Source organism: Beta vulgaris, chromosome 4 (assembly GCF_026745355.1).
Source record: "Beta vulgaris subsp. vulgaris cultivar EL10 chromosome 4, EL10.2, whole genome shotgun sequence".
Lineage (NCBI taxonomy): Eukaryota > Viridiplantae > Streptophyta > Magnoliopsida > Caryophyllales > Amaranthaceae > Beta > Beta vulgaris.
Window position 1 is genome coordinate 4,594,672 of NC_079205.1, and position 72,089 is coordinate 4,666,760.

The 72,089-nt window shown below is 35.6% G+C and overlaps 4 protein-coding genes and 1 non-coding gene across 5 annotated transcripts; 2 read left to right on the plus strand and 3 right to left on the minus strand.

Moving 5' to 3' along the window:
* Positions 1–555: 555 nt before the first annotated feature.
* LOC104891641 (uncharacterized) lies at positions 556–2,676 on the minus strand. Its single transcript, XM_010677357.3, has one exon. It carries the CDS (start codon positions 2,674–2,676, stop codon positions 556–558), a length of 2,121 nt encoding a protein of 706 aa, XP_010675659.2.
* A 9,412-nt stretch (positions 2,677–12,088) lies between these two features.
* LOC104891897 (hypothetical protein) lies at positions 12,089–14,309 on the plus strand. Its single transcript, XM_010677682.3, has one exon. It carries the CDS (start codon positions 12,089–12,091, stop codon positions 14,198–14,200), a length of 2,112 nt encoding a protein of 703 aa, XP_010675984.2. The 3' UTR covers positions 14,201–14,309.
* Positions 14,310–32,412: 18,103 nt separating this feature from the next.
* LOC104891640 (uncharacterized) lies at positions 32,413–38,793 on the minus strand. The gene is made up of 3 exons (XR_789832.4): positions 38,640–38,793; positions 35,898–36,081; positions 32,413–32,576 (listed from the first exon to the last, which is right to left on the minus strand). It is a non-coding gene; the product is annotated as an uncharacterized LOC104891640 (transcript).
* An 8,924-nt stretch (positions 38,794–47,717) lies between these two features.
* LOC104891894 (uncharacterized) lies at positions 47,718–48,248 on the plus strand. Its single transcript, XM_010677680.2, has one exon. It carries the CDS (start codon positions 47,718–47,720, stop codon positions 48,246–48,248), a length of 531 nt encoding a protein of 176 aa, XP_010675982.2.
* A 10,908-nt stretch (positions 48,249–59,156) lies between these two features.
* LOC125496274 (uncharacterized) lies at positions 59,157–59,768 on the minus strand. Its single transcript, XM_048641710.1, has one exon. The coding sequence runs from the start codon at positions 59,766–59,768 to the stop codon at positions 59,157–59,159; it is 612 nt and encodes a 203-aa protein (XP_048497667.1).
* Positions 59,769–72,089: the final 12,321 nt, after the last annotated feature.

Below are 72,089 nucleotides of genomic sequence, written 5' to 3' on the forward strand. Positions count from 1 at the left end.
GTCATTCTAAAGCATGAGGTGAATGACCGTAGATAACTGGTCCGTCGGAATGAGTTACTGCATCTACTTCTGCACGTTGTTATAACAGCCGAAAATCATATGGACATATAACTAAAGAGTAACTAACATTGAAGCTAGTTTCATTTTGCCTCTAGACCTAACTGATATTACCTGCTTTCACAATGCCTACAATTCTCTGCTGAAAATCTTACCTGGAAGGAATGACAACATGCATTCTCTTAGTCAAAAACAAAAGAAAAGAAAATTGATGTGGTTCCACTAGTAAAACATTTATAAAGACATTAAACATGTAGATTATCAATCAGGGAGAAATCAAGGCCATGTTAAGACTAAGAGCTCTCTGCACAAGCTCTACATTTGATTTCCATATAAGCTTTCAAGTATAACCTCAGAGAAGATGCCTAGAATCCAAAATCTGTAATTTCCAAAAGACAAATGTACTGCATTTACTTCTATACATTGTAATAACAGGCAAACATGACAAAAAGGGTATATGAACAAGAGTGCTAACAATCAGGATTTATTCGACGTTCACTAGGCCTTGCTAATTTTGGCTGCTATCACCATGTCTACAATTCTCTGCAGCCGAGCAATTCGACCTAATAGATCAATATCTGGAGACTCAGAAGCACCATCGAAACTGGTTTGAACCCTGTCCTTGTCAATACTAATTGGACTTCCAGCTTTACTCTCAGTTCCGTCTTCAACATCGACTTCTTTCCTAGTACATTCTTCATTCGAAAAACTGCGTACTCCATAGTTTGTTCCGAATCCAGTCGCTTGCATAAAAGCATTATCTCCTGCGGAAGATGAAGGGCTCTCGCGATGGCTCATTGACAAGGTACGGCTTCTATTTTCGTTTACAACACCCTTTAACCCAAACAATTCTGTCAATGTTTGGTGATCATCAAAATTATCATCAGGTTTCACCCCTTTAGTTTGGAAAGAAGAACCACGAGAAGCATTAGATTCACTGCTCTCAATATCAATAACAGGATGACTTGGAGATAGTCTGGACTTCTTAGAGCTAGATTTATATTGATCAGAGGAATCATCAGTCAATACCCTTTTGCCTTTCGGACTGAAACCAGGAGGTACCTCGGCTTCATTCTTTTCCATTTTGATTCTCACCCTCTCTGCTGCTGTCATAGATATCTTTGAGGAACCTAGGCATGGTTGAGTAGTAGGTTCCGCGACTCCTTTTTCTGACATCTTTGAGGTAGCTTGGCATGGTAGAGGACTCAGTTCAGCGTGTCCTTTCTCTCCCACACACTTAGCCTTTCCATTCATAACTGTTGATTTCTTCCACCACTCCAAATAACGCATTGTAACATCCGACTCAAATAGCTTTTGTGGCATGTACAACTTGATGTCTTCGATTGGCCTATTGTAATTCCTCCAAGCAGTCTCCTTCGCCGTGTCACTCAAACGAGGGAAAGCAACCGGGATATCTTGGTCAAGTCCGAACTGCATTGCTACTCGATGAGGGAAATATGGCTCAATACAATCCAATCCAACCAGTTGACTGACCCTTATACATCTACCATAAGACTGCAAATCAAATTCGAATGACCAATTGTTCAACGACATCGAATAAGGTCTCCACCTAAAATCATCACCAGCAGAATCAACATCCAGACCCAAATCATCAGCTCTCAAATTTGTTCTCACTTTGTTCCACCTCATTAATCTAGGCATATCAGTACTCATAATAGGATTAGATTTTGGGCTCAATGTTGGAAACCTTTCCCAAATCCAAACTTGCAATAATTGCAAGGGAGCCCAAAGGACAACTTTTGTCACATTTGTATCATCTTGATCACCTAAATCTCTTAAACTTACAATCTTCTCTTTCAACAACCTCAAATCTCTATATATACAAGCAAGAACAGCCGGCGCCAATGCAATCTTAGTGCCTCTAGCTAAAAGCACAGCAATTTGAAACACACTCTTATTCATAGTACTACGATCATCAGCAGGCAGAACATACCTTGATAACCACAAACACAAAAACGCTTCGTGCTCGAAAGTTCCCTCCTTTCCCATCCAATTCTCCAACCATTGTTGCTGGCTAGCCTTCTTAGACTTAGTCCTCATCATCTCTGAACGTCCCATGAGCAACTTCTCCTCAATCTCAAGCAAATTCTTGGAACTAATTTCACTCAAAACAGATTCCCCTGTTACAGAAAAACCACCCAAAACCATAACATCCTCCAAAGTTATGGTAACTTCACCCCAAGGAAGCACAAATGTGTTACTTTCTGGGCACCATTTCTCAGCAAGCGCAAACATAGATGCTCTACATTTTGGAATTTCATGGGTTGAACCCATGATTGCTTCATATATACATGATTGCTTCCAAATTGATTTACATGAAGGGCTTAATTTTTTGACCCAGAAATTCCAATTCTTTAGTGGGTTTTTCCAGCCATGAAAAAGGACTTTTGAGGAGAGAGATTTGAGAATTGAAAAAATGGGTTTTGAAGACTGAGAAATTTTAGGAGGAGGGTTTAAAAGGGTTTGTGTTTTTTTTGAGGGAGAAAATGAGGGATTTAAGAAATGGGCAATTCTGTAAGTGGATTTTCCACCAGAAGGTGAAACCATTTCTGCTTCTCTTTTCTCTATCAAAGTTTCATCCTCTGGTAAAACTGCCATAATTGGGTTTTTTTTTTTTTTTTTGGGTTGAAAGTTTTTGATCACAAAGATGAGATTTTCTCAACAAAAAAATGGAGTTTGCTGACACTTGAAAATGGGATTTTTTGGGTTATTCAGTTATTGTGGAAATGTAAGATTAATTTGAACCAGTGGAAAAATGGTACTCGTACTATGGAGCGGGAAGAAGACAACTACAATGAAATGAAGTGTCGATTGACTGACTCTTTTCTTTCTTCCCTTTTTTTCTCTCTTTGTTTTCTTTTTTCCTTTAAATTTTTCTTATTTGGAAAAGTTGATGGCTTGGTAGGAGAACAATGGCTCAATGAGCATATGGAAACTGTTGGAAAACAAGTAAACAACAAAATGATGAACTTTCCCTCACCATATCTCTCTAAAAAGTGAGACCATCTCTCTCTAAAAAGCTAAAAGAGAGAGTGCTTTATTTTCTACTAAATCAAACCCATCCTCCCTGTTCTTCTCCAATCTAATCAAGTTAATGAATAACCCAAACACTCATCCGCACCATCATCATGGTAATCCCGAAACCAATATTCTTCGAAGAGTTGGTATTCAAATAGAATCAGAAGATCATGACACTAACCAAGATGATTATATCTTATACAACACTGTCCTTGGCAAGGTAAAGGACCTTAGAGAATTTACGGAACAACAAATCGCTGACTGGGTTGCAACATCTTGGACAACCCACGACATGATCCAAGTTAAGAAGGTTGGGAAAATCTTTTTCTTCCTCTGCTCAGACGACCGTGATAGAGCTGGCCTACTGGATCTTAGCTCCGCAAATTTCCAAGGTGCTCTCATTTTATTCACAAAATGTGAACCCCAAAATTCTTTTAACTCCCACTCCTTCCAGAGGATCCCCATCTGGATCAAAGTAGAAGGTCTCCCTCTTCTCTACAACAAATTGAATGTGGCGAGAAGAGCCCTTGAAAAGTTAGGTACTGTTCTCTATTTTGACGCTGACTCTATGAGGGAGGGATTCAAGGACTTCTTAAGAGCTAAAGTTCTAATCCCTATTAACAACCCCCTCGTTCTGGGTGTCTACTTCAATAGGCAAGAAGGGCCTAGAATCTGGATAGACTTCAGATATGAAGGCGTCTTCATTTTTTGTTCCAAATGCGGAAGAATTGGTCACAAGAGACCAAGATGCAGAATTCCAATGGCAATAGCAAAACGTCATTTCGCTATGGTTCTTGAAGATATTGGCCAAGGGATCTTCTTGCCCATAGTCTCTCCTTTCGTCACCCCCCTTTTCACAAACAAGCTTATCGGGTTAAAAAGGGTCGAGAGACTTAGAACAACTCACGTCAACCTTGTTCAACTATCTGAAGAAAGAGACAAAGATGGTGATAGCTTGTCTGAACAAACATTAGACGATAATCATGGAAATGATGACTCTAGCTCTAGTGATTCATCCAACAATGACGACCCAGCTCATCAGAATAATGAAGATTCGGAAGGCCAAGATAGCAATAAAGAGGGTGAGAAAAACACTTCTCGGGGTAAAGCTTTGGAAGACTACCACGCTGCAGGACCCTCGAAAAGGAAAAGAGTCCATGATTCCGGGAATCAACACGTCCACAAACGTCTCCGGCATGCTCCACATCATCATCATGCATCCAGAATACTCCCATGCACGGGAGTCCACGATGCACGAAAGAGTTCTAGCTCTATGTGTCAGTTGCTAGGGCGCCAGTTTTTTCAAGGTACTGTTGAAGCTGCGACCGCGAAATTCAAAGTCCAAGGGGCTTCAAAGCTTGCAAAGTCCAATGTTCATTCAATGCGCCCCAACTCGCTGAAAAGAAAAGAAGTCCCAGCTGGAATGGTATTCAAGAAGACTGCAGAAAAATTTAAGAAGAAGAGGAAAAGAAGTGAGGAGTTAATGACCTCCAACCATTCCAACCACCTTCCGCAGGATTTGAATCGCCTCTCCCCAGGTAAGTGTGAGTTATTTTCAGCAAGTTTGTTCATTGGGGGAATGTACAATATTATCCTTCTCTCACAAAGGAAGGGTAGCATTGTAATTCCCTATAGTAAGTTTTTCCAAAAACACCCGGATATTTTCTTTCAAAGCATTTTCAGTACCCTCCTACTGGCACTTCTTCTGAAGAGAAGAGTTCTCTCTGCTTATTCTCCTTCTGCTGACCACCTAGCTGCCAATATCCTCTACTATTTATATCTACCCCCCCTTATTAAGCCATTACATCATATCCTCTTTTCGAAAAACTCCTACAAAACACCAAAAATGGCATCCTCTTCCAGAGTCCACCCAGATTCCTCTCTCTCATCCCTTGAATCCGAAGATAATGATCATCACCTAGCCTTCTTTCCCCCTTACGAAGCTGTGAACCTAGCCTCGCTTTTCACAAATGTTCAAATTGCTGATGATGATCGCTTCCTGATTCCTCGCGACCCATATAGCGATTTTTTCATCCCCTTTGGCTCCTTGACATACCTAGATGCCATTTCTCCCTCACACTCAGCCCCTTTTGATACTGAACCCCTTGATGAGGAAATAAACACCTTCAAAAACCCTCCAAATTCTCCAGTTTTGGATTTCGAGATGCCTTGTTCAAACTCCTTCGACCCTTTAAATTTTGAGATGCCCCAAGATGGCTCTCTGCAAAGCCCTACTGAAAACACAAAGACTTTTCAAGAAGAGGTGAGTTCTTGTATTCGGTCACGAATTATCCATTCGTGCAAAGATTCTGAAACATTCTGTCCTGTGCATGTGGAAAACATGCACGTGAACTCAAGGATCCATCAAAAAAGGAAACTTAGGACCACTTCTCTTTCCTTTTCGGAATGGGATAACCTCACCAACTTTGTCGATTCTACCCCTATTGTCCCACCTGTCAAAAATAAAGACTCCCAGTCAAAGATCTCTCAAGAAATCCCCTATAAATTCACTGAAAATCTGTCCTTTTCTCTATCTCCTCTTTCGAGTCTCTCTCTCCTATGCAAACTCCCCCAAACACTCCAAAATCCCCCAATTCCTTTAATTCTGCCCTTTCTGATCTCCCATTTGAGGATTGGGATTACGAAATCGAAACAATGGACCTTAACCCTTCTCTTCCTGAAAAACTTCTCACAAAAACTCCCGCTATCCCTATTCAGACCCCACCTCACTCTATTAAAAGGAGGAAGAAGCGTGTTTGGGAGCCAAAAGGAATCTTGTCCCAGTATCTTCACAATTTTGAGAAAGAAGCTCAGATAATCAATGCGCAAAAGCTGTTTGATCTAAATCTCCCTCCTTCAGATGGCCCTTCAAAGTCAGTGAACTCGAAGAGAATTAAAAGACAAAGGAAAACAAAGGGTAAAGGGATACTGAAATTTGGTCTAAGTGACGAGGATAAATTTGAAATGATGGATAAGGATGCTGGCAATCATGTTTCTTCGTCTTTCAAGGAATCCACTGCCAAGGACAAGACTGAGACGGGGAGGGGGTACGATGGTGCGGCTGACCCACAGCCTTGGTTGAAGATATGAATCTCCTAAGCTGGAATTGTAGGGGGCTCAAAAGCCTTAGCCCTCAGTCATTAAGGTTTCTGTCTAATACTGCTAATGATAAGAAGTTAGATGTCATTTTTCTGTCTGAAACGAAATGTTCTGTTACGGCCTTGGAGCCAATTTTCAGTAGGATAGGTTTTAAAGGGTGTACGGGGTCCGACTCTGTCGGAAGTAGGGGAGGTTTATTTGTTTGTTGGTCCCCGAACGTAGTTGTTTCTGTCATTTCCTCCTCAGCTAATTATGTATGTTGTAATATCCTTGATGTTGCCGGTAATGAGTATTTCGTAGCGTTTGTTTATGGCTCGCCCTATATCTGTGATAGAAATGCTGTCTGGTCTTCCTTAACTACCATTCTAAACAACAACAATGGGAAATGGTTGTTAATGGGGGATTTTAATCAAGTGGAACACAGTCATCAGAAACTAGGAGGTTCAACAGATTTGAAAGGTGCAAATGTTTTTCTGGATTGGAAGCTTAGCAACCACCTTTTTGACCTTCCTTACCAAGGGGTAAATTTCACCTGGACTAACAATCGCTCAAACAACGAAGCAATTTACGAGAGAATTGATAAAGCCTTTTGCAATGCTGAGTGGAAATCGTTATTCCCGAATGCTGAAATCTGGAATTTACCTATTCTTCTATCTGATCATAGCCCTATTGTTCTTCAACTCTATGAGCATAATACGCGAATCAAAAAAAGACCGTATAGGTTGGATGCTTGGAGTCTCAATCACAATGAAGTTGCTTTAATAATTCAAAAGGAGTGGAAGGAGACTCTTTCAGGCTCTTCATCCTTCATTTTGCAAAGGAAAATCCAGAATAGCCTTCGGAAGATTAGAGGATGGGTTATAAATTACAAGTGTCAGCACAATATCAACTGGAGTGAGATTAACAATAGCCTCATTGACCATCAAAAAGGAATTTCTCAAACTTCCCAAGCTGCCCAGGATCAAGAGTTTAGGAATTCTTTCCTCAATACTATCGAGGACAAATCAGTCTATTGGAGGCAGCGTGCAAAATCAAAGTGGGATGAGTTTGGAGACAAATCGACTTCCTTTTTCTACAAGAGTGTTAAAGGGAGATGCTCAAGAAATGAAATCAAAGCTCTGAAAAATGATGACGGTGTCTGGACATCAAACCAAATTGAAATTCAAAACCTGTTCCTCACAAATTTCAAGAAGATTTATCAAGTTAACTATGGTGAAGATAACCGAATTCATCACGACGATTCTTTTTTCAACCCCATTGCAACCCTCTCCCAAACTCACATTAATATCCTTAATGCCCCCTTCTCAAATCAAGATATCAGGAAGGCTTGCTTTAGCTCTAAACCGCATAAGTCCCCTGGCCCTGATGGTACTCCACCGATCTTCTTCCAGCATAACTGGGACCTTGTTGGATCAGACGTGATCAAAAGTGTTAAAGCTTTCTTGCATTCAGGATTTATGTTAAAAGAGCAAAACAAGACTTTCATCACTCTCATTCCCAAAAAGGATCGTCCCCAAGATTCAAAAGATTTCAGACCGATAAGTCTCTGTAATTCTTCGTACAAGATTATCGCCAAGCTTTTGGCCAACAGGTTGAAACCGATCATGGGCGATTTGGTGGATAAGTACCAGAACGCTTTCATCCAAGGAAGACAGATGACGGACAACTGTCTTATATCTCATGAGATTAGTAACTGGGTTCGGAAAAGAAAGAAAGGATCTAGTTTCGCTGGTATTCTTAAGGTTGATCTCAGTAAGGCTTACGATAGAATTAGATGGGATTTTGTCAAAGCTATGCTGATAAGGATGAAGTTCCCTGATTCCTGGGTCGTTTGGCTTATGCAATGCATTACTACAGTTTCCTATTCTATCTTGGTGAATGGTGAGCCCACGGAGTCGTTCCTCCCTTCAGCTGGTCTCCGTCAAGGAGACCCCCTTTCCTCTTATATCTTTATCCTCTGTATGGAAGTCCTCTCTAAAAACCTCTCTAGTCTCCAGGATTCCAAAGAGCTCCAAGGTCTCAAAATAGCTAGAAATGCCCCTGAAATTTCACATCTTTTTTTCGCAGACGATGCTCTATTCTTTTTTAGAGCAATTCCGAAGAACTGCTGGGCTATCAAGAATACTCTAGCAACTTTTTGTGAGAAATCAGGGGAGATGATTAACTTCGATAAGTCTCATGTCATCTTCAGTCCCAATACACCCTTGAAATTCAGAAAACTTATGAGGAAGCCCTTAGGGGTTATGGAGAAAGAGAAAATTGGCATATATCTAGGCTGCCCCATGGAAGTTGATGGGAGAACGACCTCGGTCTTCAATAATGTCATTACTAAAGTGGGGGAAAGAATTGCGTCTTGGAAATTTTCAAACCTGTCTCCATCAGGAAGACTAATTTTGGTGAATACCATCTTAATTTCTTTAGCCTCCAATATTATTTCCACATACTTGATCCCCCAAAATATATCCCGGAAAATCACCTCATTGCTTCTTAAATTCTGGTGGGGATCCTCAATGGATAAAACCCCTATTTATTGGAGGAAGAGATCGCTTATTGAAAAGCATAAGTACCAAGGTGGTCTTAGTTTCAGGAACATCACTCACACAAACAAAGCCCATTTGTTCAACCAAGCCTGGCGCATCCACAAGAACAAGGATTCCCTAATCCATCAACTTTACGTAGCCAAATACAAGAAGGACCCCATCCAACTAGCCATTGATAACGAGGAGCCAAAATCTTGCTCCTATGCTTTCAGAAGTCTTCTAAGTGCCTCCAAGAGCTGTAAAGATGGCTTATACAAAAAACTCGGGAATGGGAATTCTATTAGACTAGCAACTGATAAATGGCACCCGACAAAACTCCTTGTTCCCAAAGATGTGTCCAGATCGGGTACAAGTCCTACTCCTATTTGGGCTTCAGATCTGATTGATCAAAATAAGTCATGGAAACCTTCGGCCGTTTGGAATCAGTTCTCGAAGGAGGATGCAAGAGAGATATTCGCTACTCATATTCCTAAAGCTGTTACAGAAGACGAAATAACTTGGAGTCATACAAAGTCGGGGGCTTATTCAGTAAAATCAGGGTATTGGTTCCTTAGCGGCGATCTTCGTCATCAGCCGAATGATTCAATCTTCTGGAAAGAATTCTGGAAGGCGGATTATTTCCCGAAATGGAAGCACTTTCTATGGAAAATTTTTAACAACGCGCTACCAACGGCGGATAACCTCATCAAAAGAAAAATTTCCGGGATCAACCCAATCTGCTGTCTTTGCAATTCCAAGAGCGAATCCATATCTCACATGCTGCGGGATTGCCAGATCGCTCAAAGAATCTGGAAGGGGTCCCTTGGTATTGTGGCGAGTAACGGGAATAATTTGCAAATTCAGGAGTGGATTAAAAACTTTCTAAATCTTTTCAAGAAAAGGAGGAAAGAAGACGGCCTAATTTCGGAAGTAGAATTCATAGCAACGCTATGGGCAATTTGGGTTCATCGAAACGAAGTCATTTTCAGAGGGGTCCTTCCAAATCCCGATCGAATTATGATGATTAAAAAAGATCACTCCGTCAGGTGGCACACCACGAGGGAGAGGCAGACTCAACGTCTAGCCATTTCTGTTCAAGATATCCACGCAGACTCTAGAAACAACCAAAGACAAGAATGGACAATAGGAGACAGAAATATTTCAAACATCCAAACTCTCGTAGTCGATGGTGCTTGGAAGAACAACGCGAGTTTGAATCATTGGCAAGCAGCGGTGGCCTGGAAGAATGTAAACAATGACCCAAAAGAGGAAGCTGCGGTCAAGATTTTCGCAAACTCAGCAGAACAAGCGGAAGCATATGCTATCTTGAAAGCTATTTCGGACATGGAATGGCGAAGCCCTGGTCTGATTATCAAGACGGATAATATTGAGGTAATTAGAGCTTTAAAGGGAGATTCTCCTTACAACAAAAACATCGAGAATATTATCAAGGACATCAAAAGAATAGCAAATAGTTTTATCTTCATTTCGTGTGCTAAGGTAAGTAGAGAAGAGGTTCAGTTAGCTCATAAGCTTGCCACTCAGGCAAGAAAAAGCTAATCTTTCATCACTATGTTTTACCCTTTGTCAAAAAAAAAAAAAAAAAAAAAAAAAAAAAAAAAAAACAAAATGATAACTTGTACTTGATCACTTTTTTCTTGTTAAGAATGGGAAAAGAGTTGGATGAATTTTTCCAAACTACATGTGAGTCACTTTTGAGAACGGGGTAGTTTAGTGGTTAGAATATTTCTCTCAGTCTCAAGAGGTCTTAGGATATGTTTTCACTCTTGATAAGTTCGAATTTACTTTATCTTAAATGATTCAAATTTAAGTATTCTATTATAATTATATTGTTGTTTTAAATTATAAATTGATAAGGTAAGAATAGAAATTGAAATTGGGCTGGATTTATCAAATCTTATATAAACTCCACGACCTATAAGATTCAAATAAGGTTTTACATTGTTGAATCTGAGTTAGATTTTTTTCTTCTAATCGAGTCGGACTATAGAATTCAGATTGAATTACCATTTTTAACGCTCCTCCGTCCTTTTTCTCTCAAAGTAAGTACAAAAAGCTTTGGATATTAATCGGCATGAATATTCTTAATTTAATCGCGTGCATTTTGAACAAATTGAGAGGTAACTCATGAAAATTCTCTTCTAAGAAATTAACTTCCTACAAAATTCAAGTTACTAGAATGTAGATGAAGTCATGAAAGTATAGAAACTTGGTGTAGCAATTATATTATGTCTCTAAGACAAGCTATAAGGTACGCATATATACCGCTATTCAAAGTAGTGGTTCATTACATAACAGAACCAACGCAAGATAAAAAAGAAAAAGTGCTCCATGTAGGCTCAGTGCGTCCCACACACTAGGCGTGCACCAAGCCATGTAGGCTCACACCTTGTGTGCGGGACGCACAACACCTACATAGTGCACTTTTTTCTTTGTTTTCCTCAGTGACGATTACGGTATAAACCGCTACACCAACTAGCGGTTTTACCTTGTAAACCGCTACCATCAGTGGCGACTTAACATAAAGTTAGGCTATGTTCAGTTCACCTTATTTTTGCTTATTTCAGATCTAATCAGATCAGATCAGATCAGAAAAAATAAGTTCAGATCAGATCAGTTCAGATCAGATCAGTTCAGATCAGTTCAGATCATGCTTATATTTAAAAATCATTATATCTTTCATTACATATTAGTATAAATTATAATAATTGAATATTAATAAAGTACTCATTGAGACGAATCAAACAAGACCCCACATGACATATTTTTTCTTATATATTGAGAAAAATCTAAAAGATAAAATCTTATAATCAGATCAGTTCAGATCAGATCAGACCAGATCAGAAAAAATAAGTTCAGATCAGATCAGATAAGTTTAGATCAGAAAATTTCAGGTGAACTAAACATAGCCTTAATCGCTACTCTTATTAGCGTTTTGTTTTGCCGAAAACAATAAAAATTCTCATGTGCTATCCTACGTAGGAGGTATCCATAAAATTAATTTAAAATTCAGCATGCACTGAAGAAATTAATACTCTCCTTAACATTATCCATGAAAAAAAATTAATCAATAAAGATGGGAGGAAATATTCTTTAAAATATGTGAAATTGAATTCATTGCTTCGAGGACTTGGACTTAATGGTATACTACTAATAGCTAAAATATGAGAGGAAGATAAAAAAAGGCAAAAATTAGCCATTTATAGAAAGAAAAGGAAAGGGGAGCTATGAGTGATAAAAGAAACACCCATATATTTCCATGAGTGTACTCAAACTCTACAAACAAAACCATCCAAAACACTTAAGCAGAAAACAATTTTTCAGAATTTCAGGCCTTAAATCATCCAAAGTTAATGTCTTTGAAGCCAATGGAAGAAAAGAATGAAGAAGAATACACCATTACTGAGGAGAGAGAAGAGCTCATGATTCCACCTTCTTCTGATACAAAACCAACTTTAAGAAAATCCCATTTCCTTAAACCTCTCATAAACCCCATAAATCAATCTTTGCCCAAAATCTCTCATCTTTCCCTCTCTTCTCCCAACAACATTAACAAGCTACTAAAAATAGTTAATTTTAAGGGGAGGCCTAAGCCTCTTAAAGCATGGGAGACATGGGTTAAAGATTTACAACAAACCCATGAAATTATTTGGAAGAAAGTTGGGATTTTTCATGCAATTAAGGCTTCAATTTACAAGATTAAGAGAGATAATGAGTTAATCATGTGTTTAGCTGAGAAATGGTGCCCTGAAACTAACACATTTGTCTTCCCATGGGGTGAATCCACCATTAGTTTGGAGGATGTTATGGTTTTAGGTGGATATTCTGTTTTGGGAAATTCCGTTGTCAACACTTTTAACAACAGTAAATCTGCAAAAATCAAGGAAAAACTGGTAAAATCTTGCTATGTAATTAAAAAAAAGAACCGCAGCAAGCAATTGAGTCATTGTGGATGGATGTATTATCACAAGGGAAGAGGTGGTGAAATGGAGCATGTTGCATTACTTGTTTTGTGGTTGACAAGGTATGTGTTATCTACAAACTTGTACATTACTCCAAATGTTTTTGACATTGCTATTAGTCTTGTTTTGGGTACCAAAATTGCTTTAGCACCTGCAGTTTTAGCTCCAATTTATAGAGACTTGACCTTATTGAAAGAATATATTACGTCTTACAATGAGAAAGATGGTTATGCTTATGGTGATGATGGTTCATACCTTGTTCTTTGTGCACCTTTTCAATTACTTCAACTCTGGGCTTGGGAAAGGTTTCCGGCTTCAAGTCCGAAACCGGCCACTTTGATGTGCGGTGAGCCACGAGCGGCTCGTTGGCACAATGTAATGAAACTCAAATCTGCGAGTTTGAGGTTGGATATTGAGTCTGCTGCTGACAGTTTTCTATGGAGGCCTTATACTTTATGTCTGAAAAACTGGGAGTTCCCCAAGTTCTATTGTGATGATGAAAGATGGGTGCTAATGAATTCTGAGGTGGGTGATGATTTATTGTCATTTGTGAGGTGTCTGAGGGTAAGTGAGTTAGTTGGTTTGGATTGTGTGATGCAATACCTACCACATAGAGTTGGGATGCAATTCGGAATGGATCAAGACATCCCAGATTTCGTTGCTAGATCTAATTCTAATGTTGAGCTTGCTTGGAGTAGCTATGCAAAACCACTTGAAGGGATGAAGTTGTACTTACCTCCTCGATTGTTCGAGGGAGATGTCACGGTGCAGTATTCTACGTGGTGGAGATCACCAATGTTGGCTCTTGAGAATGATACACTGATAACCTATAAAAGGCGGAAGAGAAGTTCGAGGAAAGTTAGGACACTGTCTAGGATAATAAAGGGACCTTTTGGTTTATCTTTTGAGGGTATGGCATCTCCAAACCCATTGAATATCGTTAATGACATGGATTCAGATGCTGGATTAAATCCATTGAATGAGCAAGAGGATGGAAGAATGTATGCCAGTATTGCATCTGAGGAAGTGGAAGGAAAGAAGGTTATGATCATAGATGGTGGCAGTAAGCATTCTGAGGCTACCCATATAGGCCAAGAGACAGAGAGATTGTGTTCTGTGCTTGCTGAAGATAATCATGTCAGTGAAGATGAAATAGAAGTTGTCATGAAGCATGAGTGCAATGCACCTGTTGATGTTGAAGACGAGAATGATGTGAATGGACATGATAGGATCACAGATGGTGGCAACAAGCGTTTCGAGGCTACCCATGTAGGCCGAGGGACTAAGAAATTATGCTCTTTGGAAGCTGAAGACAATCATCTTGGTGAAGATGCAATGGAAGCTGTCATGAAGCATGAATACACAGCACCTATTGATGTTGAAGATGAGAAAGATGATCTCAAACAACTTGAAGCACGAGGTCTTGTGCTTGAATCAAGGATTAGTAAGCTAGAGAGGTTAGTTGCTAGGTACAAAGTGGCTAAATTAAAGTCTAAGGTATAACTATACATGCATCAATGTTGGCTTAAAGAGAGTAACACATACAACCTCCTACTTTGTAGTAAATTGGATGATTCAGTTATATATAATGTAATTATAATGGACATCGATGAACACCAAAGTAAATGAGCTTATGGAGATAGGCTGGTAGTATATTAGTTCATATAGTATACCTTTTGGTCTTGAGTAATGAATATCCTTGTATTTAGTATTTAGTGATTTGTGCAGAAAGAAGAATCCAAAAGATTGTTTATGATGGATTATGCTTTTTACAGTATGATTTAATTTGTTTTACTTCAAAGCTACTCAGACAGAGAAATGCTACTTCATATATGTGGATCAAAGATTCAAAGGTTTCTTGGATTAAGGCTCCGTTTGGTAGAACGTAAAACATTTTCAGTGTAAAATGATTTTCATGGAAAACAATTTACAATAGAAAACACAATTCCAAAATTAGTTTTCCGTTGTTTGGTTTCATTTAAGGAAAATGATGAAATGAAAGGAAACTGAAAGGGAAAATAAGGAGGTAGTGAGAAAAATATACAAGAGAGATAAGGAAAATAGTTTTCCCTTTATTTTGGAAGGAAAATGGTTTTCCATTATTGGGACTTGGGAGATTAATTTTACCCCAAAGTAAAATGGTTTTACACTATTTTGCCAACCAAATAATGTAAAATTGAAAATGGAGGAAAATAATTTTCCGAGAAAACGTTTTACACCCTACAAAACGAAGCCTAAATTAGACCACGATTTCGCGGAGCAAATTGGTAAGAAAGCAGGAAAGAAGATGAGAAAAGAAGTCAGGGAGAGTCGAAGAGAGGGGAGGTAGACTGCTTCTGCTTGAACACTTTCGGCCTAGAATGTGAAGGACAACACTAACCGTACTCGGAGCATCAACCATTTTGCTGATTTTCAATTTTGTTCCTAATTATTGGCTTTATTATTGCTCCATATAATCCACACCCATCAACTGAATACCTCTCAGTAAATCAATCAACAATAATGGATGAAATGTTGAAATTATAACACTCAATTAATAAAGTTATCATGTGTACAAAACACATTGGGGAAGAAGAGTTAGTCTTGCATGGACCTGGTCCACATTGATATTATTGTGGACCAAAGCCACTTATTTAACATAGCGACCCTTTTTTTTTTTTCCATATAGTAACCTTTTAAAAATTTTAAGTTACATTATACAGTGATTTTCTATCATAATGGCGGTTTATTTTTTAATATAGCCACTCTTTCTTACATTAGTTTATCATGATGAAATTTTCAGTTTATGACATACTAACTTTTTTTTTTCACATAGTCAAACTTTAGAATCTATATCTACTTCTTTTTTATATCTATTTTTTACATAGTGATCCCCCTTTTTTTTTTTTTTCCATAAATCACATGAATTAGCATTAGGTCCACACTAATTTAGTGTGAACCAGGTCCATGGGCTTAATCGAGCATGAGCTTGCTGTTGTTCGGCTTGATTCATGACTATTTCACACACACACTCAAGTTAAATCTCGAGCTTGAAAATTTCTAGTTTAATTTACCTTAAACCCCAATTTAGGTTTGGATATTATTTTTAGCAAAACTTCATAATAAGATTTTTGCTAATTCTTTTAAACTTGTAACTTATATTATGAACACTTTTACCATAAACTTTTAGTTAAACTGTCATATGTGAAATATCATAGCTTATAAATAATTCGAACCTATTTATGAGTTTTTCGAGTCGAACTTAGATATGCTTGATTCATGAAAAATTTGAGCCAAACTCGAATAGTTCACGAGTCAACCAAACTCATTAACACGTACCAAAAAGCTGTTGAGTGTTCTACCAAACTCAAGTGATGTGATCATATGAAGCTTTTTTCTTCAATCAATGATTTTGATTCTTCTTTTTACCTTGGCCTGTTTGGTAAAGAAAGATTTAAGAAAAATTAGAGGTTTGGATCCATATAAAGAGTTTAACTAATCAATCATCTAATTTGAGTGTTTAGTAAAGAAAAGTTTCAAATAGTTAGTTAAACCCAAAAAGCTCTTTTGGGAAAAGTTGCATGAGCAGCTTTGTATTGAAAGTTTGGTAGTGAATAGGCTAAATACTTTTTTTTTTTTTGAGGGGAAAAGTAGCAAATATATTAACTCAAGGACAAATTGTCCATCAAAACATAGGGAGCCACCTCCGGAGGACAATGGTTCTCCCAAATCTGTTCAACCCCAAAAGGGATGAGCTTAGCTAGATGATGTGCTACATAATTCCCATCGCGTTTAACATGCGACCATAAAACAGAAGAAAAACAAACACAAGAGGATAAAATGTTGAAGAGGATAATATCTATATCTGACAGAAAAACAGCATGCTTAGAGAGGCGATTAATAACAACTTGACAATCCGATTCCAGGATGACCTCTTGCAGGCCATATCTTTTGCCCAACCTCACAGCCATTTCAATGGCTTTAGCTTCCGCAATTTCAGGAGCCCAATACGCTCTAACTCGACGTGTGGCAGCAAAAACTACATCACCATTTGACCTTCGAGCTATGGCACTAATTCCCACCCATCCTTCGACAGCGAGGCATGCGTCAACATTAATTTTCGTGACACCTGCAGGGGGAGCAATCCATTGGCGTGGGCTGCTACCTGAAGCATTCTTAATCACTTTGTAAATGCGCCCAGCATACCTTTCATTTTCTTCCACCAACCGTGAGACACGACCCAGCAATACAACATGTGGCGTGATTTTGTTGTTGAAAATCAATCCATTTCTCGCTCCCCATAAACACCATGCCAAGTAAGCTCCTCTAATTTTTATTTTATTATCCAAGCTGCGCCACCTTGCTAATGTATCACACATAGAAGCAGCAGGGTCATTATCAAGCAACACATGACAACCACTATCAATCCACATATCTGCAAGCTTAGGACACTCGAAAATTGCATGATTCTGCGTTTCTATCATACCACATCCCCAGGGACATGAATCATCATCCGTCATGTGACGGTATTTAAGCAAGCTACGGACAGGAAGAGAATTGGTACAAAGTCGCCAGAGAAAGTGACGAACCTTGGGACTAACCTCCATACTCCAAATATCCACCCAAGATTGGTGAAAATTATCAAGATTTCCACCTTTCCCGATCATATAGGCCGTCTTCACAGAGTAATTAGCATCCTTTGTAAATGCCCATGTAAGTTCATCCTTCACCGGAACCGAACTAAGAGGTGTGCCGAGAATACACCTAATGTCCCTCTCATTAAAGCAAGAATCAAGAACATCTGTTCTCCACTCCATACTCTCTACATCAATCAAATCACTTACCATAGTTAAGTTAGGATTCTTCTCACTCGAAATAAAGCGACCATTTTCATCAACTATCCAAGGATCATCCCACACTCTGATTTGTGTCCCATTCCCAACTCTCCACACCACTCCCTCTTTAACAAGAGCTTTCGAACTCCAAATACTACTCCATGAATAACTACTTGAATAACCAAGAGGGGCATCCAAGAAATCACAATTAGGGAAATATTTAGCTTTCATCACTCTACCAAAAAGAGAGTTAGGCTCACGAATTAGTCTCCATGCCTGCCTTCCTAACAACGCATCATTAAAAACTTTGAGATCTTTAAAACCCATGCCTCCCAAGCATTTCAAGGTGCACATAGAATCCCAACTCTTCCAATGAACCTTTCTTTGCGAATCTGAGCTTCCCCACCAAAATCGAGCCATAGCTGACTGAATCTTCTGGATAACCATACACGGAATTTTGTAAACACCCATAAGATAAGTAGGGATGGCCTGGATAACAGACTTCAGCAAAACTTCTTTCCCAGCTCTGGATAACAACTTCTCTTTCCAACCTTGGAGTTTCTTCCAAATTCTATCTACTAGTGAGTCAAATATTACTTTCTTTGACCTACCAGAGATAGAGGGGATACCAAGATACTTCTCGTGCTTGTCAACCTGCCGCATGTTCAGAATGTTTGTCAAATATGATCTCTGAGCAATGCTAACTCCTCTGCTAAATGAGACTTCCGACTTTTCATAATTAATTTTCTGCCCGGATGCTAATTCATAATGGTTGAGGATATCAACTATAACAGTGCATTCCTGTCGGGTGGCTCTAGTGAAGAGTAAACTGTCATCAGCAAAGAAAAGATGAGAAATTTCTGGACCACTACGGCTGGCTTTACCTCCATGAATCTGCTTTTCCTGAACTTTCTTCTGAATCATTTTAGAAAAAGCATCAGCGATCATAATAAAAAGATAAGGAGAAAGAGGGTCTCCCTGGCGAAGTCCACGAGCAGGAATAACAGAACCACAGACACCTCCATTAATAATGAAGGAATAGGTGACAGTAGAAACACATTTCATAATCAAATTCACCCATCTTCCATCAAACCCCATAGTGAGCAGAAGCTTCCTAAGAAAGCCCCACTCCACCCTGTCATAGGCTTTGCTCATATCTAGCTTCATAGCAATAGTACCTCTCTGACTACGACTCCTGTTCTTCATAGAATGAAAGACTTCCATAGCAATAAGAGCATTATCAGTAATGAGTCTCCCAGGAACAAAAGCACTTTGTTGTTCAGAAATCATCTGAGGAAGAAATTCTTTCATTCGCATCACAATTGCTTTGGAGACCAGCTTATAAAGAACGTTGCATAGAGCAATAGGCCTAAATTCTGCAGCCTTGGTAGGATTTTTCACTTTAGGAATCAAGGCAATATTAGTATTATTAACACAGCTAGGAGAAGAGGAGCCATGTAAAATATTACTAACAAATAAGGTTACGTCATCACCAACAATATGCCAGAAACGCTGGTAGAAGATAGCATGCATACCATCAGGGCCAGGAGCTTTGCAGGGATGCATTTGCTGAAGGGCTATGAAAATCTCATCTTTTGTATAAGGTCTCATAAGCTGTTGATTACATGCATCAGATACTACAGGATCAATGAACTTCAACACATCACAAAAATTTGAATCAGAAGGGTTAGTTGAAGTGAATATCGAATCAAAATAAGATGTAAAAATATTTTCAATTCTATCTGCATCATCACACCAAGTCCCTTGTGCATCAAATAAACCTTTAACAAAGTTCCGTTTCCGACGTTGAGAAGCTTTATGGTGAAAATATTTAGTATTTTTGTCCCCATCCTTCACCTCCGCTACTCTAGATCTCAAATACCAATAAGCTTCATGTTTTGCGTGCAAATCATCAAGTTTTTTCTCAAGCTCCACACAACATTACAACTCATCACAGAAACGGGTTGTTGTTGGGCCGACAAGAGTTCTTTTTCTACTACCTCAATCTGCTTCCCTAGCTTCTTAAAAGTTTCAGTACTCCAAGTCAACAATGTATGGGCCATGGACTCCATACGCCCAGTAATGGGGGCCCCACTAGATTTGTCCCAAGCTTCACGGACCACTGCTTCACATTTGTCATCCAACAGCCAACATGTTTCGAAATAATGCCGCCTCTTTCTACCAGTGGGCCTGCTGAATTTTTGAGGCCTAATGACAATTGCCGAATGATCTGATTTGTAGCGAAGGGCATGCTCGGCAGTTGTATGAGGGTATAAGGTCAACCACGAGTCAGAGCTAATAAAGCGATCCAATCTTTCTCGAATACAAGTTGAAGGAGAATTTCCCCGTTCCCATGTGTACCAAGTCCCAACGTAGCCAAGGTCTCGAAGAGCAAGGTTATCCATGGTATCACGGAAGTTTGACATTTCCCGACGAACTCTGTCTGCTCCACCCTCTTTTTCAGCGTAACATAAAATCTCATTAAAATCACCTCCAAATAAAATAGGAAGAGTGGAGTCCTCACATAAATGACGAATAAGGGTCCAAGTACGGTGTTTCTCTTCCTCCTTTGCCCAACCATAGATACCGACAAATCTCCAATTTTTATCTCCATCCTCCACATCACCACAAATATGATGTTGAGAAAAAGAAACGAGAGAAAAACGAACCTCCTCTTTCCAGTACAGACACAAACCTCCAGCTCTCCCTCTACTAGCAACCCCAAAAGCATTCTGAAAACCAAGCCTGTCTTTCAAAGCTTCAACTGCAGATTTATTTATCATCGTTTCTGACAAAAATACAATGTCAGGGGCAAAATGAATGCTCCATCTACGGAGCTGACGAACTGACCAAGGGTTGCCCATCCCTCGACAGTTCCAGCACATAACATTCATAATGCTAGGCGGGGTTGGTCAGAACCAACCTCCGCCAAAAAAAGGTGAGCAGCTTCACAAGATGGACTTAGCTTTGCACGCTTCATAGTCCCATCTTCATCATCAGACACCAAATCACAGTGGGCCTTCGAACGTTTATGGACCATATCAGGAGGGTCCATATCCATTTGTTGAGGTAAACCTTTATCTATCACAGCATCGCGAGACAATCTTTTCCAAGAGTGGGCCTTGTTACCTTTACCTCCCTTCACACTTTTAAAAATAAAAGTATCTGTACTTGGTGAGCTCAAAGTACCAGATGTCTTCTCAGGAGACAAAGGGTTAGCATGTGGTGAAGTGGCAAACTCCACTTGGGAACTCGTGACAGGGGGGGTATTAATGTTGTTCCCCTTGTCACCTACAACACCAATTATTAAATGATTCTCCTGCACCAAACTTTTCTCCTTAGCGCCATTATTTAAAGAGGTCACAACCTCTATCTTCTCATTTTTCTCTAGTAACCCAGCACATCCAGCATCAAAAAGAATTTTCTTGCAATGTCTAAATTTACTCTCTTCTTCAATTTCTTTTGTTCTACCTTTCCTGTGTAGCTTAGCTTCAGCCCAAGTGCCAGCCAAGCTTTTCACATTTGTCTTCTTCAAGAACTGATTGACAATCCTTTTCAGAGTGCCCCATTACACCACAAGCCAAACAAAAATATGGGAGGCGCTCATAAGAAAAATCAACTTGTATCTCCTTGCCCTTCTTATCTCTCATTTTTCTATAACGCCTTAAAGGTTTTGATACATCAAGCATTACTTTAACACGTCGAAACCTGCCAAAGCCTAACACATCTTCCTCCATATCAAGAATCTCACCCATATTACCAACTAAAGCCTTAACGACATCATTGGAACGATTATTAAAGGGGAGATTTTTCAGACGAATCCAGAAAGGGGAATGATTTAAGGTTACCTGGTCTGGTTGTTCGTCGCCGTCGGCTTCTTTAAGTAAAATAAGCATGTTGTCAAAGCACCACGGTCGGCCTTCAAGGACCTTCATCATGTCACGCCAATGAAAGAACTGGAAAGCATATAGATTAGGGCTAAGAGCCCTAATAACAATTCCATGTTTCGGGGCCCAAACAGTAGTGATTGTTTTTTTGAAAGCTTCGACATTATAGTTGCGTTCCGTCAGTAATCGTCCCAACAACAACAAGGAAACAGTGCTTTCACCATTAGGGTTCACAGTTTCAAGATCAAGAACTTGGTCCTCTTCATCATCTATACGTAGGTTGGAAACAATTTCAGAGATCTCCTCAGCCATAGACTAAGGAGGGCAGCCGCCACAGCGGAGGGCAACCGGAGGGTAGGGTTTCTCTATCGGGGTAGAGAGAGGGGAGTCCTTTCTTTCAAGGCAGAATAGTAAACATTTTTGTGGACTGTGGTTTGTGTTAGGTGTTATGCTTCAAAGTTCAAACTATGTGGAATGATAACTTAGTGAATAGGCTAAATACTTATTGTCATTACTAAGGTACAACCAACCACAATAGTAGATTATACTCAAGTTCTTATTAGTCATTTTATACAAGGAGATTGATTTTCTAATCATAACTCGTGCAGAATTCGCTTCTTGACGAAGTATTCTACAAGGAAATTAACTTCCTATAAAAATCAAGTCATGAAGGTATTGAAACTTAATTTATTTAAGTACATATTTCCTCCGTTTCACAATAAGTGAAACACTTTTCTTATTTGGAATAATCACAATAAGTGAAACCAAGCTCTAAATGTTAAAAAAATTCACTCTTATTATAAATATACCACCAAAAAGTAAGAGGGGACCACAACTTCAATACTTCTTCACTCTACTTTATTGTGGTCCCAACTTTATCTCTCTAAATTCCTTGGTAACTTCTCACTTTCTCTATGTTTCATTTATTGTGAAACGGAGGAAGTAAAACATACCTATCCATGTAAATTAAATTACACTATGTTTTGTTATTCAAATTCTTACATTAAAAATTTATCCCAAACTTCCTTCAACTTTCAAGTTTTTGCGAGAAACTTACTTCCATGGTCGTGCCTTGTGATAAGTCTATTTTATATAGAGTTTTTACCACCGTCCCTCATTGATTATTGGTCTTAATTGCACTCTTTGGAGCTATTTTTAGTACTAATATGCTCCTTGTAGTGTGTTTGTAGTTTCAGGTTGATCATTGTAAGAATTAGCATATTTTGGTGCATTTCCTACTCATTTATATCACTACAAGAGATGATGTAATTTTGAGAGCACAAGCATTGAGTTGGAAAAGTTTTAAAGAAACGCGAACAGTGAAAGAAATAGAAAAATGACTGCAGTCCACTCTTTTGATTATATCTCAAGTTCTATAAATCCAAATGTAGTGATTTCAATTGGGTTAGATTCTACAACTTCAAGAGCTTTCCAACGGGTGGTCACTGCCTAATTTTAATATGAGGATAGTTAGAGGTTGTTTTGATTAGTTAAAATTAGTTAGTTAGAATCTGTTAGAATCAAATTTGGCGGGAAAGTTTGTTAGAGCTTTTGTCTTGTTAGCTATAAAAGGAAGTAAATTTTATTGTTATTCATTCTGAAAATAATACAAAACCTAGTTTCTTTCCTTTAACTACTTATACTAGAGTTTGCCTCTACATTGTCTTTGTTTTTAAAGGAGGTTGCCTCTACATTGTCTTTGTTTTTAAAGGAGGCTGCCTCCATTTTCCCTTATATATATTGCGTGATTGACATAAGCTCATCCAGGCTTTTGTTACACTAATTCCTACAAATAACGAAGAAGTTATGACATTTTGAAGATAGAGATTTGTGCAGGCTAATGATCGCTCGGTTGGGCGGAATCCGCCCCGACTACCCGGGCGCCTTTACTTAGCCAATTTTGATTGTTTGGAGAAGATTTGGAAGAAAACAAAATATTTTTTGCAGGCCCGACCTAGCGGGGCGCTATTTCACTTCTAAGGAAAATGACATGACAACCGCCCGACTCGGTGAAATACGTCCCGGCTGCCCGGACGCCGGACAGGGCTATTTTAATCAGTTTTGAAGCGCGTGTTGCGCTCTTTATTGTTTTATTATAATAGTCTTCTTTAAGTGGGGAAGAACAACGTTTTCTTATTATAATTTCAGTCATTAGTTTTCTAAGTGCTTTTATTCTCTCAAGAATCCTAAATTATTCTACTTAACAAATTCATTCAAGATTCGATAGAGTAATTGGTTTCAATATTCTTTCTTCAATTGGTATTGTTTCTCATCCCTTATTATTCTCTTTTCAATTCTTCTTTGTTATTTCATCATGTTGTTTTCTTATTTTATTGCGATTATGTTTTCCCCAATTATGTGTGAGTAGTTTACTTTCTAGGGATTGTGGATCTATGTATGCATATTAGGGATTGATTGAATGATTATTTAATTTATTGAATTGTTTGATTCTTGCTATTGAGTTATTTATGTTAATCTACAAGTTTGGCCAATTGTGTTGATTATTATTGCAATACAAAGTTATAGACCTAGAGGTAGAATTTTGTATAGGCTTTCAATAGTAGGCTTAGAGATCTATGACCATGCGAGAGCGGCTTAGTGAGCTTCGAGGGAGGTAATGTTCGAGAGAAATTACATGTGCTCTAGTTAGATTATTTCATTAAGCTCTTCAATCATTCTTGATATCCTGAATTGCATATATGGTAAACCGTTCCCTAGTATTTCCCTTAATTAATATTTACGATTTGATTATTTGCTTAGTTCAGTAAACCAACCCTTTTCATTTGATTTAGTTAGTATAATATCAGAGTTCAGATACAATAATATAGCTATCTCCATGTGGATTCGATCCTACTTCCCTAACTACTAGTTAGTGGACCTTAGGTTATTTTTGATTAGGTGATACGATTTTAGCCTGTCACCTTGTGGAATGACAACACCCGTACTATTGAAATGGTTCGTCAGTAGAGATGTTCCCACAATGCCTTTTTTCCAATGATACTTTAATTCCTATTTTGGTCCCTCATAATTTATAAAAAAATTGTTGCCCCAAATTAAACTACCTTAATTTTAGCATTTTGTTATTGATAGGTACCTTGTGTTGGTTTCTGGGGTTGATTTTTTCTTCTGTTCATTTTATGTCAAGTGACCTCCTTTAAACCCCATTTTTCTACGTAACATCCTTATATTTTACGAAATTCTACATTGTACCTGGCCTTTTTGAACTTTCCATATTGTATCCCTATACTTTCTAAACATCACTTAATATACCCTTATGCAAATATCAAACAGTAGATTTTGAGACTTTCTTACCATGTGGGAGTAGAGTAGGGTTTTTTAACCTTATTAGTTGATGGAGGTTTGGGATGTGGTCTAAGAAATTGAAGGCTAACCGAGGTTCAGGGTAGGATTGTATATTAGAATGGGTATTTTGTGTGTCGTTTAGAAAGTTTAATGTGAAAAGTTGAAGAAGGTTGGGTACAATGTAAAATTTCGTAAAACACAAAGGGCACTATGTAGAAAAATCCTTCTTTATTTTTGCCCCATTTCCATGTTCCATTCTCTCATCCATCTCGACCTAATTACCACTAACCCACCATAAATTGTTCTTCTACTTAAACCTATATATCTTCCATAATTAACCCTAACTTTCTCTTCCTCCATAATCCTCTTCCCTCTCATTTCTCTCTCCACCCAACCTCTTCCCATTCCACCACCCTAGCCACCAAAACGAAGCTGAAATCCCTTCTTTTACCACAAGAATTCTTCCCTGGCCACATAAACCTATCCCCTCCTACCAAACCTCATCTCTAGCCACCATCCGGGTTGAATAGGGGATTAATGACTAACACAGTTGGTGACCCTTAGTTATTACATTTGTGTAAAAGTCGGGGGTATTTGGTAAATTATCAAAAGTTCGAGGATATATTGTGACTTATGTGAAAACTCAGGGGTATTTGGTAAAACATTTGTGTATATAACTATCATTTCTTAAAGGTTATTTCTCTCTCTTTCATGTGCAACTTTCTAAGATTCGTTTTGACATCTGCACTTTAGGGCTTGCAATAAGAATGAAAATACATTTTCTAAAATGACAAAATGTTGATCCCTCATATTATCATTTAGTTATTGTCTAATATTTTCACTCTATAAAGTCCTAAGGGTTGCATACTTTATTTTTCTTATAAAAAATAAAGACATAACAAAAGAATAGAGTATTTGCTTCAAACCTTGAGATATTTTGGAGGGAGAAAACAAATTTACCAAAAGTAACAATTAAAAAAAAAAGCAAAATAATTGGTAAAGAAAACTTATCTCCTATTTTGGTGGAGGAGAAGTAGGTAAATTTCAGCGTATAATACTAGTGGATTTTAATCCATGATACTGCAGACTACTAAACTTTCCTCTATGTTTTATTCTTTGTACCATGTCGTTTGGGCCGGGTGCATACAGCTCACTGTCTTAATCAGTTAAAGTATTTTTTCTTTCCTTGCTCGACTATATTGAACTAGGAACTAGGAAAAGAAAACCAAGTTAAATGATGGAACTAGCTAATTACATCGATTTTGTATAATTGTATTCTTATTTGTAAGTAAACCGAACCCTAGTAAGACTAGGATTTTGGCAACTATATAATAGGGTTCCATATTCCATAAACTTATCTTGTTTCTTTCCGTTGTTTTCTCGTTTTCTTTTTGCTTCTTTTGCTTTGTAACTTGAGCCTTTGGTCTTCTCTCACACCAAAAAAAATATTCCATAAACTTAAACCTCTGCCGTAAACGTCTTCATCGATAAATAAAGAAACTTGAGACTATATATTAATGGAAGACAAGGTGAATAATATACGTCGACCTCCACATCCGCCTCAAGGAGAAACACCATGGCTGGTGTACACACATGGAAATTCTAGAAAAAAACAGATTCAGACATTCTGTACAAGTTCTCCTTTACCTCCTAATAACAACTTCTACATCAAGAGCATCCCTGAATTGCGTGGCAAGTCTATTGAAGGTTCCTGCTATGGCTGGTTAATCCTCAACGATCTTAAGGATCGCAAGATATTTCTCTGTATCTCTTAATCGACGTCTTTCGAAATAATCAATCTTCCTCCATTGCCATTGCCTGGTATAGAGGAGAACATAGAATTGACAAGTTGTACGCTAACATCACCTCCTAGCGCAAATTCGAATTGTGTGCTTTTCTTGTTCTTTGGAAACCAAGTTTTTTCATGTCATCCTACTACTATCAGACATAATGATAACTGGCACACTCAACAACTTCAGCTAGATAGTCCAACTATGCACATATTACATATAAGAAACGCTGTTACACTGGATGGGATTATATATTGTTGGGCTATAGTGCAGGAGCATCATAACGCCAATGATGATGATGATTCCGAAGATGATGGTGACAATGATAGCGATGATGATTCGGAAGAAGATGATGGTGACGATGATGGCGATGATGATTCCGAAGATGATGGTGACGATGATGGCGATGATGATTCCGGTGTTGAGGATTCCAATGATGATGCCGATGTATACAGCGGGATGCGAGATTATGTGGTGAGTATGGAGGTTGTTGATGAGCCTACCAACTCGCTGTCATTAAAGATCATCACGCGCAAGATGCAGAAGTGGGATTATTCTTATGTTCATGGTGAAGATTACCTGCTTGAATCTTGCGGGACTATATATTGGGTTGGATTTCGTATAACCCATTATGAAGATGAAAAAATCGGCCAAGTAAAAGTCTGGAAGTTGGATTCTCTACTAAGGGAATGGATTGAGGTGAAATCTTTGGATGGCCGCGCCTTTTTCCTTGGGAAAGATTGTTGCACATGGTGTTGGGGATCTAACAATTGTCCTACTGAATCAAACGGAATAAAACAAGTTGAAGCAAATTGTGTCTACTTTATTTCTTTGCCTGATATTCTCTCTTCTTACAGCCTAGATGACAGGAGTTTAACCAAGTCTTTGGTTTGCCCAAGCCCAAGCTTGAACTCCCCTATACACTCACATACTTGGGTGAATCCCATGCCACAACATCATCAAAGGTTAGTACCTACACGTTGTTTATAGTTGTTCTTTCAAATTAATTGCTATGAGATCAATTAGCCCAATAATGTTCAGGAACGGTCCTGGCCATGTTGGGATTATTCTCGTCACATCCTTATATCTAATCATCTTAATTTTTGCTTATGCTGTGTCAGATTAGAAGTTGTGCAAGATAAAAAAGAAGATGAGAAATTGAGTGATGATGCTTCAGACCAAGGGATGGTCATCAATGATGAATTAGTTCACATGGCTCTTTTAGAAGAGGATGAAAGCCCGTTCAGTAAGCTTCCCTATGACATGATACATGTAATCTCACAACATATGCATTTGTTTGATTATGTGAACTTCCGAGCAAGTTGTAAGACAATTCGAGCAGCAGTTCCTTGTATCCCTCAATGCAGACCCATGAACATGCTGCCTTTATTCATCTCCCGTAAGAATGAAGATGGATTATGTCAAGTAATGGACCCATCTCGAGGTGATTCACACTACTACAACCTCCTTCGATTATCTACAGATCCTTTTACGGTTCATTTCTCCAAAGATGGGTGGCTAATTACATCGATTTGTCTCCAGGAACATACCAACTTCTTCAACTTATTCACAAGAGTGAGGGGGGATTTTCCGCCAAGTCCTGTCTCACTTAATATTGATATTAGAAGTATTGGATTCTCAACATGTCCGACTTCTCCTGACTCTATGATTATAGCTTTTGGATGCGATAATATCAATACAGTAAAAGTATATTATATGCAACATGGATATGATTCATGGACTGAATGCAAGTTTCCCAATATAGACAACAAATTTATAGTTGGAACAAGTAGTGTCGTCTATTTTAAGGGCGCGTTTCATGTTCTTGACACGATTGGATATCTGGGAGTATTTCAAGTGGTAAATGGAGAAGGAAATTGGCGAGTTTATAGCAGACCGCCTATTAAGACAACATTGCATTCATATTACTTAGTTGAGTGTAATGGAGAACTTGTAGGTGTATTTATCGGATATATGGGAATATGGGTTGAATTATTCAAGTTTAATTTTTCTAAAGAAAAATGGGTCAAAGTGAAAAGTCTTGGTAACTCCATCTTGTTCCTTAGCCAGCCGTCATCATGTTTTTCAGCAGAGACGACAGAGGTTGGGATGAGAAATAGGATTTATGTCTCAATGCTTAAAGGGAATAGTATAGTTTTCTACTCACTCGACACCCAGAAGTTTCATATAACTGGAGCGGAAGATGGCTTTGAAGACTTTCTTGATATGACAGAGCCATTACATTGTTTTTGGCTTTAGATTAAAAACAATGAATGGATTTTCTTAATTTAAGTTACTAATCATATTTGCTTGAACATTTGTAATAATTAGAACACATATAATTTTTTTTTTACTATGAATTGCATAGGTTATAATTCGATCAAGATCATGAGAAATGTAGCCATTAATACTTAAGAGTCCATATTTTCTTAATCTTCAAAATTGATGCCACTTCACTACAGATTTCAGAAGGAACAAATAATAATAGTGATGATAGAGAGAATATGTGGGTTTAGTTTAGATGAATATAATGATGTTGACTTCATATTAAGAAAATTTCTCTTTTATACAAAGTAGGTATCTCTGATTCCATTCTTGAAACATTAATGTTGGCTTTAATGTCAGAGATACTTCCTCAAACAAAGAAATATCAGGCAAAGAAATGCAATTATTTCTTCAAACAAAGTTGTGTTTTAGGATCATGCATGCTAAGCTCATAATTCTTTTAGTAGATTTGAGCCCTTTTTTAAGCTAATCAGTGTTGATCAGGTAATAAATAAATAAAACAGGGGTTTTGAACTCTTTTTTAAATCCTCTCGACGTGCTAAATGGAACTGATTTCGGGTAGATATCAGATTGTTTCAGATGGGCTTTCAACCCAATAGATGATTTTTATCATTTTCAGGTCGAAAATTCTTATTTATGAGTTCTTTTTTTTTAAGATGGATTTAGGTCAAATTTTCACTTTATATCAATTCTTAGAATCTATGAAAGATCAAATAATTTAGTTGTATCATTGCACATATTCCAAATTAGAAATTGTTTGATGACTGATGATTAGAGACAAGTGGACTACCAAGAAATTTTTTGATTTAAGGGGGATTTTGGTAGCTTAATCGGCTAGTTTTGGTACTTTCCGATTCTTTTTCTTAGCTTCTTTCCTCGCAAAAAAGGTTAGTTAGCTTCTTTCCTCCTTGCTGCCAGCGACAGCCACCGGCCGACGACCACCACCGTTCACCGGCAGAAGCGCCACCCCTCCCTTGCCGTGTCTTCCTCCTCCTTTCCTCTTCTTTGGTTTATTTCTCTTCCTCCTCTATATTATTTTGATATTAGGTCCATGTTTTAAGTATTGTTTTAATATTTTCATGATTAAAGTACGTAACTTTGATGATTTAAATATAGATTTCAGATTATTTTTAGTATAGCAAAGTAATTAAAATTTAGATTTATTAAGTATGTTTAAGCTACGGTTTTAACCGTCAAAGCATGGATTTTTAATTTTTTAAGAGTTGGAAATTGTAGTACTATATCATAGATTATGAAAATTGAGTACTCTAATGTTTATGATTATGTTTGAATGACTTTTAGAAGGTTTTAAACATGATATAAGTTGCTGAAATTTTTATTAGTATGCTTATGGTGGAGTTCTAAATAGTAAAGTATGGATTTTTGAGGGTTTTTAATGACTAGTATGGTAGTACTATACTAGGAGACATTAATAGTTGAAGTTTTGATGTTTAAAAATATTTTTAAACAATTTTAAAGAGGATTTAAAATATTTTAAAGTTGTTAGACATTTATTTATGTACTGATTCTTGGTTATGTTGGTATTTGGTAGGCGGAGAATATTCTTTAACCGACTTCTAAGATTGTGAAGGTGGCCTATCGTTTTGTCTACACAAGGTACGTACATACCTATGTGTTAGTAGACTAGTATCATGTCCTAAGAGTAGGATTGATCCACTATTATGTATATGAAACTAATTTATAGTTCATATGTGGCTTATAATAACAAAGTGATTTTGCATGTTTTATGTTGTTGTGCGAAGTATGTTGCCTATGTTGGTTATAATATGTTTGTATAGATGATTGATGCAAGCATGTGGGATTGAGAAATTTATTTTATTAATTCACATAAGGGATTATATATTGTTAGTTGGATCATGAATTGGATCATGTTGTTCCCTTTGAATTATTTATTACTAGTCTTTTGTGCACGCGATGCGTGCGATGATATTTTTAGGCCTAATACTAAGTAGTAAACAAACTAAAAATGCAAGTTAGTATGTAAGTTCACCTCTATTTATTGAATAAGATTCTTCCATGTTCTTTTTATGTTGTCATTCATTTTTGTGATTTTGAATAGTTTTTTGTTTCTCAAGTCTTATATGCGCATGTTCTTTTATAATCAGTATGATGTTCTTTACAAATATCGTCATGTTCTTTTTTTTGGTTTTATTCATTTTTGTAATTTATAATAGTTTTTTATATGGATTTCAGTAATTTCTCTATGATCCCAAAATTGTAACCGAAAAGTATAATACAATTTTAGTTTTTTTTCCTTGTCTAACTTCTAAATTCTGATTTCACAGATATTTAAGAATTTTCATCATTTTAATTTTTTCTCCTTTTCTAAATGTTCACACTTTGAGTTTCAATTATATTTGAAAGGAAATTTAAGTTTTTCATACACAATCTGATTTTGCATGAAATGGTCATTTTTAATTTTTCCCTTTTCTAAATTTGAACACTTTGATTTTCAATTATAGGTGAAATGAAATTTCAAATTTTTCATACACAATCTGATTTCGCATGAAATGGTTTTTGCAAAGCATTTTATAGAAATAAAATACCGTTATTTGTTCATTATTTATACTTATTTATTAAAGTGTTTTTAAATACTATTTGATTGTAGTTCAAAGAATCTTATTTCTACAAAATGGAGGTGAACTTAAATACTAACTTGCATTTTCTTTTTGTTTACTACTAGTAATAATTAGGCCTAAAAATGTCATCGCACGCATCGCGTGCATAAAAAGCTATGTATGTGTAGTCGTCAATGATAATAATATGAAACATATTTGTTGATCAGTGAAAGTAGAAGCTAATCAAGCATGTATTTTATTTCTATAAAGTTATAATAAGAGGAAACTTTAATTTTCCTCATATAAGCTAATCAAGTAGAAGCTAATCAAGCAAGTATTTTGTAATTTAGAAAGGAAAGGGGGGCAAAATAGTCGGTTTAAAAAAGGACACCGTTGCTCCCCCCTTCCCTTATGTAATAGAGATATATATTTACTTACCGTGGGCCTTATTTGGTAAGTTGGATATTCACTTGATTGTTGAATTAAATCAACAAATATATATTGGTTAGTTATCGAACTAAGGGCATGTTCTCCCCAACTTATTTTCATTTCAATTCAGTTCAGCTCAGTTCAGTTCAGTTCATTTCAATTCAGTTCAGCTTTGGACAATACTTTTACTCTCACATATTACTATTCATTTCAGTTCAGTTCAATTCAGTTCAATTTAATTCAGTTTAGTTGTTTTATGCTGAATAGAACATACCCTAATTAAGTATTGGAATCATTCTTGAATTATTTGAGTTGTTGATCAACTTATCTAATCGTAAAATAAAAAATTAGTTTAATCCATTTAATGACTTGCGATATGATTTTTCCTATATTCAACATGGATTAGATTTCATACCTCCTAACAAAATGTAATCTTGAACATAAACGATATTGTTTTCTCTACTGGTGTGATTGCATCATTTGCATGGTGGCTTGAGTTATATATGCATTCTTAACGATAAATATCAACTTCACAAGAAGGACTGGAAAGATACAAATCAAAAGAGACTTTTTTCTAATAGAAAGGGAAATTATTATATTAGAGCCTAAAGGCTTCAAACCACATAATTTAAAAGTACAAGGATCAAAAGAGCACATTAATACATAACGGCCATTTCAAAAGCTAACCAGAAAGACAGCCATTTATTTTATATAATAATAGTAGTATATTAAATTATTGATTTATGACATCATCACAAGTATGCCATTTTATCGTCTCTTGTCCACCATACCTGAAAAGAAGATAAAAAGTAAACATATATAAGTGAGTTAGAGCTCAACAACATTCTACTCCCAACATTATGTAAAATAATTTATTTCGAATGGAGCCTTTCGTCTTCATTTTGGTAGCATTTTTCTATCTTCTTTCTCCCCGCATGTTTACAACTTTGCCCAAGTCTTACTATAGTTAATACCAGTCTTGTATACATGCGATGCGTGCGAAAACAAATAAAATGTCAATTACATAATATATTTGAAAATTGTTCATTATATATTTTTCTTCTATTTTTTGAAAACCAATAAATCAAGAATGATGTAAATATTTTGTTAATTGAGGGTATAATGGTAAAAGATGGTGAATTTGTATGTTATTACTTAAGGATATAAAAGGATTTACCAATTTTGGTGTCTCTCTCCTCTTCCCTTATATAATAGAGATTCAGGTATTGAAAATCTTTAGGGGATGAAGGGAGTAGGTCATAAACATTTTACACTATGCGGTACACATTTTAATGGATAACTTGTATTTTAGTCCGGACGATCCAGAGTCAGATACGATTATCAAATATATTATTATTCATAGATTTCAAAATTGATTTTATTAGCATTTTGTAATTTGCAGTCTAGTGCGAACTTGAAAAACGAACATTATGGCATGATAATTTATTTTTTAAAAAATCTAAGATATTATTAGGGATAAAAATAACAATTTTTATGAAATTGGAGTAAGATCAGAATGTTATTCCCTTAATAAAAATGTTAGAGATCAAAACTATAATATAACTTTTGTTACAAATTCGCAATATTATTCCCTTAATAAAAGTGTTAAGTATAATGACAAATACTTAATCTGTTCTTTTTCTAGTGCAATAATGGATTTGGACATGGTTTTAAGGAAATGAAAAAAAGAGTAGTTCAACATAGAGGTACCCCTTTAATTAATAAGGGTAGGAGATAAGTAAATCCTTAAACGCACTTTTATGAGGCAATCTAATGAGTAATTAATGATGATTTTATTAACATAAAGTAAAGGCAATATTGTCAATTATAGTTTATTTTTTTACTAAAAGTGGAGTGGTTCGAATAGATAAAACTACCCAAAGTGGTAATTATTGCAATAGAAAAAGAACAGAGGAAGTATGTAAATAAAATGGTGTTGAAAAATCTCATTTTACAGCAACACATAATCAACAATGTTAACAAAAAATTGCAAAAAAATAATATAAACAAGAACCGGTGCAACGCACGGGCTTGAAAACTAGTTATGTTTAGTTTGAGACGTCGTTAAACATTGAAGTTGTAGTGGATTGGTGGTTAAACTCACATTTTTATTTTAAAGGTCATCTGTTTGATTCCTAATAGCTACACATTGTTAATATTTTCAAATGAGACCATGAACATGTGTATTAGAAGATTGAGGAGAGTGTCACGAGACATCATACCTTTAGTAGATACGCCTTTTAATATACTACCTCTGTTTTTATTTAGTTGCAACGTTTTGACTTTCACGCTTGCCAATGTACAATTTCAAATCGTTTTATCTTTAATCGTATGTAAGTAAAAATTATAAAAATTTGATATTATGAAAGCTTATATCGAAACGAATCAAACAAGACCCCACATGACTATATTTTGTTTAACATATAAATCAATAAATGTGGTCAAATAAGAGAACATGAATAGTGCAATTTGTCAAACGTTGCAACTAAAAAAGAACGGAGGTAGTATTTGTATAGATATTGATTAATATATGTGTGAGGGTAGTATCGAAATTCTAAAATTGGGCAAATCGTCCCCTTAGCTTATTTGTATTTATATGTCTTAGGGCCTGTTCTCTTCGGCATAAAACAGCTGAACTGAACTGAACTTATTAGAGCTGAACTGAACTGAACTTATTGGAGCTGAACTGAACTGAATTGAATTGAACTGAATTGAATTGAATTAAAATAAACTGAATGTAATAAATATAAATAATATTTTAAACAATAATAATATGAATATTAAATAATAATTATAATGATAAGTAATAATAATGAATAATATTGATAGTATTTTGGATATTTTTAAATGATAGTTATAAATAAATAATATTATTAATCATAAATTAATAATAATAATAATTAATGATAATAATGATAATTAATAATTATTTATTTATATTATTTTTTATTAATATATTAATACTTGATGATGATATATAATAACAATAATATTTAAGAAGTAAATTAATATTACTATTTTAATAATTAGATTTAATAATATAAAAATATTTAGTAATAAAAATAATGATTGGGTTGGACCGCGAAAATTACATCATAAACCGTCTTGACGCGATTTGATTGGTTTATGGGTCAAAAAAAGTGGGTTTATTTGTGCTTTGACCTAAACCATGTTCTTCCTAATAATAATAGTAATAATAATGAGTAAAGCTGTAATAAACAAAATGATATATAGAAACAACAATAATAATAATAATACTTAATAGTAATGATATATATTTAAATAATAATAATAATAATAATAATGATAATAATAATAATAATAATAATAAGATTAATTAGTAAAATAAATTATACCAACATAATAATAGTATTTAGCAAAATGGTTATAAAAAAATGGAGCTGAACTGAACTGATCTGAATTGAACTGAACTGAACTGATTGGAGCTGAACTGAACTAAAATAAGCTGGGGAGAACAAGCCCTTACTTCATTACTCATTTCCTTTTTAATTTAAATTGTAATTTACTAAGGTTTTCTAGAGACGGTGTGAAAGAAAATACACAAATTATTATTTAGAGAAGTTACCTGCTTAATACAAGTAACTATTCCGTATTCCTTTGTAGCATCTAATAAATAACTAGATCGTACCTAAGTCCTATTCGTTCTTATAATACTAATTCATGAAAAAAAAAACTGTGTAATTATATTAAACTCTTAACATTTAATGAAAATAGTATTTATTATTATTATTATTATTATTATTATTATATATTATTATTATTATTATTGTTGTTGTCGTCGTCGTCATTGTCATTGATATTATCATTATTAATTATTATATTATATTATATTATATTATATTATATTATATTATATTATATTATATTATATTATATTATATTATATTATATTATATTATATTATATTATATTATATTATATTATATTATATTATATTATATTATATTATATTATATTATTATTATTATTATTATTATTATTATTATTATTATTATTATTATTAGGAACAACAATAACAAGTAACAATAAGCAGTCATTTAGCTCGAGTTATTGCAATAAATTTATGCATACATTATGGATTAGGAGCATACACTGTTTAACAAGGTCTTTGGCATTCACATCTGAGATCTTTGGTACACACTCCGATAGGCCAATTCTCTTGGCTACATCTCTGAGTACAAGGCTTTACAGAAATACTATTAAAGCAAGGACCACGGTAAAACTTGCTCGGTTTTGCGCAATTGGCACCATCAACCTCAACCACCATGTTCATCTCTGTCATATACACACAAGAAAACTCAAATATTTTAAAAAAATTTGTATATGTAAAAAAAATCATAGGAAGCCGGATATGGAGATGTTTGGTCTGCTAGAATTTGAAAATTAAAGGTGATTTAGTTGGAGATCATAACTACATCTAGTCACTAAATTTTCCATCTAGTACAGGATCAAAATATATTCACCATTGTTGAGAAGAAGTTGGAAATCTATTAGCAACTAGGTCGATTGAATGTTTTCCAACTCAAATTAATAGTAAATAATGATTCTCACAAAATATAAGAAGTTGTTTATTTGATGTTTTCCAACTCAAATTAATAGTAAATAATGATTCTCACAAAATATAAGAAGTTGCTTATTTATACTTTTCTAGATATGTAGTCGTTTGGTTCACATAAGAATATGACAAAATTCATGCATACTTCCAAAAGTTATTTAGGTGACAATACAGAAAGTAACTTCTCACAAAAATTTCCATTAGTAAATAAATTTTTTCATATATATTATAGGAAGCGAGAATTCATCATATATTCTACTTGTCCCAGTCTGTTAAATTATTTCCAACCAAAAACAAACCTCTCATTTTACACTAGCAAGTTCTATAATTTTTTTGTCTACCAAATAACCATAAAGTAGAAATTTCGACACTGATAATTAGCAATGGCCTTGGATTGTAAAGATAGTTCATGACAATTCTACCTAGAAGACTCCCAAATCTTATAGTAGCTTTTTTATCTACTCACATAGTCACATTTCTTGTATGGTTGTTTTTTTTTTATTTCACTCACTCGACTTTATTACATTTTTTTTGCATACCCGTTTTAGCACCTCACCAAGCAATATTTTCACTTTCTCTTATTTTATTCGTTACCTACCTATTTTTCTTTACATTATTTCTCTTATTTTATTGTACTTTTTCGTATACCGTTTCACTTTTTCTAAATATTCTAACCTACGTATCTATAATATTTAAATGCCTTAAAAAAGAAGTAGTATTAAAAAGCATGATTACCAAGCTAATATTAGTCTAGTGATTGGGATTGTGCTTTCAACTAGAGGCACTTTAAGGATAGAGATTCCTCTTCTGAACTTCTATTCTTCGCCCCATATTTACTTAAAATTACCCAAGTTTATTTTTAAGACCATTTTACCCTTTCCTTTTTTTCACACCACCGACCACCCCCACCACCTACCACCTCTCTGCCATCACCTACCTCCCCAACCACCACCACCTTCGTGCCATCACCTACCTCCCCAACCACCACCACCTTCACGTCACTCCACTAGTAGTTAAAGGCGGTGAATTTTTTTTTACCATGGCACGAACGTCCGGCCAGGACGTTCCACCCATGGGGCGAACGTCCGGCCAAGTCGTTCCGGCATGGTAAAAAATTTTCATCACCTTCGAAGGTGGGGTGACGTGAAAGTGAAGGTGGTTGGGGAGGCTGAGTGCGACGAAGGAAGTGGTGGTGAGGGTGGTGGAGTGAGGTGGGTGGGTGGTGGTGGTACGATGAAGAAGGAGGGAGGGGTAATGCCGAAATTGAATTATGAAATTGCCCAAAAAATGGCAGGCACGAAGGAGTGGTGGTGGGTGGGTGGTAATACTTTTAGCTAGTTTAGCATTTCATTGGGCATAATTTCGTGGAGTGAGTTGGTGATGGTGGCAGGATGTGAAGGGTGGTGGTGGTGGTAGCAGGATGTGAAGGGTGGTGGTTTAGGGAAAAATATAGAAAAGGTTAAAGATATAATTTCAATGTTTTTTGGGTAATTTTAAGTAGATTTGGGGCAATGTTTAACAAATTCTATTTCTCTTACCCTCCTATCTCAAAATGTCTAGCCCGCTAATCCGGACCAGATTGACCTTTGTAAGATTTCAGTCTAATAAGGTAATTCATCTCACCAATATATATATAAAAAATAATCACATACACGTCCTCAATTTCTCAATATCTGTAAAATTTTAATTTTTACATTATTTACAAACTAAATTTGACTTATAAAAAAATTATAATAAAAATATGTTGGATGATGTCAATGTATACATTTTAAATTATCAACTTTTATTCTTTTTACTAATATATAATCAGTTATATTGATGATTATTTCCTGAATAAGTCAATCTTTAGTACTTATAAATTCTAAACAAGTTAAATTGTAAATAATCTGACTTCTTTCTTTCTTTTTTTAATTTTTAATTTCTTTTTGTTTTCTCTCTCATTCCTTTGAAGATTTAAACATATCATATTTAAGCAGTTAAATATGAACTTATTAAAACAGATTGATATTAAAAGTTGACTTATTCAAAAATACTCAAAAAGTTAACTTGTTATTAGCTAATGACTTACCGGTAAATTTATTCTTGACCATTTTTCCTACTTTTTAAAACCTTTGCTACCTTTTCACTCTTACACTAACCTCACGACTCACGAGTACTCCTAACCCCATATGTTTCCATTTTCTATGTTCTCCTAGTAACCTGTACATATTATAATTGGAGAAAATGTAGAGAAATGGAGGGAGCACATTATTAAGAAAGGAGGGATTGAAGTGATTACCAGAAGCAAATAAGAAGAGAAGCACAATAAAAAGCCCAAAGAATTTCTTCTCCATTTTTGATCTTGATCTTGTTTGATATTAGTTTTAGTTTTTTGTGCGAATTGCTTGAAATTAGTGACACTTCAACAGATGTATATATAGGTGAGAGTTGAGCGGATATGCTTTCACCATAGTCTTACTCTTGCCGTTATTATTGGACTGTTGCAGTGGGGTAGTCCTCGGCGTGCACATGGCACTATGGCACACCTCAGACGACCACATATAGTCTTACACTCTTTACTCTTGCCATTGAACTTTTGCAGTAGAATAGTCGTCGGCCTGCACAAGTCTACTTATGTATTCACAACTCACAGTAGAGATGGCAATAAATAAGATTTAGATAGGGTCCTTTAAAATCTAGATTCAGATATGTTTTTTAAGCAAGGATCCAAATCTTATCCAGATCCATAAGATACTAAGAATGAGGATCCAAATCCGAATTCGTATGGATCATACGGATCCGAGTCCTTAAATGGATCTTTGCCTATTGTCTTCAAATTACCTTAATTTTCACAAAAATTAAAGATTTTAAACGATAAAATTGTCTAATATCAATCAAAAATACATTTAATTTTTGAAAAATAACTATTCCAACAACTTACAACTATCAATTATAAAACTGTAGATTAGTTATCAAGCCAATTTTCGAACTTAATTATCCATTAACTTCGCACAAAAATCACACATTAATTAGAACAATAATCCAGATTCAAGCGAAAATCCAGTAACATGTAATAACTAATATTATAATATTATCAAAATATAATATTAAATTATAATAATATTATAAAAAAGGGTAAACGGATAAATGGATCTGGATTCGGGTAATAATTTAGGACCCAGTCCAGATTCATTTTTTCAAGGAGGATCCATATCCTACCCGGATCTATAGAGTCCAAAATTTGAGGATCCAGATCCGTCGAAAATGGATTTAGATCCATGAATTTGGGTAGGATCCATTACCCACTGTCATCTCTGTTCACAAGCGATAACGAGTCGAAAATAGTAGAAAAAAGTAGAATTTTTTATTGGAAAAGATTTATTAAAATACTTATTTTGTTTGATAAGATTTAATCAAAACTTTTTCATTGAAAAAGACCACTTCAACATTTTCGGCCAAAAAGTCGATTTTTCGACATCTATACAAATATATTAAAAGACGTGCGTGACAATGTATATACACCACGTTAATTAATAAAAGTAAAATTAGCTTGCAACAAGATTTGAACTCGTGACCTCTTGCTATTATACATGACGCAATTATCATCTCAATCAACTCTTAATCATGCTTTAAGTGTCCATTATTATATTTGTACCTTCTAAATATTGATTTTCCTTAATATATTTTAATAGGAATGAAGAAAAGTGCATATCAAATTCGAAAAAAAAAACCAACCCGGAGCAACGTTCGGGCCCAAATACTAGTTGATTTTTATTTCTCTTCCTTTCTCATTAAATGGGACCAACCTATTTTTTATCCTAATCCTTTAACCCTATCAAACCCTTTCCTCTTGCTTCCTATCTTAAGGGATTAGGATAGAAAAATAAAAGGTTGGTCTCATTTTATGAGAAAGGAAGGGGAAGAAATTAAAATCAATGTCGGAAAATTGACTTGTTGACAAAAATCTTGAGGTGGTCTTAAGTAACAAAGGAAAGTATTATAATAGGAATTTTTCAAAAAAAAAAAATTATTAGGTTTTCCCAACAAAATATCCATTTTAATAGGTCTTTTCCAACAAAAAGTTCAAAAAAATAACAATAAGAATCACACAAGAAGATTCAATATGAAAACTCAAAAACTACGAGAAAAACCTCCAAAAAAATACACTTAAGACTTTTTATGATGTATTTGATATACACAAATTATTATAATAGACGGTCTAATTTTAATATAAAATTAGACAATGCAAACCTAAGTTCTCCTAAGAAGCCCATTCAATTTCTCTCTAACCTAACACTATTTTTAGGTATCTTGCACCTCCTAGTCGTCCATTCTCTTCTCCTTCTTTTATTTCCCTTCTAAATTTTGAATTAGAACAAACAATTTTTAAAAATAGTCCGTCAGTCTTACAAAATGGATTAAGCTAGTCACTAAATGGATTAAACAGTCACTAAATGAATTAAAAAATGTTATTAATGAATAGATTAAACTGGTCACTAAATAGATTAAAATGGTCACTAAATAGATTAAAGTAGTCACTATATTAAGAAATATGATCTATTCTCTTCTTAATATTGGGCTTGGGCCGCGTCTACTTTTAAATTAAAAGTAGACGGTCTCTTACAAGACCAACTGTTTGATATAAGGGACTTACAAGGATTTCGAAATCTCACCCAATCTAACCTAATCACCCTAAAATCCAATTTCCTTAATCTGAGTCTTAATTTATGTTTACCCAAACACCTTACATCTAGCCTTCTTCATGCCACACATTATTTCCATCTCATAACCTATATTTATACAGAACTAAAAATAATGGAGTTTTATCAAGAATATCTCTATTAATAAGTCAAGGGAGGAGCTATGATGTCAATCCCTTTTTGAAAAGACTTTCTAATCCTTTATTCAATAAAAAATATTACTTATTAAGATTTCGATTTCCTCAATCATAACCCTTCCTGATTTAAAATATGTATATCAAAGGAAGTTCAAAGTAGCTAAAATAAACTTTCATAAAAATATGTGTAGTGAAAGAAAAAGTTTATGATAGAAGAACAAATTAATAAAACTAAAGGAGTTTTCAAATCAATTACAAAATCAAAGACATAAAATTTTAATTTTACCTAAACTTTGAAATGCAATAACAATACCAACATCCATTAACAAGTAATAAAAATACGCAACTTCTTCATCAAGTAATTTTTATATTTTGTATTTACACCACATGATATTTAATTAGAGAGAAGGTATTGTGTCAGACTCGTCTAACACAATACAACTGGTCGGACCACTTCAGTTAGAAGCACTTGTGCTTCAGTTAGAAGCACTTGGGTTTCAGTTGGTCTTCATTTTTTTCAGTTAGTTTGTAATTTTTTTCAGTTGGTCATCATCTAGTTGATGTTTTTCAATTGGTCATCATTTAGTTGATGTTTTTCAGTTGGTTATTGTTTTTGTTTCAGTTAGAAGTACTTGGGTTTCAGTTGGTTTTTATTATTTTTCAGTTGTTTCTAATTTTTTTCAATTAGAAGAAAAACTTTTTAGCAATATTTCCAGCAAGAAAAAGCTCAAAGTTCACATTTTTTTTCAACGGTATCTAACTTTACAAGCAAAAAAAAACAAAAAAGATTGGAACTTTACCAGATTAAGAAGAGAAGCATGACCCCAAGCACAAGTTCTATAATCACATTTCTCAGGAGGCCACCAATCTAAGGTAGCACAAATGAAATCTTCATCAGTTTCTCCAATGGTAGCTCTGCCATTAATGTAAATTCTTCCTTTTTCTCTTTTTCTTCCTAAACCTTTAAACTTTTTCACTGTCGTCATCAACGAGAGTAGCAGCAGGTCGTCATCAGTGGATCATCGCCATATGGCGGCTGGGATGAAGCAGGAAGACGACACTGGAAATAAGATGGAGCCGCCGCGCCATTCTCGCAGCTTCGTCCGACAAACATATTGGGTTAGACGGTCTGACTTAATAGTTTCACTTAATTAGAACTAATGATGATTGTAAATTACCTCCTTCAAAATTACATTTAGATGAAATTTAATAATAATCATCAAAACAATCCATACACGCATCGCGTACAAAGAAGGCTAGTAAGTATATCTTCCGTTCCAAAATAAGTGAAATACTTGTCTCAAAAAGCTCTTACATAAATGAGATAAGTGTTTTAACTTTTTTTTTGAAACAGAAGAAGTATTGCTTCCTCATTGCCTCATCAATCATCATACTCACATGTTGCCATGTGTCCAGTGTCACATATGACACAAATACAGTCCATCTTACTTACATGACTTTCCAACAGCAACCGTGAAGCCACGCAACAATACTTCGACACGATATCTCCACGGCCAACAGAAACATCTTTCTTTTTTTTGGCTGGGCTTGTATCAACTCGAGTAGCATGGAATGCGTAGAGTCAAGATTATGCCGTGTGGGCAGGAAAATTCAAAGGTGGTCGTAGGAAAATTATGACCGTGAAAAATGTGGACAACAATTAATATGAGCCACAGGCCCACAAGCAATGTTATCTACACTCGTCTAGGATTGTCGTATATGCATACAGATCTAAGTATCTGGTACAATTCAAGATAAGGGAGACTTTGTCCGAAATTTGTACACGGATATAGGTATATAAAATTAATATTTTATAATTTAAATTTTATGATTTGTCTATCTATAATATTATATCAATAAAATTAAGGATAACAACATGGCCATAGGCTAAGAACAACGAAAGCAGTGTTGTCAAAAACAGAAAAAAGCATAGTAGAAGAAGGAAAGGAGAGGATAAGAAAAAAGAAAAAAAGTGTAAACTTTCATGGATCATGTAGTACAGTTGTATACAAGAGATGATACACATACATTCGATATATGTAGACCTCTCATATACTGATACTAAAATGTATACCTTTTATATGTATTACTACTAAAATGTATATTGCTACTAAAAAAATTAGAAACTTACAATTATGAGAACTTGTTTTTTTATTCAACGCTATTTCAATTTACATAATACATAGACGATTGAAATACTATATTTCGAATTGAATTTTATTACATGATATATATATATATATATATATATATATATATATATATATATATATATTTATATATATATTATATATATATATATATATATATATATATATATATTGGCCCCCCCACTGGGGACCCGTTGTAAGAAGAAGGACCCCAGCTACACAGGTCAATGCTTGAGAGTAGGAGGAATATAAGAAAATCTCTACTCCCAAGCACCAGTAGGTAGTGGGGTTCGAACTTGTGACATCCAAGTCACAAGATGAGTTATTCCCCACCACCTCCACCAAGCAAGCTTGGTTTAGTAAGGATGAAAATATAATATTATTATTCTACAAACAAATTAGATAGTTGAAAACGATGGAAAAATTAGTAGAACTCAATAGTAGAAAAATGGTGTAGATGACATGTGTTGTCATGGGATGCTTGAGGTATGCCATGGTTTGGACACGACTAGACATTGCTTTTGCAGTGGGAGTTGTGTGTAGGATGATGAATAAGAGGATGATGAAGGTATGAAGCTTTCTTCACTTTCACCTATCTCCAAGTGGGAGATTGTTGGGTATATGGCATTATATGGAGCTCATGGAGGTGTATGGGTGTGGAGAAGAGGTTGCATAGAGGGAAAACGTCATATGGGACATAAGGTTGACTTTGAATGCACATATCTCTTAATCTATAAATGGTTTTTATGTGATTGAAATTGGAGGTGATAGCTTGTTCCAAGAGATTTCCAACGATAGGTCATATGTCAAATTTCCCTGAGAAACGAGAAAGTTATGACTGTTTTACAAAGAACTTACGAAACTGTTTCGTCTTGCGTTTCGCCCGGGTAGGTCGGGCGGATTTCTCCCGGGCACTTTCAGTCGAGCGCACAAGCTGTTTTGGAAAAGTGAAATCACGCCCGGTCGGGCAGATTCCGCCAGGGCAGCCCGGACGGTTCGTCGTTTAGTCCAGAAAACGCGATTTTGACGCGGGAGTATAAATAAATACCCTAATACATTATATCCAAAATGCATTATTCACATATGAGAGAGAGATATAAAGCAATAGAGAGAGTTCTTGGAGTGCTTTTGTAATCTTTCTTGAACGTTCATAGATTCCTAATGCATATTCGTGGTTTTTCTCCCAGTTATTGAGTTTCTGCGTAAAAGTTCTTGTGTGTTCTTTCTTGCTTTATTATTTGTTGTTCTAGTATTGTTTGCTATTATTTCTAGATTGATAGTCAATAGAACTTACACATACATAGATGAAAATTTGTTATATAAAAAATACTTGGTATTTGTAAAACATTATGTTAAAAGTAAGAAACACTAATTAAGTATTTGTTATGTTAAAGTAGGAGACACTTGGTATTTTTAAGAAAATTTTCAACGTTCGATTTCTTAGTGTATTTATCACGCACACTTTGTATACAAAGTTACATCAAACTCTTCTCAATTAGTTAATGGAAAAAATATTCCTTATTAATGTTATTCACACACTATTAAAATAGACGGTATAATTTTAACATAAAATTAGGCAAACTCAAGACTGTATTTTTTTAATAAGCTCATTCCATTTCACTCTAACCCAGCACTATACATCCTTTCTCTTCTCCTACCTTTGTTTTCTTGATTCTCGAACTACAACAGACGATTTTAAAAATAACTCGGTAGTCTTACCAAACGAATTAAACTAGTAAATGGGTTAAATTAGTCACTAAATGGATTAGAGAATGTCATTACTGAATAGATTAAGCTAGTCATGAAATAGATTAAACTGGTCCGTAAATAGATTAAGGTAGTCACTATATTAAAAAGGTGACATATTCTCTTCTTAATATTGGGGTTGAATCGTGCCTAATTTTAAACTAAAAATACGCGGTCTCTTACAAGACCAACTGAACATTATTAGTTTGATAATTTCAAGGAATGTTAGAAAAATTATTGAGTTCGTTTTACAAATTTTTATATACTACCTCTATTTTTTAATTGCAACAAATGCCTTTTCGCACAAATATTAAGGAAAGAGAAGATAGGGTAAGATTAGATTCAATTACGTACCCATACTTTCTGCATGTGGGATAGATAGATAAAATGATCAAATTGGCCCAAAATCTTTACCAAGAAAGGAAATATTGCAACTAAATAAAAACACTTATATATGAAAATTGTTGGAACTAAAACAAAACAGAAGAAGTATATCATACATGGATCATTTTTAAAGTAGTTTTTCGACTTTTTTTTCCTATGGTACAAAAATTATATTCTTTCAAAGTATATATATATTATGTTGTAATATTCTATGTAAACAGTGAACGGATAAAACGGCGCTGTCCATGATTAGACACTTCACTGCAGTTCTGCAGTGATATGATGTATCACCGGGTGAATTATTCACTCGGCACTATATATACCGCACTTCGCAGGAGAAAATAAAACATAACAATAAGAGCATACTCTCCAATCTTGCTTAAAATCTCTCTATAATACAACACGTTATCAGCACAAATTCGCTCTACTATTAAAAGGTAGTTCTTCTCAATTGCTACAAATTTTTTTTTTCAAAAAAAAAATGGATCACCAGTGTAATGGGATCAATACTATTCTAAACAATGTATCTCTTTGTAGTATATATTTTATCATAGAACGTAATAGTGTACCTTGTACCACAAATCCGGCATGAGGAGTTAGTAGTACACCCCAACGCCATAATACTCACGTTAATAGCCATGTCGGTGAACGCCGACAAACCACCGTCCCTAACCTCAATGATAACACTCCTCCAAAACCACCAACTGAAATCCGGCAAACTCCTAATAATAATAATAATAAAAGGAGTAGGGACGATGAGGGTCCTTCCGTCAGCAACAAGCGACGACAAAGTAATTAACTGGCGGTATTGGCTCGGCCGCCGCCAAGCAAGTCGCGCCACCTTCATGGAGGGCAAAGACCTTGCATTTAAAGCCGCCTATATGGACGGGCTATTATGTTGCACTTGCCGCCTAAATGGACGGACTCCACCGCCTGGATGGACGGCTTACACTACAAAGAGGATGAATTTGTGGCCGGAAAATAGCTATAATGGTGGAGCTACCTGCTACCTTTTTCTTGTTTGTTATTTATGTCTTGTATTTTTTTTTTTAATTGTGAAAAAAAAGGGGGAGAAAGCATTGAAAGAAAATGATGAAAGAAGTAGCTAGATTTTCTTTGCACCGAAATGAAACAGCTTATAAGTAGCATCTACCTTCAGATTTTCTATAAATTGCAAAAACTACTAGTTCCAATGCCAATGTGATGACACATCAATCTGATGACTTGTCCCATGTTAATGAGCAACTTTTCCCATGCTAACTTGAAACTTTGTCATCTAGCAACCAATTGGGCTTTAAAGTTTACGTTCCCTTTTCTGAAGTTTGATGCAAGTTATGATAGTTCCAATGCATTTCTACACACAATTTGATTATTTGTTATTTAGTACACCACATAGCACTTTACGTATACATAATCTATCAACATATTTTAATCACATTTTCACACTCTTTATAATCCACTCATGCATGCACTAACACACATTAATCCTATACATGTTATAGTCAGTGTCTATGCACTCATTTATATAATTTCTATGAATAAGTTTTTTTTACAATGACAGGTAATTTATGTATGATTGTTCCTTTTCTGTAAATTATTACAGATACTCTATTTCTCTTTTGGTTTTTGTCAAAATTTACGTATAACTCACTAGTATATATTTTACCTGTTAAATGTGAATAGTGTTTTTACAACACTATAAAAGGGATTTTAACCCTTCTCATTTTCTCGTCCGCCTCCCTCACTCACTTCTACCCCATAAAATTTTCTCTCTCATAAAACTTCAGTAATTTCATCTCCACTATTTTCGGCCACCATGTACAATGCCGGAAACCGCCGTCCTCAAAACGACACACCAGATCTTCTAGAATCTCTCAGACAGTTGAAGGTCATGTTTTACCGGAAAATGGTACTTATAATAGTTTTAGTAGGAATTATTGTAATTCTGAATCTGCATATTGTAAAACGCAATTATAATGCTTAATTATGTAAATTTTCTATTACTATGCTATTAACACATGTGGTTTATTTTTGGACAAGATAGTCACATTTTGGTTAAACAAAAAAAATGCAGCCTTTTTATATATATTTATTGTTCACCTTTCATGTTATTATCATGTTTCGAACCCTTAACCTCTTAAACGGTTAAGGATTTTCGGACCACTATGGCTTACATCCCAGTGTGATTTTCTTTCGGAACTCTATATATTTATGCATTAATTTTCTACTAATACTTTTAAAATATCACATGAACTCAGAAATGGCTAGACTTGCAAACCGAGAATTTGAGATCCTTGAAGCCTCAGGCCAAAGGTATCTAGAATGGCGGGTAAGTGCAAAAGCTTACCTAAAGTCACTTAGCCTCGACCACACCGTTGTCGAAGGTGGTGCCCCTACCCCTTTGGAGCAAGCGAAAGCATTGGTGTATCTCAAACACCATATACATGAAGAACTCAAATCTGAATACATCCTTGTGGAAGATCCCAAAGAGTTATGGGATAACCTAAAGGATAGATTTGAGCATTTGCAAAGAATTATTGCTCCAAGAGCCCAACATGAATGGTCAGTACTCAGGTTTCAGGACTTTGCATCAGTACGCGAGTACAATTCTGCAGTACTTCGCATCACCTCACAGCTAAAGCTGTGCGGAGAACCTGTGTCTGAACGAGCCATGATTGAGAAAACCCTCTCTACTATGCATGCCAATAATGTTGTTCAGCAAGAACAATATCGTGAAAGGCGTTGCCAAAAGTTCTACGACCTAATTGCCATCCTTTTGGTTGCAGAATAGAACAATCAAATCCTGCTCTCAATTCATAATCAAATGCCAATAGGTACCAGCGCAGCAGCAGTTGAAAGAAATGCCACTAGAGGTGGCAAGCGCTGGAATAAGCGGGGAGGTAACTCAAACTGGAATGGCCAGTTTAAAAATAGGCGTAATGGAGAAAAAAATGACAATGGAAGTGGCAGAGGAAGAGGACGAGGACGCCAAAACTGGCACCCAAATAGAGGACGCGAAGGAAGAAACTCCCAACAAAGAACACAAGAGAAATGTTTTAAATGTGGCATTCAGGGGCATTGGGCAAATGAATGCCGCATAGCCAAACATCTTGTGGATCTATATGTGGCCTCCACTAAGGGTCAAGGGAGACGTGGCGAAACAAATTTCATCAGTAAAACTACTCCACTTCCGGACCTCGATGTAGCTGATTACCTCATGGAAGATTTTTCTAATGTCTAGCCCTCTTATCCCCCCTAGATCAACCTATGATGTTGTTTTATCACTTTACTTCATGTACACTTGTCTTACTTGATGTCTCGTGTATCTTGCATTCCATTTTTATCATTTCATGTAATGTACCTCTTTCTATGAATAAATTTTTGTGTTAGATTTTGACAAATTTATGTTTTAATGAAGATAATGACAAACAAAGGCGCCAAACAATGCCTGATTGATAGTGCCACTACACATACCATCCTGAGTAACAAGTCATACTTCACTCAGCTCAAGCCAAGAAAAGGCAACCTCAACACCATTGCAGGCACTGCATATATGGTTGAGGGCTCAGGAAAGGCATGCATAGTGTTATCAAAAGGAACACACGTCACTATAAACAACGCATTGTATTCACGTAAAACTCAAAGAAATCTATTGAGTTTCAAAGATCTGCGCACAAATGGTTACCATGTGGAAACCATTAACGAAAACGGAAAGGAGTACATGTATCTCACTAAATGTGACGATGGCAAGAAAATAATCCTTGAAAGGATGCCATCATACTCCTCAAGACTGTATTTTACTTATATCAGTCCAGTTGAAACAAATTTGGTGTCCCACCATAAGGTAGACAACCAAGCACTATTACTCTGTGGCATGATCGCTTGGGTCACCCAGGAACAAGCATGATGACGAAAATCGTCCGAAGCTCAAATGGGAATCCGTTGAAAAACATACGGGCCCCACACTCAAATGAGCATAATTGTAAGGCTTGTTCCCTTGGCAAATTAATCATAAGACCTTCTAAAAATAAAATTGAAGGTGAAAATCTTGCATTCCTAGAAAGAATCCAAGGAGATATTTGCGGGCCAATACACCCATCATGTGGACCATTCAGATACTTTCTGGTGTTGATAGACGCATCAACACGTTGGTCTCACGTTAGTATCCTATCAACAAGGAATGTTGCTTTTGCAAAACTGCTAGCGCAAATTACGCGTTTAAGGGCTCAATTCCCAGACTATCCCGTAAAGAACATCCGATTTGATAATGCCGGAGAATTCACATCCCGTACTTTTAATGAATATTGTATGTCAATTGGGATAGACGTGGAACATCCAATAGCCCATGTTCACACACAAAACGGCCTAGCAGAAGCATTCAGAAAGTGACTATAATTAGTTGCGACTTGCGAGGCTATTACTCATGAAATCAAAACTCCCATTTTCTACATGGGGACATGCTATACTACATACTGCGGCTTTACTGAGACTAAGGCCGAGCACCAAGCATGATCTATCCCCACTACAGTTAGTAGTTGGAAAGGAACCAAGCCTTGCTCACCTACGAATTTTTGGGTGTGCAGTCTACATTCCCATAGCACCACCACAACGTATTAAGATGGCCCACAAAGAAGGTTGGGAATCTATGTTGGATTTGAATCACCTTCCATCATAAGATATCTAGAACCGTCAACTAGTGATCTTTTCACCGCTCGGTTCGCCGATTGTCACTTTGATGAGACAATTTTCCCAACCTTAGGGGGTGATAAAGCAGACCCATCTTGGAATGAAATATCATGGAATGCCAAAAATTTATTATATATTGATCAAAGATCAAATATGTGTGAGCAGGAAGTTCAAAAATTATACACTTGCAAAACATTGCCAATCAATTGCCAAATGCATTCACTGATTCAAAAAGAGTGATAAAATCACATATACCTGCTGTGAATGCTCCTGCACGGGTTGAAATTCCAAGAGGAAAAGCGGAAAATCCACTCGCAAATGAATCTATAACACGCAAAAGGCGTGGAAGACCACTCGGAGCCAAAGACTTGAAACCGAGGAAGTCTAGAAGAATAGAAAAAAAATAATGAGAAAACTAGTGACTCTCCTAAAGTGGAACAATTTTCAAATGACGAAAACGTCATCAACCCCCAAAATGAACTCAAAAAATCAGATGCTACATCTGTGGGGGAGCATGAAAATGATAGCGTCGACAATTGATGAGTGAGAATTTAGTCTCACTCATATGCATATTTTGGCAAGATTTACATGATAATTTTGAATCTAAATGCGCTTTTTCCTTTAATTTCCTCATTTTCATCCTCTTAACGGTGCATGCTAGGTAGATGGAAATTCATGGTTCTTTCCCCCTCTCCTTTGACCACTAACTATTGTTTGATATGTTTGTATTTGAGGAAGAGTGCAAAAGGAAAAAGGAGCAGGCGCTCCTTGTAAAAGGGGAGCTGGCGCTCCTTCAGGCCCCTGTATATGACAAAACAAACCAGAAAGTTGGAGCTAGGAGGGAGCTACCAAGGAGCTGGAGCTCCTAGCATGAGGAACAAAGGCGCGGGCGCTCTCAAGGAAACAGGAGCGGGCGCTCCTTTATGCATTGAGGATGGCATAAGAGGGCAAAGACTTGGAGCTACCAAGGAGCTCCCATTGAGCAAGCACTCCTTGGGGAGCATTTGACAAGGAGCGGGCGCTCCTCTATATTGAGGAGCTGGCGCTCCTCTCTATATTGAGGAGCGGGCGCTCCTCACCTGCTGGGCAGCCACCTTGTTGGTAGTAGGGATGGAGCGACCAGGAGCTACCCTTGAGCTCTCGCTCCATCGTCTCACTTTGTTAGGAGCGGGCGCTCCTATTTAACAAGGAGCGGTCGCTCCTTGTTATTTTCACGACATTTTTATGTTAAACGCTGATTTTAGCCTCGTTTTTTTGAGGATATAAATACTCTTTTCACTTAAATGACATTTTAATTTTTATTCTGGTAAATCATTTTTAGAGAGTTCTTAGCTTAATCTAGTGAGAGAAAGTGAAGTTCTAGAGAGAGAAAGTAGATTTCCATGGTTTTGTAGCTTGGATTATGACAAAAATTGTGGTTTTTATGCAAGATTTTCATTTCTTCTTCATGGTTTAAGTAATATCTCCTCCTCTCTCTGCTTTTTATACTTTTATCTTTTTATTTATTTAAGTTTTGTCTAAAATTAGTTTAACCCATGTTTAGATTTTAGTTTTTATCTTAACCTTGTTCTAGATGGTGTGTTGATTGTTTAGTTGTTCATGTTTGATTTATTTTCTCCTTCTATTAGTATTATTATGATAACTATGATGATTAGTGAGTAGTTAATTAGTTGGGGGTTGGGGTGAAAACCCAACCATGATTGATTTTGGTATTTGAATAAGAAGTTAGGGGTTCGATTGGATTTCTTAATTCAATAGCATAACTATTATCTACTTGCATTCTAGGATTAGAATGTTTGTTGATTGATGCCTTAGTCAAGTTGAGAGAGGAGACTAGGGTTGATGTTTATGTTATTTTCTTACTTTGCTCATGAGAGTGAGAATTCAGTGAGGGTTGTTGCTTGATCCTTCCCCCTATGCTTCGCGCTTCTTATTTCCTAAATCATGATTGGATGGTGTTTATCCCCTTCTCCCAATGTTTTTATCAATCAATTTCTTGCCTAATCATTTAGCATTTTCTTAAGACCTTAGTTAATTACTTAATTTAGTTCTTAGTTTAACAAACCAAACTTTTTGCTAAATCTTCGACTTAGCTTGCAACAATTAGCAACATTAGTGTTCTTCTTGCTACTCCCTGCAGATTTCGACCCTTACTTATCACTTTACCTAGTTTAGTGATTTAGTTAGGTTTGTTTGATTTTAGGAAACTAGTGATGACCTAGTTTTTCCCTTGTCAACAATCATGAAATTTCAATAAATTTTGTCCATTCTAGAAAGCAATGGAATAGGGTAAAAACCCCGATTGATGAAATATTTGTATATTCAATAGCCACATAAATCACCACTGATATCGAGCACACCGAACCAAGATCAATGGATGAATGTCGACGAAGGAGTGATTGGCCTAAATGGAAAGAGGCCATTCAGGTAGAATTAAAATCTCTCACAAAAAAGAGAAGTGTTTGGCCCTATAGCCCAGACTCCAAAGGGAGTAAAACCTGTTGGATATAAATGGGTCTTCGTGCGAAAGCGAAACGAGAAAAATGAAATCGTATAGTACAAGGCCAGACTTGTAGCCCAAGGTTTCTCCTAGAGACCAGGAATTGACTACGAGGAAACATACTCTCCAGTGGTAGATGCCACGACACTAAGATTCCTTATAAGTCTATCTGCATGTAAAGGACTACAAATGCGCCTTATGGATGTCGTGACAGCATATCTCTATGGGTCACTTGACACTGATATCCACATGAGAGTCCCATAAGGACTTGAACTACCTGAATCCTTGAGGTCAAAACCTCGGAAGCTACATTCCATAAAATTGAAAAATCACTTTACGGTTTAAAACAATCTGGAAGGATGTGGTACAACCGTCTTAGTGAATACCTCATGAATCGAGGCTACAAGAACGACCAAATTTGTCCATGTGTCTTCATCAAACAAACCAAAAAAGGGTTCGTTATAATTGCAGTATATGTTGATGACTTAAATATCATCGGGAGACCCGATGAAATTGAAGAAACCGCTAAATGCATGATGAAGGAATTCGAGATGAAAGATCTTGGAAAGACCAAATTTTGTCTTGGATTACAAATTGAACACCTAAAGGATGGAATCCTTGTTCACCAATCCAATTATGCCGAGAAAGTGCTAAAAAGGTTCTACATGGACAAATCACATCCGTTGAGTTCACCTATGGTTGTTCGTCGCTTAAACATTGATGAAGATCCTTTCCGCCCTAGGGAAGAAGGTGAGGATATACTCGGTCCCGAAGTACCATACCTAAGTGTCATTGGAGCCTTAATGTACTTATTCATCAATACAAGACCAGACATTGCATTCTCGGTCAATTTATTAGCTAGATACAGGTCCGAACCTACAAACAGGCACTGGAGTGGAGGGAAACACTTACTCGGCTATATACGCGGGACAACGGATATGGGCTTATTCTATCCACGAGACGGAAATCCTACCCTTGTAGGATATGCCGACGCAGGTTACCTGTCAGATCCAGTCAAGGTAAAATTGCAAACAGGTTATATTTTTAGCTATGGAAATACAACAATCTCTTGGAAGTCAACAAAACAGACTCTAACAGCTACTTCATCAAATCAAGCTGAATTAATCGCACTTTATGAAGCTGGTAGAGAATGTGTATGGTTGAGATCTTTGACTCACCACATACTCAGGGAAAGTGGTATCCAAGAGACACAAGAAGGTCCAACTATAATCCACGAAGATAATACTGCTTGCATTACACAAATTAAACAAGGGTATATCAAAGGTGACAGAACAAAGCATATCGATCCTAAATTCTTTTCCACCCACGATTTGGAGAAGGAAGGAACAATTAATGTCACACAAGTTCAATCATGCGATAGTTTAGCCGACCTACTCACAAAGGCATTACCAGCAAAGGAATTCAAAGAGCTTGTATACCTAACTGGTCTGCGTCGCCTTCGAGATATACGTTAAATTGAGGGGGAGCGCTATATGCTCTGTACTCTTTTTCCTTCGTCCAAGCTTTTATCCCATAGGATTTTTCTTGGCAAGGTTTTAACGAGGCAGAAAAGCATATAGGCATATCAAAGCCCAACTGTACTCTTTTTCCTTTATATTTGTTTTTATCCCATTAGGGTTTTTCAAATGTAAAGTTTTTAATGAGACAGTTGTCACCCCGTAATTCTTAAGAACCGTTCAAGGGGAAGTGTTGTAATATTCTATGTAAACAGTGAACGGATAAAACGACGCCGTCCATGATTAGACACTTCACGCACTGCAGTTATGCAGTGATATGATGTATCACCGGGTGAATTATTCACCCGGCACTATATATACCGCACTTCGCGTGAGAAAATAAAACATAACAATAAGAGCATACTCTTTAATCTTGCTTAAAATCTCTCTATAATACAACATATTAGAAGTTATAATTAATTTACTTTACTTCATCATCTCTAGTATTTCATTGTACAACAAGTCTCCTATACAGTTGGCCGCACGATCTTATGCTCATGTAGCCGCCCATATAAAAGACAAACTAACTATATTAAGACATAAATATCCCCTTCAATATATATAAGTAACATTAAAAAATCAGAATTAACCCATGTTATATTATTCAGTAACCTCTAAAATAAGTAATCCCAACATGACACATAAGCAACCCCAAAAATTATCAATAATCTCTAATTAGTAATAAGCAACCCAACAATTACCAATAATCCTTTTATCTTTCCCAAAAGAAAAACATTATTTTTTTTGGTACATTTTTTTTTGCACAAATTCAAAAATTACTCTCCGTAGATATTCCTCAACACTCAAGTAGTCAAGCTTCTCAAGAAATCAAGGTACGTAAATTTTCATTAAGGCTCCGTTTGGTAGGGCGTAAAACCTTTTCAGTGTAAACTGTAAAAGATTTTCATGAAAAACAATTTACAATTTAAAACACAATTCCAAAATCAGTTTTCCGTTGTTTGGTTCCATGTAAGAAAAATGATGAAATGAAAAGAAAATGAAAAGGAAAGTAAGAAGGTTGTAAGAGGAATGTACAAGAAAGATAAGGAAAATACTTTTACCTTCTTTTTAAAGGGATAATGATTTCCATAACTGTGAGAGTAATTTTACCCCAAGGAAAAATGATTTTACACTCTTTTGCCAACCAAACAATGTAAAACTGAAAATAAAGGAAAACAGTTTTCTAGAAAAACGTTTTACGCCCTACCAAACGGGGCCTAAAGTTTTGACAATGCCATTGATTATTGTTTGCAAATTTACTTTCTCAAGAAATCAAAAGATCTACATTTTTATTGTAATTTGTGGAAAGAGAATCGCTAAGTAAATTTTCATTAAACTTTTTACAATGTCATTGATTATTGTTTGCAAATTTACTTTCTCAAGAAATCAAAAGATCTACAGTTTTATTGCAAATATTGGGAAGAGAATCGCTAGGTATTGGGATTCGGGAATTTTATATTGCAATAAGAGCATACTCTCCAATCTTGCTTAAAATCTCTCTATAATACACCATATTAGAAGTTATAATTAATTTACTTTACTTCATCATCTCTAGTATTTCATTGTACAACAAGTCTCCTATGCAGTTAGCCGCAAGATCTTATGCGCATGTAGCCGCCCATATAAAAGACAAACTAACTACATTAAGACATAAATATATTTATATAAGTAACATTAAAAAATCAAAAGTAACCCATGTTATAATATTCAGTAACCTCTGAAATAAGTAATCCCAACATGACACATAAGCAACCCCAAAAATTATCAATAATCTCTAATTAGTAATAAGCAACGCAACAATTACCAATACTCCTTTTATCTTTCCCAAAAGAAAACATTATTTTTTTTGGTACATTTTTTTTTTGCACAAATTCAAAAAATACTCTCCGTAGATATTCCTCAACACTCAAGTAGTCAAGCTCCTCAAGAAATCAAGGTACGTAAATTTTCATTAAGGCTCCGTTTGGTAGGGCGTAAAACTTTTTCAGTGTAAAAAGATTTTCATGAAAAACAATTTACAATGTAAAACACAATTCCAAAATTAGTTTTCCATTGTTTGGTTCCATGTAAGAAAAATGATGAAATGAAAAGAAAATGAAAAGGAAAGTAAGAAGGTTGTAAGAGGAATGTACAAGAAAGATAAGGAAAATACTTTTACCTTCTTTTTAAAGGGAAAATGATTTCCATGACTGTGAGAGTAATTTTACCCCAAGGGAAAATGATTTTACACTCTTTTGCCAACCAAACAATATAAAACTGAAAATAAAGCAAAACAGTTTTCCAAAAAAACGTTTTACAGCCTACCAAACAGAGCCTAAAGTTTTGACAATACCATTGATTATTGTTTGCAAATTTACTTTCTCAAGAAATCAAAAGATCTACATTTTTATTGCAAATTATGGGAAGAAAAACGGTAGGTATTGGGATTTGGGAATTTTATATTGCAATAATAGCATACTCCCAATCTTGCTTTAAATCTCTCTATAATACAACATATTAAAAGTTATAATTAATTTACTTTACTTCATCATCTCTAGTATTTCATTGTACAACAAGTCTCCTATGCAGTTGGCCGCACGATCGTATGCTCATGTAGCCGCCCATATAAAAGACAAACTAACTATATTAAGACATAAATATCCCCTTCAATTTATATAAGTAACATTAAGAAATCAAAAGTAACCCATGTTATATTATTCAGTAACCTCTAAAATAAGTAATCCCAACATGACACATAAGCAACCCCAAAAATTATCAATAATCTCTAATTAGTAATAAGCAACCCAACAATTACCAATACTCCTTTTATATTATTTTTTTTGTTACTCTTTTTTTTTTGCACAAATTCAAAACATACTCTCCGTAGATATTCCTCAACACTCAAGTAGTCAAGCTTCTCAAGAAATCAAGGTACGTAAATTTTCATTAAGGCTCCGTTTGGTAGGGGTAAAACTTTTTCAGTGTAAAAAGATTTTCATGAAAAAAAATTTACAATGTAAAACACAATTCCAAAATTAGTTTTCCGTCGTTTGGTTCCATGTAAGAAAAATGATGAAATGAAAAGGAAAGTAAGAAGGTTGTAAGAGGAATGTACAAAAAAAAGATAAGGAAAATACTTTTACCTTCTTTTTAAAGGGAAAATGATTTCTATAACTGTGAGAGTAATTTTACCCCAAGGGAAAATGATTTTACACTCTTTTGCCAACCAAACAATGTAAAACTGAAAATAAAGGAAAATAGTTTTCTAGAAAAACGTTTTACGCCTTACCAAACGGAGCCTAAAGTTTTGACAATGCCATTGCTTATTGTTTGCAAATTTACTTTCTCAAGAAATCAAAAGATCTACATTTTTATTGCAATTTGTGGAAAGAGAATCGATAAGTAAATTTTCATTAAAGTTTTTACAATGTCATTGATTATTGTTTGCAAATTACTTTCTCAAGAAATCAAAAGATCTACATTTTTATTGCAAATTATGGGAAGAAGAATCGCTAAGTATTGGGATTTGGGAATTTTATATTGCAATAAGAGCATAGTCTCTCTGTATTTTTTTATCTTTCTCACTTAGAATCTTGACACTATTCACAATTAGAGAGAATCTTTTAGATTTATTTCAATATATAAGAAAAAATATAGTCATGTGGGATCTTGTTTGATTCGTCTCAACGAGTACTTTATTAATATTCAAATATTATAATTTTTACTAATATGTAATGAAAGATATTTAATGTAGAAAAAATGCATTGGCAAACGTGTAAAGTCAAATTAGGAAAGATAAAAAAAAATACAGAGGGAGTACTCTCCAATCTTGCTTAAAATCTATAATACAACATATTAGAAGTTATAATTAATTTACTTTACTTCATCATCTCTAGTATTTCATTGTACAACAAGTCTCCTATGCAGTTGGCCGCACGATCTTATGCTCATGTAGCTGCCCATATAAAAGACAAACTAACTATGTTAAGACATAAATATCCCCTTCAATTTATATAAGTAACATTAAAAGATCAGAAGTAACCCATGTTATATTATTCAGTAACCTCTAAAATAAGTAATCCCAACATGACACATAAGCAACCCCAAAAATTATCAATAATCTCTAATTAGTAATAAGCAACCCAACAATTACCAATAATCCTTTTATCTTTCCCAAAATAAAACATTATTTTTTTTGGTATATTTTTTTTTTTGCACAAATTCAAAAAATACTCTCCGTATATATTCCTCAACACTCATGTAGTCAAGCTCCTCAAGAAATCAAGGTACGTAAATTTTCATTAAGGCTCTGTTTGGTAGGGCGTAAAACTTTTTCAGTGTAAAAAGATTTTCATGAAAAACAATTTACAATGTAAAACACAATTCCAAAATTAGTTTTCCGTTGTTTGGTTCCATGTAAGAAAAATGATGAAATGAAAGGAAAATAAAAAGAAAAGTAAGAAAGTTGTAAGAGAAATGTACAAGAAAGATAAGGAAAATACTTTTACCTTCTTTAAAGGGAAAATGATTTTACACTCTTTTGCCAACCAAACAATGTAAAACTGAAAATAAAGGAAAACAGTTTTCCAGAAAAACGTTTTACGCCCTACCAAACGGAGCCTAAAGTTTTGACAATGCCATTGATTATTGTTTGCAAATTTACTTTCTCAAGAAATCAAAAGATCTACATTTTTATTGCAATTTGTGGAAAGAGAATCGCTAAGTAAATTTTCATTAAAGTTTTTACAATGTCATTGATTATTGTATGCAAATTTATTTTCTCAAGAAATCAAAAGATCTACATTTTTATTGCAAATTATGGGAAGAGAATCGCTAGGTATTGGGATTTGAGAATTTTATATTGCAAACAAGAATCGTTGGGTATTTTTTTTTTGATAAGTTTAGTTCGCTTTTATTTCATGAAATAGGGGATATTACAGTAGCTTCTTACATCATCTCAAGTCTCAAAAGAAAACACTGAGGACAATAAACCCAGATACAGTAGGATTAAATTTCATTAACACCACGCTAGAAATTCTGCATCTCTTCTAAGGCCTTGTTTTGCGAGTGAATCCGCAACCATATTTGCATCTCTTTTTTTATGGGTGATGGAGATACTTAGCTCAGAATTTTTTGCGTTTCTGATGAAGTTGAGGGGGAACTTTAGGTTCCAAGGGCCTCCGTGATCCTCATTGCACCACCTTACTGCATTAAGGGAATCCGATTCTATGATAATCTGCTGGTGTTTTATCCTGTCGCTGGTTGAGGTGATTTTTATTGCTCTCACAATAGCATATATCTCGGCAGAATTAATTTCCATTTTTGGAATTGGGCTAGAGAATAGAGCCACAAACGCACCTGAATCTGATCTGAGGACACCTCCTACGACAGCATGGGGAAGATTGGGGTCATACGAAGCATCGACATTCCATTTCAGTATACCTCTTGGAGGAGGAGACCAGTAGATTTTCTCAGCTACTGCTTCCTTGTGAGAGATGAGAGATTGGCCCGACCAACACAAGCAGTTAGGGTTTCTAAGTATCTCTTCTGAAGAGTATGGGAATGGGCCAGCCCATCCTTTGACCCACCAACTTATTCTGAGAAGAACTAGATCTTGAATTTCTTTCATGGTAGCAGCTGAATTACAGAAGATTCTCGCGTTTCTTTCTTTCCAGATTGACCAAACTATGACGAAAAAGACCGCTAGCCAGATTTTTTAAAAAAAATCTCCTTTCACACCCATCATCCATTGTGAATACATATCACGTAATGTTCTCGGAGTCACCCATTTGACATTCCAGGTGTTAAACCACCATCCCCATAAGGTCCACGAGAGTGGACAATGTATGAACAGGTGATCAGAGGACTCAACTTGAGATTTGCAAAAGATACATGATGCGTCTGCCATAGGAATAACACCACATCTGAGGAGTTTTTCTCTTGTGTTGATTTTATCCAGCATGGAAAACCATAAGAAGAGCTCGATTCGCGGCGAGACAAGACCACGCCACACACCCTTAATAACATCATGTGAGGATGGACAAGATGATTTCGCCAATTCTTTAGAGGCCGATTTAACAGAGAAAGAGCCCGATTTATCAGGGGCCATATTAGAGAGTCATTCTCATAGGGGGAGAGTACTACCTGTTCAAGGAGAAGAGACAATATGTGCCTTTCATCCAGGTCTCTAGGCCTCAGATGTCTCGTCCATGTGAAGGACCAAGTCCATGTTAACCCATCCAACAACCCAAGTGATGCGATAGACGCGTTCTGATTTGATGCAATTGAGAATAATCTGGGGAAACACACTTTGAGGGGTGATGAACCACTCCAGCATTCGAGCCAAAATTTTGTATGTTCCCCATTTCCCACAGCTTTCCTCATTTTATCCTTTAGGAAAGATTTCGCTGTATCATGGGAGAAAATTGTCCGGCATATGTTTCGCCATGGGCCGCCTTTATTTGGGGGCTGGAGATTTGCGATGATTAATGAATCATCATATTTATATTTGCATTGAACAACCTGCCTCCAGAGAGCTTTTGGTTCGAAGAAGAACCTCCATATCCATTTAAGCAGCAGCGAAAGGTTCCTATGATGAAGATTTCCAATGCCAAGACCTCCAAGGAACTTTGGCAGTTCAAGTTTTTTCCAAGCCATCAAGGGCATGAATTTTGAATCATTCGAGCCACTCCAAAGAAAGGTTCTTTGGATTTTGTTAATTTTTTGGATCACACCTTTTGGAATTGGGAAGAGAGACATGAAATAGAGCGGGAGACTGGAGAGAGATGATTTTATGAGGGCAAGTCTTCCACCAATAGAGAGAGTTTTACCTTTCCATGAAGCAAGTTTTTTCTCCATTCTAAGAATAATCGGATCGCATGCCGCAATTCTGGATGATGATCCTCCAATAGGGAGGCCGAGATAATCAAAAGGGAGGGTGCCTCGTTTACACTGAAGTGCCATGGCAGCATCATCCAGCCATGAATTATCAAGATTTATACCCATGAGAGAACTTTTGAAGAAATTGACCTTGAGACCTGACGCCAAATGGAATGCAATTAAGGACTTTTTTATATTCATCAAAATATCAAGATCTGGTGGGCAAAAGATGATCGTATCATCTGCGTACAGCAGATGAGATATTTTGATTCCCCTGTTGCAAACTGGAAGACCGTATAATAAATTTAGAGATTCCGCTTTTCTGATCACCAGGCTCAGGATTTTTTCTACTAAGTCAAAAAGAAGGGGTGATAGTGGGTCGCCCTGGCGAAGCCCACAGTGCAATTTAAAAGGTGCAGTAGGTGATCCGTTGACAAGGATTGAAGAAGAGGCGCTTGTCACGCATGATTTCATCTAGCGGCTCCAGGGTCCTGGAAAGCCCATTTGATTCATTACCCATTCCAAAAAACTCCAGGCTACAGAGTCGAAAGCCTTGTGAAAGTCGATTTTGAGAATAAGGGCCTTCGCTTTATTTTGTCTGCAAGTATCTATGATTTCTCCCGCCACTAAGGCCCCATCCAAAATCTGGCGGCCCTTTATGAAATAGGCTTGATAGGGCCCAACAATTTGACCCATAACTTGCTGTAGACGCCTCGCTAGTAGTTTGGAGAGGATTTTGTATAAACAATCTATCATACTTATAGGCCTGAAATCTTTGAAGCCTGTTGGTAATTCAACTTTTGGGATAAGTGCCACCAGCGCTGTATTACAGCCTTTTGGGAGTGTACCTGTCTTCCAGAATTCAGAGATCATTGCATAAATGTCAGATTTGATGATTTCCCAGGAATTTTTGATGAAGGAGAATTTAAAACCATCCGGTCCAGGTGACTTTTGGCTATCACACGAGGCTACAGCCTTATCAATTTCTTCCGATGTGAAAGGTGCAATCAACATCTCGGAATTTTGCTGACAAAGTTTTCTGAATTCCAGCCCCTCAAAGTAAGGCCTTGTTGGATATTCTTCCTCAAATATTTCCTTGAAATATTTAACAGCTCCCGCTTTTAATCCTGCAAGATCTGAGGTATGAGCCCCATTCATAACAAGAGAATTAAAACGATTTTTCCTTCTTCTAATTGAAGCCACAGTATGAAAAAATCGAGTGTTTCGGTCTCCTTCTTTTAGCCATTTCACACGTGATTTTTGAGCCCACAGGGACTCTTTTCTATGTAACCATTGCCACAGATTGTTTTGAACTTGCGATCTCTCCAGAAGTTCATTTACATCTAAAATTCAATTGTTAGAGACGGAGTTAAAGAATTCAATATTGCAAACACGTAGTGACATAGTGTGATTGCAATTAGCAATGCGAGTTTCATAAACAACATTTTTTTATTGCGATTCGATAATCGAAAAAATCAACTTGTCTTACCTACAATATTTAATATCATTTCAGATGGGAAGAGCAGAAAAAACAAAATCCGGAGCTAGTCTCAAATTGCAGTGCGAGTTTCATAAACAACATTTTTTTTATTGCAATTCGATAATGGAAAAAATCAACTTGTCTTATCTACATCATTTAATATCATTTCAGATGGGAAGAGCAGAAAAAACAAAATTCGGAGCTAGTCTCAAGATTCAAGTGAAAAGCAAGATGCCCTGTGCTGATTTGAAGAAGAATACGGATCATTTACCAATGCAGAAGTTGCTCGGAATTCTTCAGATTGTGCCACATCAGCTTTCCACTAATTTTTACCTACCTTTTATTCTTCACACTGACTCCAAACTCATTTCAATTTTACACTTTATCCTTCATACTCTCTCCAGACTCTCTACCAAAAGTCTAACATATTATTTTACATTTAATCTATTTTATTTTATTTTCTATAATGTTAATTACTTAATATGACGATAATATATATTTCATCCGTTTCAATTTAGTTGTGACACTGTCTATTTTTCGAAAATTTCAATTTAATTGTGACACTTTCATTTTGGGTAAAAACTTCTCTTTATCTCTCTTCTCGCACATGGGATTCTTTTATTTTCTTTCTCTATCTCTCTCCTCTTCAAAAATTGCCTAAAAATCCGTAGTTTTAAAAGGATCACAACTAAAATTGAATCAGAGAAAGTAGTCGAATATTTCTTGACTATTATATCATTAAAATTACAATTTGGAGAGAGAAAATTGATATAGGAAAATGTGGAAGAATGAAAAAAATTATACACACATGACTATTTATAACAGTTTCACATAATATTACCATTGAGAATTTTTTTTTTTTAAAAAAAAACAAAAACTTGTGACATTTTAATTGGGCAAAACAAATAATATGATTGTTGACGGGAGAAGGAAGGCAAAAAGAGTAGTTCAATGAATTGTGGGGCCCACACATATTTGTTGTTTTGTGAGTCTGAGAATGAGTTTGGGAAACCAAAACCCATTCCCAGACTCCATCTCCATTTCCGCCTAAATATCGGTAATCTGAAATTAAGACTCACCCTTATTTTTTTTCTTTTATCTTTTTTTTTTCTCTTTGACGTGTCTCTCATTTTTCCTATTTTTGTGTCTCATTTTCTCTCTCCTCTTATTTCTCCTTTTTTTTCCTATTTGCTCTCTCCTCTTATTCCCTCTAAAATTTTACCATTAACACGTTGATAAATAAGGACGTGGCCAGCTAATAACAAGTCCAAGATAGGCCTTATAATGATGCTCGTGTCCCCTTCAAAAAAAGCCCAAGCGTGAATCCGTTTTCGGATAATCCTACCTGAATGTACATGTAACCCTTATTATTTGTAACCTTATTTTATGATACGAGGAACCCATTACTTCATAATAAGTAACTATTATTATTTGTACCCTTATTTTATCATACGAGTAACCCATTTATTCTACAAGTAACCCTTATACTTCCTCTGTTTCTTTAGTCTTGCAACCGTTTGACTTTCACGCTTGCCAATGCATAATTTCAACAATCAATAAATTTAATTATCGATAAATAAAAATTATAAAAAGTATATATTTGGAAAATATACATTCAGACGAATCTAACAAGATCCCACATGAATATGTTTTTCCTTAACTATAAATCACCAAACATAAACTAAGTAGAGTTGGTGAATAGTGTAAAAGTCAAACCGTTGCAAGTAAAAAGAAACGGAGGAAGTATATTTTTCAAATGACCTATTATATTATAAAAGTAACCTCATTAGTTAACAAAAGTAACCCTAATTACATGTTTGAGTAACCTTATTTATTTGTTCGAGTACCCCTCATATGTTCCCAAAAGTAACTCTAATTATTATACAATAACTTGAAATGTTTATAGAAAGTAATCATAAGAAAGGTACAAGTAATCCATAAATTAGTTCATAAAAACGATCCCCATTATATATTTAAAGTAATCTCATTTATTCATAAAAAGTAAAACACGTTGCTTTTCAATGCTAAGGTGTTACTTTTAGTGAATTAGAGATTACTTTATCTAATGCTAAGGGGTTATTTTACTGACACTAGGGATTACTTTTTATAATGTTAAGGGGTTACTTTTACTGAAAGTATATGTTACTTTTTTTTTTATATAAATAAAGGTTACTTTTACTATAAATAGGGGTTACTTTTACTGAAAGTATAAGTTACTTTTTGTAACTGTAAGGGGATTACTTTTACTATAACTAGGGGTTACTTTTACTATAAGTACTAGGGGTTACTTTTTTGTAATGTTAAGGAGTTACTTCTACTAAAAGTAGGTGTTACTTTTATAATTATAAGGGGTTACTTTTATTAAAATTAGGGGTTACTTTTTAATTATAAGGGGTTACTTCTACAGTAAATAGAGGTTACTTTTTGTAATTATAAGGGTTACTTTTGTAATTATAAAGGGTTAGTTCTACCGTGAATAGGGGTTACTTTTTATAATTATAAGAGGTTATTTTTACTTGTGAGTGTCATTATAAGAGGTTAATTTTACTGAATTAGAGGTTACTTTTTCCCCCCTCTCTCTCCTCTTCCCCCCACCCCCTCTCTCTCTCCTTCTTCCTTCTCTGTAATTTTTGAAGTCGAAAAGAGAGAAACCAACAAATTGATGCTAAAATATGAACGAATTATAGCCTAATCATTAGTGTGCAAATTGATCTCTTCTTCTTCCTTCTTTGGCGGCATCTCTTTCTTTCTCTCTCCTATGACTGCCTGATATGGCGTCTTTGACCTCGTTACTGTAATAGAACGAATTGATGCTAAAATATGATAGCTGAAACTGCAGATTTCTAAAATCTAGCAATCACTGACTGAACCTAATAATGTTGAAAATGAAGACCAAAATATAACTTGAAGAAAAATAAAGTGGAAAAATTAAGCTAAAAAAGTTTACGAAAAAGGGAAATTCAAGCAAAATTGAATTGCAGTCTAAAATATTCAGTAATTGAAGTTCTAAAACTGAAAAACAATTTTAAAAAATAAGAACTTAAAATTTAAAAGAAAAAATTTGATTCAACAATATGAAAATCGATTTAAGTTTTTAATAAGATTAAAAAATAAATTTTGAATGAGAAAATATAATTCCAAAATTGCACAATTACCTTGAGGAGAGAAGGAACTGGCGCAGGAGGAGAGAGAAAATGACAGAAATGAGGAAGGTTTGGAAGGGGAAGCCATGGAAGCGCAGGAGAGAGAGTGGCGAGCAGAGAGAAAAGAAATGGAAACCAGACCGTTGGAGAGAGAAAGGAGTTCAGGAAATGAGGCGGAGAAAGAAGAGGTATAGTAAAACGCGTGGCCGCACTGTTTGGTTTATATGCGGCATGTTGCACAAAAAACGGATTGATAATGAAATAATTACTCTCATAACTAGTGGATAACTTACTGAAGTACCCTAATTAGTAAATATCAACTGTAATGATCATCTCACTTTGTCTGATCACTTGCTGAAGACCCTAAATATCAGTTGTAATGATCATCTCACTTCGTCTGATCGTGCTTCGGTTAGTTCAGCAACTTCCATCTCAAGCTGTGTAATGCGAGCTTCCAGGTTTATCCTTGTGTTCTTGTTAGAACATCTGTGAATTTTTCCATCTTGACTTCTTCTGACCCCTCTTCTTCCTCATAACGTCCTCCAAAGACACCTTGCCTAAGCCACTCCAATTACCTCATGGTAACCTGTGGTTCATACAACTTTATTGTAACAAACAAGATCTCATCCCTGATGGGGTAATAATTGATATAACTGAACCAAGCCAGTTGCACAAGTTCTCTACTTGGAATATCAGAACCTACGAAACCCCTCTTGACGTTTTTAGGTACATCTTGATCAGACCCAAACTGCACCGCTACTCTATTCGGGTAATACTGCTCGACTATGTCCACCCCCACCAGTTCACATTTCACAATATGTGCACTAGTTAAAGCCTGTATATTAGTGACAGAAAGTATGTGTCATGTACTGTGTCTACATCAACTCAAAAGTGTGAATCTCAGGTCACTACTATAAGCCATGTATACAAAACCATAATGAAGTATAATTACCATGATGAGTGATGACTAGTGTATAATTTACTGAATTACCTTGATGTATCAGCTGTAACGATCAACTCACTTTGTCTGATCTTGCTTCGGTTAGTTCAGCAACTTTCAACTCGAGCTGTCTAATGCGAGCTTCCAGGTCTATTGTTGTGTTCTTGTCAGAACATCTGTCAAATTTTCCATGTACCAAGAATTGTGCAATCTTCACATCTACATGCTCACTAATCTGCTCAGGCATCACCCGCTCACTCTTCCCTGTATTTTCTCCCCTTTTTGTTTTCAGTGACCCCTTTCCTCTAGTCTCAACTTCTGTTGGTGAGGTAAGCTTGCTCTGATAGCCACATTTCAACAATGCTTTGCTATTTTCGGCAGACCCAAGACATTCTTTCTTTTCCTTGACTTGGGATTCCGATACACATCTATACTTTTCCAAAACACACTGCAGAGTAGTTTTCCCGTTAGATTTGGGTGCGAAACCTGGAGGAACATCAAGTTTATTTCTGATAATCTTGTGATCTTCTTGACCTCTTGTGACCCCTCTTCTTCTTCATCATAACACCACCCAAACTCCAAAGCGACTTACCTAGTTAAGACACCTTGCCTAAGCCACTTCAACTACCTCATGGTAACCTGTGGTTCATACAACTTTGATACAACAAACAAGACTTCATCCCTAATGGGGTTAATAAAACTAAACAAAGCCAGTTGCACAAGTTCCCTTCATGGAATATTAGAAGCTACCATGTTTAATTAAATGCTTCAAATATTTAATTATTAGTTCCTATGTTCTAGTTGCATTAGGAATAAACGTGGGTTGGTGCTTTAGTTAGTCAATTAGTTTGTTTTTATGTAGTTGAGATTTTATAGTTTAGTGGGTCCATGTTATGCTCATTATTCAGTTTAGTGGTTTCCTTGTTTCTAGTTGTTGGTTATGGATTATGGAGTACTACCTTATAAAAAGCCTTGTAATCTACTATTGTTAAGGTAGAGAGCAATCAATATAAGTTCATTCCATTTTCTTTTCCTCCTGTTTTGCTTATTTAGTAGTGGGCATGTTATTAGTAGTGTTTTACATGCTTATTTAAATGCTGTTTTGTTTAGTTATTTATGTACATGAAAAATATAAAAATATAGTCTTTTTAATTTCTCTTTTTTATCTTCTAAAAAGTCCTACATGGTATCAAGAGCATCAGGTTAGATCCAACAAAAAAATAGAAATGATAAAGAAAAAGAAGAAGAAAAAAAGGGGAAAGAAAGAGTGTTAAAAAAATATATTTAAAAAAAAAAAAGTGTTTTATGTGTTTAACCATGGCAAGTAATGGTTTTACTTAGATGTGTGGATGGGTTCCCTTTAGCCTATGAAATTATTTTTGGTTAGGGTGATGTGGCAACCTTCACAAAAAAAATCAGATAATTGACATTCTGATAGTGGTGGAAGTCCGTAGTCAATGCAGACACGGTTTTCGGAATTTTAGTAGTGGAAGTGGTCAAATTTGCAAGACTATGTCGAAGAGAGTTTATGGAGAGAAGTGCCACTAGTGGAAAAATGAAGAAGGTCTGCGCTGAAAAAGGCCTGTAGGGCTGCGTTTTTTGACAACATCCCTTTCAATAGCAGCCCTTCACTTTTTAAGTAGGGCTACGCTACACAAGCGCATCCCTTCACAAGGAAGGACTGCACTTTTTAGGTAAAAGCGCAGCCCTTCAAGCTTAGAAGGGCTACACTTTTACCTAAAAAGCGCAGCCCTTCCTACCAAAAAAAAAAATTTTTTTGACATTTTTTTACTCATATATTAATCTCACATTTTCTGAATTTTAACATCTGCATTAAACTTTAAAGTAAACCATCCAAATCCAGAAGAGAAGAAATTATAGATCTACAATGCAACTAAACCCAATATACAGAAGAGAAGAAATTATAGATCTACAATGCAACTAAACCCAAAACAAAAAAAAAGAACGAAACGAAAAGGAACAAAAGCTAATATACAGAAGAGAAGAAATTATAGATCTGAAAATACAAGAACATTAATCAAAACAAAGATCAAGAAATTATAGATCTGAAAATACAAGAACATTAATCAAAAACTGCCTCCAAACATTGACCTAATAATGTCTAAATACGTAAAACAAAACCCTAATACATAATTAAGGAAATAAAAAATTCGAAAATACTTAAAATGCCTATTTGGAGCCTTAAACGAACTCAGATGGCTTAAAAAGCCTATACATCACAGCATAGCTGTGAGTTTGACTCGCTCGTTGGCCCATTCCGCTTCCGAAAACGTATCACAATAGGCAATCGGACTCCGTCGGCATGATTAGTGCAAATCATTTCAGGCTTTTTGTCGCATTTCTGGGAGTTTTTGAGAGAGAAGAGAGGATGAGAGAGAAGGAGGAAAAGGAGGAAGGACAGGAGAGAGAAGGAGGAAAATGGAGGAGGGACGTGAGAGAGGAGAGAGAGGGATAATATATTTGAAGCCCGTTTAATATTTGAAGCCCGCGAATTTTTTATTTCAAATTTTTTTAATAAAGCGCAACCCTATATAACAGAAGAGCTGCGCTTTTTTAAAAAGCGCAGCCCTTCACTTAGTAGGGCTGCGCTTATAGAAAAAGCGCAGCCTTTCCTGCGCAGCCCTTCCTTTTTTTTCCCCTAGTGTGCTCCATTCATTCATTGAAGGTTGAGAAGTGCATCAACAAATTTGAAGATGGTAATGAAGTGCATTACATTATGAAGAGAAGTGTTTCCATGTTAACGCAGAGAAATGCTCCAGCATGAAGGTTAAGAAAAAATCGAAAGTCGATCATGCTTCATACGAGAAGAATTACGAACAAGCAAGATTGTGACACAATGTTTAATGTTGACTCTTAGAAATTTTGGAGCAAGGGGTTGTATTGGATTGTGCTCCAATACTAGTCAAATAGTTTTCTTAATAATTAGGACTAGTTGCTAATAATTAGTTAGTGGGCTAACAAATAGTGGTCTATATAATGGTTAATTTAGTAGGATAAAAGTAGTGAGTTAAGTAATGGATATGTAATTAGTAGTGTTTTACATGTTTATTTAAATGCTGTTTTATTTAGTTATTTATGTACATGAAAAATATAAAAATGTAAGTCTTTTTAATTTCTTTTTTTATCCTCTAAAAAATCCTACCAAAGCCTTCTTGGCCTGTTACAAGGGCGCCACTCAAAAGTATGTCCAAATGGAATTTCAATACTTGTTAGCTTTATTTTTACTTTTCTGATTTCTATCTCTGGAACAATGTTACTTTCAGGTATTGAAATTCAAGTTCTGGGTATTAAATTTCAGCTTCTCGGAATTTGAAATAGCGCAACTTTGATCTGAATTTAGCCTGTTTTTTCTGTTCTTGTTTGTTGGTTGTGTCTTGTGTGTCTGTGTGTTTACTAATCATTTTGTATATGAATATTTGTAGATTCTTGGACTTCAAGAGAACATTCAGACAACCACTGCTGATGGACTATTTACTATTTACTATTTACTACTCCCTCCGTGTCCTAAAGATCTTTCCTCTTTCCGTTTAAGGGTGTTTCCAAAAGATCTTCCCAATTTTGCTTTATTCCTTATTTGGCAAAACAAATTTCCCTATTTACCCTCTCATGTCACTATCATATGGTCCACCATTACATTATTAATTCAATTTTACTCCCTTTCTCTCTCCTACTTTAACCTCTTTTTATTTGTTTATTTATCTTAACCCCTTTCTCTCTCCTACTTTACTCATACCATGCCCCACACAACTTGATTTTCCTGATGGAGTATTTAATACTTATTTATTATTTATTATTATAATAATAATTATTATTTATTATTATTATTTAGCAAAAATAAGTAAAAATAAGTTTAATTCAGCAAAAATAAAATAAGTTCAGTTTAGTCGAGTCAAAATAATTCAAAAGAACACGACCTAGGTAGAGATAGTTGAGTGAACTTGATTGTAGGTCCTAGACACTTTTTTTATTTTTTTTTTGAGAGCGAAAGGTAACACCAAATTGGCAAAAGGTAATAAATTAATAATATGAGCTTATGTGGTCTGTTCAGTACTTTAGTTCCAGTTTTAGTTTCAGGTTCAGGTGCGAGTCTGCGAGAGCACTATCAAGTTATTTTCAGAATCTTTGCACCCAAAAAAAATATTTAAAGAAGTAAAAAAAAATTGATGATACAATAATTGTGTGATTCAACTGGTTTTCAGTTTTCTCACCAAAATATGGAAGGAAGTAACCTGATTGAGGAAAGAGATGAGCTGATGATCCCACCAAATAAAGGTAGTCTACCATCATTAAGAAAAGCTCATTTCTTGAAACCCATTTCAAATCCCAGAAATCAACCTCTTCCTGAACTACCTTCTCCCAATTTTCACATAAATCCCAACATAAATCTCATTGAAAAGAGGATTATTTTTCATGGCAGATTCAAACCACCCAAATCATGGAAAACATGGGTTGATAATTTACAGCAAACCCACCAAAAAAATTGGAAGAAAGTAGGAATCTTTGATGCAATTAGAGCTTCTACTTACAATATTGTGACACAAAAAGAGTTCATCATAAAATTAGCTGAAAATTGGTGCCCTGAAACAAACACTTTTTTCTTCTTTTGGGGTGAATCCACCATCACTTTAGAAGATGTCATGATTTTGGGTGGGTTTCCTGTTATGGGTACTTCGACCCGAAGTCAATTCAGACTAACAGAAGGTGGAGAAATCCAGAAAAAATTGATTCATATTTGTAGAACAACTAACAAGAAATGTAGCAAATGGATGGACTACTTTAGAGGAATAGGTGGTGAAATGGAGCATGTGGGACTAATTGTTCTATGGTTATCAAGGTATGTCTTTACAACAAATTCATACACTATGATATCCACTAGTGTTTTCTCTCTTGCTATTAGTCTTACTAGAGGTACTCGGATCGCGCTTGCCCCTGCTATTTTAGCTTCAATTTATAGAGATTTGAGATTGCTTAAAGAAAAAATTGTTAGTTGCAAGTGTGAAGGTGAATATGATGATGGTTCAAATCTTGTTCTTTGGTCAAATTTACAGTTAGTTCAGGTTTGGGCTTGGGAAAGGTTTCCAACATTATGTCCAAGACCCATTTCCTTGGGCCATGGTGAGCCTAGAATGGCTCGTTGGCACGAGAGAAAGACATCGAAATCTAGGATGTCGAAGCTGGAACTCGAGTCTCTTGGGGATGACTTCTTATGGAGGCCTTATGTGTTACCTTTGGAGAACTGGAAATTTCCCAAGTTTTATTGTGATCAGGGGATGTGGGTGCTAGTGAATTCTGAAGTAGATGAGGAATTTTTGTCATTTGCAATGTGCTTGAGGACTTGTGATTTGGTAGGTATTGATTGTATGGAGCATTACTTTCCACATAGAGTAGCAATGCAATTTGCATTAGATCAAGATATTCCCTTTTCGTTATCTAGTTCGATTGTTGATTCCGAACTTGCTTGGAATAGCTATGAAAAGCCGCTTGATG

What these genes read in the sequence shown, in the direction of transcription:
- LOC104891641 (XM_010677357.3), bottom strand. Translation starts at nt 2,676, where the DNA reads ATGGCAGTTTTACCAGAGGATGAAACTTTGATAGAGAAAAGAGAAGCA.
- LOC104891897 (XM_010677682.3), top strand. Translation starts at nt 12,089, where the DNA reads ATGTCTTTGAAGCCAATGGAAGAAAAGAATGAAGAAGAATACACCATT.
- LOC104891894 (XM_010677680.2), top strand. Translation starts at nt 47,718, where the DNA reads ATGGCTAGACTTGCAAACCGAGAATTTGAGATCCTTGAAGCCTCAGGC.
- LOC125496274 (XM_048641710.1), bottom strand. Translation starts at nt 59,768, where the DNA reads ATGAAAGAAATTCAAGATCTAGTTCTTCTCAGAATAAGTTGGTGGGTC.